General features: G+C 50.2%; 1 protein-coding gene across 2 annotated transcripts; it reads right to left on the bottom strand.

The window, feature by feature from the left end:
- Positions 1-12,860: 12,860 nt before the first annotated feature.
- On the bottom strand, positions 12,861-67,927 carry LOC133359658 (proline-rich protein 12-like). 2 transcript variants are annotated; one of them, XM_061578141.1, is made up of 8 exons: positions 63,714-67,927; positions 52,132-52,352; positions 51,045-51,133; positions 50,108-50,223; positions 17,779-17,887; positions 16,454-16,524; positions 15,463-15,583; positions 12,861-14,780 (listed from the first exon to the last, which is right to left on the bottom strand). In XM_061578141.1, the coding sequence occupies exons 1-8, from the start codon at positions 65,509-65,511 to the stop codon at positions 14,570-14,572; spliced, it is 2,736 nt and encodes a 911-aa protein (XP_061434125.1). In that variant the 5' UTR covers positions 65,512-67,927; the 3' UTR covers positions 12,861-14,569. The 2 variants fall into 2 exon arrangements, with proteins under 2 accessions (XP_061434125.1, XP_061434126.1); XM_061578142.1 differs by lacking the exons at positions 50,108-50,223; positions 51,045-51,133; positions 52,132-52,352; positions 63,714-67,927 and adding an exon at positions 29,543-31,951.
- Positions 67,928-72,089: the final 4,162 nt, after the last annotated feature.

Raw genomic sequence — 72,089 nt, 5'->3', positions numbered from 1 at the left:
AATGTTAATGAATGATTATACTCAATATTGTTCACGCAGTACCACACTCCTTATTGACCATACGCAACCCTTATCACGTTGTTAACACCTTGGGTCACGGGACAGTTGAATGTTCTGTAGAGGATGCGAGTACGTGCGGCGATTATGACTGGAAGATACTTGAAAGATTATACGGCGATAAAAAAACACAATCAAAAACAGTTATTATTCTTAAAGGCACCAATCTCAACAGATACATCGGCAGGTTTTCTGACAACAGAACGGCTCGGAGTAAGGGCCTGCGACGGTGCTCCTTTTCCGAAGCTCGTTATCTTATACCAAGTTTACTAATTGGGGACCAGATCACCTGATAAGGATCCGGTGGGCCACCACTCCCCACGTGAGCGTGGCTCGGCGGAAGGAGGTGCCAAGAATCAGTTCGTATTGATGGATTTGTTGGGAATTTATGCGATTAAGAGTACAGCCCACTAAATATTAAAGATAAAAATTAAGAATACTCTTATAAACGACGGAGGGCCATCACTCGGTCTCGTTGTGATGCTTTCCAGCCACGGATGGCTTATGGGTTCGAGTGTTTTTGAGTGGTAAGAGTTGTCTTGAATAGTCAGTGTTCGGAGTCGATTCTTTAGGTCAAACAGACGCCTGGTGGTCGTGTGGTGAGGGGGCGGTGCGCGTCATACGTATCAGTCGATCCCCTGTCACCGTGGCGAACTGGTTCGGATGGCTGTTGATACGCTGTCGCAGTTCGGAACCCGGTCGGTAGGTGGCGCCCACAACTCGCTCGTAGCGTGCAGCTCTGGGTTGTCGCCGAACCGCGATGCTCACCACTCCGGTGGCAGCAGAGACCCCCGATTCGGCAGAGGTTGACGAGCTGAAGATGAGTCGAGCCGACCCGCTGGTCGCAGCTCGCTCCTGAGTCGACCCTCCCGGTCGAGCTCGCTCCTGGGTCGACCCGCTGGTCGCCCTCGCTCCTGAGTCGACCCTCTGGTCGCACTCCTGAGTGGACCCGCTGGTCGCACTCCTGAGTCGACCCTCTCTGGTCGCACTCCTGAGTCGACCCTCTGGTCGCACTCCTGAGTCGACCCTCTGGTCGCACTCGTTCCTGAGCCAACCCACTGGTCGCACTGATTTCCAATGCTCAGGATCCTTTCCTTTATGCCGAAAAATCCCCCTGGATCCCGCCCACAAGGCGGGGCTTCTTTCCGATTTTTGCTGTGTCAGGATCTGTCCGTAGGCAGGTGTGTCCATGTGTGTGTCCGTACGTCCGTATGTCCTTGTGTGCATCACTCACGGTATTCCGTTGTCCCACTCCCTCCGTAAACCCACGAGCAAACAATCAGATGTTACAAATTGCCTCGAGGTCGTCTCTCTGTCTGGGTGCAATATTATCTCTTGTCTGGCCTTCTTCATGAACCCAAAACACAGACGTTACAAATGTCTCATAGGCGTCTTTGTTCGCACCACCTGGAGGGAGGGGCAACGCTCTCTCCGACCCGGCGCACAAAGAAATGGTTAAAAGTTTTAAGTTAACATTTGTCCCTTACTATTTCACAGTTATGATTCTGTATGTAACCTAAGGTCTGTCGTTTCCCATCGTGGTGCTTGACTCAAGTGGAGGTGTTTCCCCGAGCGTATACACACTCCTATCCCGCGCTGCGGGGATACAAAGACGGCCGGGATCTCCCTTTCTCTCCGACCCTGGGTTTAACATCGTTTTTTTTTTTATTATGTATTATATTCGACCTGGTGGTGATTCATCCCGTTATCCTGGTTTTTCATAAGTTTTACTTTAGTTTACGGTGAATAGCGTTAACATTGATGTTATGTAGATATTATGTATTGTGATGTCTTTAACTTAACTTGTTTGTCAGAGCTTTACTGACACGAAGTTGCATTTCATAGCCCCGCAGTCTTTGCCCCACCCTATCTCTGCTCGCCGTTGTTGTTGCCGTCCAGCTGGCCGTTGTTCAAGGCCTCATTAATTTCCGTCACTCCTGAGGTGAGGGCGGTTGAGCCTTGGAGTCAGTTCTGGTTTTTGTCTGCCGCCGTGCTCTTAATTTCCTTCCCTCTTCAACCTTATATATGATATATTCGCTCCTGTCTGGGTGCGATTCAATTTTGACTTAGGAAGGTTCTGATTGTCATATGCTTCGGGTCGAGTTGCATAGAAAGTATTAAAGTATGGAAATAACATTTCATTTGACTTTATGATGGTGATGGTTCAGTAGGCGTAACTTGTGGCCTGGTTTAATTGGAGTGGGTGTGAATATCAATATCTTTAGCCTACCCTGTTGTTAAATTCCGACTTTAACGTTACTTTAATAGCAATACAGAATAATTGAGCTTTTTGTCTTAACTAGGCGAATGCGAACTTCTGGTGACCCCCGCAGGCTTGTTATTCAGCTGGGTCTTGCCCGCCTTGAGAGATATACAACACTCTTTTAAATCAGCTCCCTGTGGCCCTCCAACCTTCTGCTCTGGGAATGTTATTCTTAATTTCAGGTCCAAGGCCTTTTTGGTTTATCTTTGTTTCCTCAGCTGCAGGAGAACAAGGCGTGCTTCTACCTCCCTTTCTGTGTGCACGTGTTCTAATTAGCTCGGAATCCCTAACACACAATCAGTGATGATTCCTGGCTTTCTGTGGTTATGACTTAGACAAAGGCGCCTCTGCTTCCTTTCACTGCCTTTGCCTTGAAGCAAGGTTGCAATTCTGTCATCCTAGCCCTCCTCTCGTTCATTACTTAACAACACCTGGTGTTTTGCAGTTTGGTGCGCTTTGGTGTGTTTCACTCATTAAAAAAAAAGTAAAAAGATAATATATAAAAATCATCAAATATTATTAATCTCAATTATGGAAGAAGGGTTAGGATACAACAGAGCTCTCCTTTTATGCCTGGTCCAACGAGGGGTGGGGCCGTGTGCGCCACCAGACATCCCACAGAGCACACATAGCCCCCCCCCCCCCCGTTGGCGGCGCCCAGAGACTTAAGCGTCTGGACCCCCTGGGAACCCAACGCCTGGTGCCCAGAGGCTTAAGCGTCTGGACCCCCTGGGAACCCAGCGCCTGGCGCCCAGCGGCTTAAGCGTCTGGACCCGCCCGGGAACCCAGAGCCCCCAGCAGCCCCTCCCTTCTTATGTCACTACATTTGCAAGGGCCCCCGTGCTAAATGATTTTAAGCTATCAATTCCGGTTCAGTGATTCTGCACTTGCTCTACAACTACGCTCACGGGCCGACAGGGGACAGCCGAGTGAGAAAACAAGGTGTGTAGGGGTTGATCGAAGGTAAAACTCCCCTCGGGTGGCCCGTGAACCGGAGGTTGACACCCCAGACCCCCAAGGGCTGGGAGCTGGGGGGATAGAGACCGCCCACCAATTTTAAGGGCCTTAAAGGTTTTAGACCCTTTAAGACCTTCCAGAAGGTTCTGGGGGGGTCATTTGGGGAGGGGTAAGCCGGCCCTTTGAACGGGTCCGGCAGTATTCGCCAACTCAAGCCAGAAGACATCCAAGACCTGAAGACTGGACCAGCACCCGGTGACCCTCAACCGAGGCTCTTGTCAGAACCGGGTTGTAGCAGACAGGTGGTGGGAGCCGTACTCTGGAAGGGTCAGGTCAGTCTCGCCTCCCTTAGCGGCCGTGGCAAGGGACCTGGGTGTAGAGTAGCCCGGGGTGTGTAGGACACACTAGGAGGGAGGCTGTACCTACCTTAGGCTAATAGGTTGAAGGAGCCGTACACCTTCCTGTTACAGTCGCTGTTCGTAGAGTTGTTGAAATAAACGCGTTGCCTCCAGAAGCCATCTCCATGTAGTTAGTTAGACACACAACATTTGGTGTCAGAAGTGGGGTCCATTGACGTGGTGCGTGTGTAGTCGGGCCCTAATGCGTGCGGATTCGGTGGGGTCGCCACAGCTGGTACATGCGTCCATCGCGTCTTAAGCCGTTCTTTGTGTCCCCCCTTAGTCCGGGCTGGTTGTGTGAGGTGTCCGGCGAGTCGGGTTGCGTGCCTGCTGATGCGGAGCTACAGTGGAAGCCCTTGCCCCTTTCCCCAGGCACTGCACGACTGATGTCTGCGCCGGCGCCATTGACGTCGGCTCCACCGCACCAAGCCAGGAGGAGCTCCCCCGCCCCCCCCGGACACCCGACCCGAACAACCCCGTGCCATATTGCCATCACCGGCACCCTCGAGTCCCACCGCCTTAGGGGAGGCCGCTCCCGTTGGCGGCCCGGCCATGAGGACCAGGTCCAGGACTCATAGATTTTCCTGATCCCCGACTCGCTTACGCGCCCCACACACACTTCACATTGAGTCAAGCACACTTTGCTCCTTCTTGTTGACCTTAATTGCTTTCTTTTGGGGTACATTTGTTCAGTGAGCCCGGGGGTCGCTTGTTCACGTATCATTGCCTCGCCTTTTGGTTTGATTAGCGGTTTTGTATAGTGTAAATTTGTACAGATGGGTTAGGTTAATTATGGCGGGTGGCTTACTTTCCTCGCGGTTCTTGTTGTTGCTTTTGCTGTTACAGTAAAACCTTAGATTGCGAGTAACTTGGTCTGCGAGTGTTGTGCAAGAAAAGCAAAAATCTTAAGTACATTTTAACTTGATAAACGAGCGAGTTCTTGCAATACGAGTAGTTACTTATATGCTTTGTCTGCCAAGCGTCACGTGATCACCACTGAGCCAATGGTTATTTTCTCTCTCTCGCTGCGGGATTGTGGGTAATCGTCTCCCATGCTCGGTTTCAGTCGGCGTGCCTCACTTGTATAGTCAACATCCGTGTGAGCGTATACTGTTTACTATATTACGAGCGATGAATCTGTTTAACGAAAATGCAATGTCACATTTCCGCGAAATCCTCAAAAGGAGGCATAAGCAAGTGTCATTGGATTGGTTCTTTGTTAAAGTCACACAAAAAGAAAAAGTATTCCAGTGAGTCAACAGATGGCAGTGATTCCGTTAGTGACAGTGAAAGTCGTCCTACACAATAACCCTCCTCCTCCTCTCCTCTCTCTCGTCTCCCTCACACCAGCCAGGATTAAATTTAATTAATACAATGATAATTGTTTTTTTACCCTTCTATCTGGCAACAAAATTGACACCTTTTTACAAGGAGTCATGTTTGCATAGACCGCAATACCTGCAGTCATAATACAAACAAAAGACATAACTCTGATAATGTACACTGTCCTTGAAGTTGATTGGTCCACACCCGAGACAGCTTTCCTTAGAGCCTAGTCTCACATGGGTTGGACCAGATGACACCAAAAGGCGCACAACTCAAAGACAATGCACCATCAGAGTATGAGAGCTAGGGGTAAGCATTTACACCATGGGAACCTCATTTGCCAGTAAAAATATGATAATTGGTTTTTTACCCTTCTATCTGGCAACAAAAGTGACACCTTTTTTTTACAAGGAATCATGTTTGCATATGTAAAGTAGTAACTCGGCGGGAGACGACTTCACGGGTAGCACACTCGTTTATTTCACCAACTTATAGTTACACAGGTTACTAACACCCACTTAGTTACACGGGTGGCTAACACCAGCCTAACCCACACGGTTCTCCTGGCTACACCGACACGGGCTCTTACGCCCCGTAGCCTCTCGGAACACACCCGGCCAGGGTGTCCGTCTCGACTCTGGGTCCCACAGTCCCGACCCACACGGGCGTCGGACCACGGGTCCCACAGTCTCGGCTCCGAGCCACACAGGGCCCCGGTCCTGACAAGGACGGTGGGACTAGGGGTCTCGGGCCACTACCTCCTCCACTCCGTCTTCGATCTTCAACTGGTTAACAACAACCTCGAGTGCTCTCGCGCGTCCCCCTTTAAGCACCTCCTGCGGACGTCGCTGAGAGCACCCATCCCATTTGACCAATCACTGGGCGCTGGCTACAATCCTCTTTTCGCACCTCGTGTCAGCGCGCCTCACCACCGGCGCGCGCGTCCAAACCACGCCCACATCGCGTGCCCAACCCCGCGCCCCGTGCCGCCCCGTGATCCATCACTGTCGGCGCACGTCAACACCACCACTACACATAGACCGCAATACCTGCAGTCATAATACAAACAAAAGACATAACTCTGATAATGTGCACTGTCCTTGAAGTTGATTGGTCCACACCCGAGACAGCTTTCCTTAGAGCCTAGTCTCACATGGGTTGGACCAGATGACGCCCAAAGGCGCACAACTCAAAGACAATGCACCATCAGAGTATGAGAGCTCGGGGTAAGCATTTACACCATGGGAACCTCATTTGCCAGTAAAAATATGATAATTGGTTTTTACCCTTCTATCTGGCAACATTTGTATTATGACTGCAGGTATTGCGGTCTATGCAAACATGATTCCTTGTAAAAAGGAGTCACTTTTGTTGCCAGATAGAAGGGTGAAAAACCAATTATCATATTTTTACTGGCAAATGAGGTTCCCATGGTGTAAATGCTTACCCCGAGCTCTCATACTCTGATGGTGCATTGTCTTTGAGTTGTGCGCCTTTTGGCGTCATCTGGTCCAACCCATGTGAGACTAGGCTCTAAGGAAAGCTGTCTCGGGTGTGGACCAATCAACTTCAAGGACAGTGCACATTATCAGAGTTATGTCTTTTGTTTGTATTATGACTGCAGGTATTGTGGTCTATGCAAACATGACTCCTTGTAAAAAGGTGTCAGTTTTGTTGCCAGATAGAAGGGTAAAAAAACAATTATCATATTTTTACTGGCAAATGAGGTTCCCATGGTGTTAATTAATACATTTGATTACTTTATATTCAATTTAAATGATAAAAATATAAAAAAAGTATCTTGTATTAATCATTTTTACATGAATATTTTTTGGTTGTGTAACGAATCATCTGAGTTTCCATGATTTCTTATGGGGAAATTCGCTTTGATATACGAGTATGCTTTGGATTACAAACACGTTTTCGGAACGAATTATGCTCGCAATCCAAGGTTTAACTGTATATTTGTTCCTGTTGAGGCTTGCGTACCTTGTTCATTAACTTGTCCTTTGGGATTGTTGCCAGCAGGGACGGTTGAGTGCTATGGAGGGGGGTGGGGGGGGGGGGGTGCGCCATAACAAGGCGCTGTAGGTCGCTTTACCTGCCACCACGCTCACGGGCCGACAGGGGACAGCCGAGTGAAAGAACGTGGTGTGTAGGGGTTGACCGAAGGTAAAACCCCCCTCGGGTGGCCCGTGACTGGAGGTTGACACCCCAGACCCCCAAGGGCTGGGAGATGTGGGGATAGAGACCGCCCACCAATTTTAAGACCCTTTAAGATTTTAGACTCTTTAAGACCTTCCAGAAGGTTCTGGAGGGGGGGTCATTAGGGGAGGGGTAAGACCCGACCTGGGGATAAAAAGCCGGCCCTCTGAACGGGTCCGGCAGTGTTCGCCAACTCAAGCCTGAAGATATCCAAGACCTGAAGACTGGACCAGCACCCGGGGACCCTCAACCAAGCTCTTGTCAGAGCCGGGTTGTAGCGGACCAGTGGTGGGACCCGTACCCTGGCATGGTCGGGTTGGTCTAGCCTCCCTTAGCGGCCGTGGCAAGGGACCTGGGTGTAGAGTAGCTTGGGGTGTGTAGGACACACTAGGAGCGTAATAAAGGACTCGACCACTGTGTCTGTCTTCGTTGTCCTTTATTCGGGTTCTTTACACTTGCCCCACACGGCTCTCTCTCCGAGACTCCCCCGCTTGGCAGCCTGATGCTGCCGTCGCTCCCGTAGCCTCTCACTCCACTCTGATGCAGCTCCGCTGCTGATCTCCTCGTGCCCTCACTGCAGCCTCAACCGGCTCCCCGTTCCTCCGTGCTCGGTCACCGCTGGCCGACGGTGCCGAGACTTATCCTGGGTGTGTGGCGATCTCGCCACCCTCCAACCTCTGCCCTGCGTGGCCTCACTCTATATTTCTCTCCAACTGTCTCCCCGCTCTTCCGGTTTCTCCCCCTTAAGACTTGATCCCTCTCTCCCTCGTGACCTAACTCCTCCCCCCGTGACGTCACATCCGCGAGGCCGTTTACGTCCGCATTACAGGAGGGAGGCTGTACCTCCCTTAGGCTATTGGGTTGAAGGGGCCGGACCCCTTTGTGTTACAGTCGCTGTTTGTAGAGTTGTTGAAATAAACGTGTTGCCTCCAGAAGCCGTCTCCGTTTAGTTAGTTAGACACACAACATTTGGTGTCAGAAGTGGGGTCCATTGACGTGGTGCGTGTAGTCGGGCCCTAATGGGTGCGGATTCGGTGGGGTCGCCACAGCTGGTACATGCATCCATCGCATCTTAAGCCGTTCTTTTTGTCCCCCCTTAGTCCGGGCCGGTTGTGTGAGGTGTCCGGCGAGTCGGGTTGCGTGCCTGCTGATGCGGAGCTACAGTGGAAGCCCTTGCCCCTTTCCCTAGGCGCCGCACGACTGATGCCTGCGCCGGCGCCATTGACGTCGGCTCCACCGCACCAAGCCAGGAGGAGCTCCCCCGCCCCCCCGGACACCCGACCCGAACAACCCCGTGCCATATTGCCATCACCGGCACCCTCGAGTCCCACCGCCTTAGGGGAGGCCGCTCCCGTTGGCGGCCCGGCCATGAGGACCAAGTCCAGGACTCATAGATTTTCCTGATCCCCGACTCGCTTACGCGCCCCACACACACTTCACATTGAGTCAAGCACACTTTGCTCCTTCTTGTTGACCTTAATTGCTTTCTTTTGGGGTACATTTGTTCAGTGAGCCCGGGGGTCGCTTGTTCACGGATCATTGCCTCGCCTTTTCGTTTGATTAGCGGTTTTGTAAAGTGTAAATTTGTACAGATGGGTTAGGGTATTTATGGCGGGTCGCTTACCTTCCTTCTTGTTGTTGCTTTTGCTGTTACAGTAAAACTTTGGATTGCGAGTAACTTAGTCTGCGAGTGTTTTGCAAGACAAGCAAAAATCTTAAATAAATTTTCACTTGATAAACGAGCGAGGTCTTGCAATACGAGTAGTTACTTATACGCTTTGTCTGCCAAGCGTCACGTGATCACAACTGAGCCAATGGTTCTTCTCTCTCTCTCGCTGCGGGATTGTGGGTAATCGTCTCCCATGCTCGGTTTCAGTCGGCGTGCCTCAATTGTATAGTCAACATCCGTGCGAGCGTATGCTGTTTACTATAGTACGAGCGATGAATCTGTTTAACGACAATGCAATGTCACATTTCCGCGAAATCCTCAAGAGGAGGCATAAGCAAGTGTCATTGCATTGGTTCTTTGTTAAAGTCGCACAAAAAGAAAAATATTCAAGTGAGTCAACAGATGGCAGTGATTCCGTTAGTGACAGTGAAAGTCGTCCTACACAATAACCCTCCTCCTCTAATCTCTCTCGTCTCCCTCACACCAGCCAGGATACAATTTAATGAATAAATTTGATTACTTTATATTAAATGTAAATAATAAAAATATTAAAAGGTATTTTGTATTAATAATTTTTACATGAATATTTTTGGGTTGTGTAACGAATCATCTGAGTTTCCATGATTTCTTATGGGGAAATTCGCTTTGATATACGAGTGCTTTGGATTACAAACACGTTTTCGGAACAAATTATGCTCGCAATCCAAGGTTTTACTGTATATTTGTTCCTGTTGAGGCTTGCGTACCTTGTTCATTAACTTGTCCTTTGGGATTGTTGCCAGCAGGGACGGTTGAGTGCTATGGAGGGGGGTGGGGGGTGATGTTGCGCCATAACAAGGCACTGTAGGTCGCTTTAGCTGCCACCACGCTCACGGGCCGACAGGGGACAGCCGAGTGAGAGAACGAGGTGTGTAGGGGTTGACCGAAGGTAAAACCCCCCTCGGGTGGCCCGTGAGCGGAGGTTGACACCCCAGACCCCCAAGGGCTGGGAGCTGGGGGGGATAGAGACCGCCAACCAATTTTAAGACCCTTTAAGATTTTAGACCCTTTAAGAAGGTTCTGGAGGGGGGGTCATTAGGGGAGGGGTAAGCCCCGACCTGGGGATAAAGAGCCGGCCTTCTGAACGGGTCCGGCAGTGTTCGCCAACTCAAGCCTGAAGACATCCAAGACCTGAAGACTGGACCAGTACCCGGGGACCCTCAACCGAGGCTCTTGTCAGAGCCGGGTTGTAGCGGACCAGTGGTGGGACCCGTACCCTGGCTGGGTCGGGTCGGTCTAGGCTCCCTTAGCGGCCGTGGCAAGTGACCTGGGTGTAGAGTAGCCCGGGGTGTGTAGGACCCACTAGGAGGGAAGCTGTATCTCCCTTAGGCTATCGGGTTGAAGGGGCCGTACCCCTTTGTGTTACAGTCGCTGTTTGTAGAGTTGTTGAAATAAACGCGTTGCCTCCAGAAGCCGTCTCCGTGTAGTTAGTTAGACACACAACAGTATTATCCGGCTATGTAGCAACTTTTTAAAATTACAATTACTTTACTATGCAAGTTAAACATTTGTGTGCTTTAATATTTAGGAGTTTTATTTATTTATTTAGAGACCCCTTCATCTTACAGAAGACAAGCCGATGGTCAGCGAGCAGATCAGCTCCACGGTAGGTTCTGGTGTCAAGGAGATGGACCTGCATCCACTGTTCCGTCACTATATAGCCCAGCAGATGTTCTTGCGTGCATCCATGATGTCGTGTGGATGCGCCGATACAAGCCCATGGGTTGTACAGAAACGTAGCAGTCTCCTGCCATTGCTAGTAAGCTGATCTGGCCGATGCCTTCCAATCACTCCAGCCCAGGTGCCTGCGTCATGATCCACCTCGGACATAAAGTCACACAACAGGATAACTGTTTTCCGAGGGGCCACTTTAGCCAGCACATGGGACAGGTCACGGAGGGCATCTGTATCCCTCGATTCAGAATCTTTATTGAGACTGGAGGAAGTGGATGAGCTATGAAGCTTTTTGTCGCAGATGTCCAGTATCATTGATGTCCAACTTCTATCGGTGCATAAGCCACCACCGGTGGCCTTCCCCCGAGGTTGACTCGGGCTCAAATGTGTAATCTGGTGCGGTGGCGCGTGGCTGGCAAACGTCGCCGCCGGGGGAGGCAAAGGCGGGAGGGGGGGTGCTGCCCCCACAACCCCCTCGCGTCGATAGTGCCGGCCTTCATAGGCGCTGCTACTCATCAACAGCACTTGCTCTCAACATTCTGTTACAGGCTACACAGAGGGGGGGGGGGATCTTTGTCCAGCACAAGCTTGGTTGGGTTCATTTACTTTGGGTCTTTCTGTAAAGTCACGTAGATAGGTTCAAAAAGTAAAATGAACAAAACAGGACCCTGCGGGGTGGGCTGGTAGGAACGAATAACCAAAGAATATAAACATAATGTATTATTACACTTGTTTAGCCAGGAAAGCCCCACTGAGTCTAAAGGTTTTTGTAGGATCCTGCCAAGTGTTTGCAGTAGGGGGCGATGTTGCTATACCTAATCGGACGATACGAAGGGAGACTTTGAGGCCTAGTTCTAGGCTTTAGGCCTAGCTGTAGGCTTTAGGCCTAGCTGTAGGCGTTAGGCCGCTGTGAGTTAATTTTTAGTTTAAATGTTTTAATTATTTATGTAAAAGCTTTAAATGTAAATGTTTCTATTTAAAAACATCAGGGAATGTAACATTGTTAAACATTAACTCCCTTTCACACACGCGGGGGTACGATACGAAGGGAGAGTGAGGCCTATTTCTAGGCTTTAGGCCTAGCTGTAGGCTTTAGGCCGCCGTGAGTTAATTTAAAATTTAAATGTTTTTATTATTTATGTAAAAGCTTTAAATTTAAATGTTTCTATTTAAAAGCATCAGGGAATGTAACATTGTTAAACATTAACTCCCTTGCACACACGTGGGGGTACGATGCGAAGGGAGAGTTTGAGGCGTAGTTCGAGGCTTTAGGCCTAGCTGTAGGCTTTAGGGCGCTGTGAGTTAAATTTTAATTTAAAAGCTTTAATTAAAAGCTATTTCAGGGAATTATAAGGGAATGTTACACTTGTTTAGCCAGGAAAGCCTCATTAATTTAAATGTTTTAATTAAAAGCTATCTGAGGGAATTATAAGGGAATGTTACACTTGTTTAGCCAGGAAAGCGTCACTGAGTCTAAAGGTTTTTGTAGGGTCAGTGCCAAGTGTTTGCAGTAGGCGGCGATGTTGCTACACGGATGGATGGACGGACGATATAATCTATTGTAGGCTGGTCCACTTCGTTCCTACCAGTAAAACTACGACGTATCGATCGCAACACAAGCGACCGTCGTCAGGTTTGATCATACGTGTTATGTATATAGTGTATTGTTCAATTTAAATCACAGTTCCTATGATTACTGTTGTTACATTGTTATAGCTTTATTTTAGTGATTTGAAAACATATGGTTAATCTAAATTGTCTTATGGTTGTTGTTGTTGTTGGCTTGCACCACATTGTTATTTTTTCACACAGCGTTTTAATACTTTTTTGGGGGGGGGGGGGGGCAGGATATTTGCTGGTTTATTCCAGGATGTTTCTGTTACGCGTCATCGCTTTGGGATGTTCTGTGTTCATATTTTGTTTGTTGCGGTTGCACCCGACTCAAGAGCCGCATGGCTCACAGGGCTATACCTAATAAATGAAACTTGAAATAAATAAAACTTGAGGTGGGGGAAAAACAGGTCGCTTGTGTTGAGATCAATACGTCGTAGTTTTTAAAAAGTTTTTAACCCATCTACGTGACTTTACAGAAAGACCCAAAGAATATGAATTCCTGCAGTCACGAAAGCTTCAAGTCAAGACCTGGATTGGGTTGTTTCCACCGTGATGGTTTGGTATGAATTAAGTTTCCAGGAGGAGGAGGGGGGGGGCTTAACCCAGCCCCTCGCTCGCATCATTGCACGATCATGACCACCGCCACCACCGCTGCGAGTCATATCATGGTGTTTAATACATACCATATTGTTTACAACGCACGCGTGCCTGTGTGTGTGTGTACACGTGTTCGCACGCGCACACGTGTACACACATGCGCGCGTGCGCGCACAGCTGACAAGAGAATACACGAACCCAATGGCGTCCATATACACTAGTGTGAGTGTGTGTACGTGCGTGTACGTGAGAGCGCGCGCGAGTAAATGTATGGACATGTGTATGTATGTATATATAGGTGTATGTACATATATGTGTACATGTGTATATATGTTCATGTATATATCTGCATACATGTCTGTGTGTATATATGAGTATATATGTCTGTATTTTATATGCATGTATACATGTGTGTGTATGCATGTGTGGTATTGAAGTGTATGTATGTGTGGTATTGGTATGTGTGTATCTGCGTATGTACAGGGTGCTTCTAAAATGTTTTCATTCTTCTGAAAATTTGCAACAACACCACAAGAAAGGCGTCTCCGGGCTCTGGAGACCACCTGGAACAAGATTCCAGGCACGCGTTGACAATGATGGCGGACAAGTGGAGATTGACTTCATGAAGCTATTCACATTACATTTGTTATCATGTTACAGAGTGTATGATCCGTTATTTTCCCCTTAAAAACGATAGTCCTATATAAGTGTTAACATTTATTTTAAGCATCCTGTATATATGTGCATGAATGTGTATCTGTATGTGAATCTGTGTATCTGTGTGTGTACTGTATGTGCATCTGTATGTGGATCTGTGTATCTGTGTGTGTATCTGTGTGCATGCCGTGTGTCCTTGTCCTGTGTGTACACACGGCGTCTGTACGTTCATACAAACCCCAAATTCACGACGACGACGACGACAACAACAACATCGACATCACCACCACCATCAGCAGCATCATCAACACTGATTTTGTTCAAAGCAGGCAAATAGCAGATCCCGTTCCAATAGATAAGTCTCCTCTCGGCACACCAAGTCCATCATAGCTACTCATTCACATCTCTCCTTCCGTGTCTCCTCACGGCACGCCAAGTCCTGTACCCTCGAACCCAACTCTTCTTCTGTGCGTATGCACGGCACATTACGCCCAGTCTCCTCCTGGGGCATACAACCTCCAGGCTACTCATCCCCATCACTTCGTGTGTGTGTGTGTGTACCCGGTACAGCATGTCCAGGCTACTGATCCACATCTCCCCTTCCATGTCTTCTCCCGCCATACCACGTCAAGTATAGATCCTCAACCATTTCCCGTTCTGTGTGTCATGCATGGCACACCAGGTCCATTCTCCTGCGGGCACACGATGTCCGGTATACTCCAATGCCTCTCCTCCTCGTCTCTATCCCCCATCTCTCTCTCTCTCCGTGTCTGTCTCTCACTCTCCATGTCTGTCTCTCTCTCCCCATGTATCTCTCACCGTGTCTCTTTCCCCATCTCTCTCTTCCCTTGCCTCTCTCCCTCTCCGTGTCTCTCTTTCTCCGTGTGTCTCGCTCTCTCTCCGTCTCTCTATCTCTCTTCCTCCTCCTCTCCTATATATTAGGCTATATCTTTATGTTATAATAGTTGTAGATTTGAGTGAAGCCATCTCTCTCTCTCTCTGTGTCTCTCTCTCTCTCTCTGTGTCTCTCTCTCTCCATCTCTCTCTCTTTTCCAACCTCTGACCTACGGCCTCTGGGTCTCTGTTTCTCTTCGGGGCAGAGTTCAAGAGAGTTCAAGAGGCATAGCTCCTGGTCGCAGTAGAAATCTGCGGAAGTTCCGACGAAGCAGAACCCCGCAGAGGCTCCAACGAGGCGGAAATCCGCGGAAGGCCTGACGGAACAGAAATCCGTGGAGGCTCCGATGAGGTGGAAATCCACGGAAGCCGAGGAGGGATTCCTCCGGGGTTTGAAGGCGTGGGATGTGAAGAGAGCGAAGGGTGAGACCTGGGGGAGAGAGAGACAGATGAGAGGTAGCAAAGAGGGGGAGTGGAGAGGAATGGGTGATGAGTGGGTGAGTGAATGGGTGAGTGGGTGAGTGAATGGGTGAGTGGGTGAGTGAATGGGTGAGTGAATGGGTGAGTGGGTGAATTAGTGAGCGGGTGGGTGAATGGGTGAGTGAATGGGTGAGTGGGTGGGTGAGTTGGTGGGTGAGTGAGTGAGTGGGTGTTAGTGAGTGGGTAGGTGAGTTTATGAGTGGGTGAGTGAATGGGTGAGTGGGCGAGTGAATGGATGAGTAGGCGAGTTAGTGAGTGGGTGAGTAGGCGAGTGGGTGGGTGAGTGAATGTGAGTCAATGGGTTAGTGGATGAGTGGATAGATGAGTGGGTGAGTGGATAGATGAGTGGGTGAGTGAGTGGCTAAGTAGGTGAGCTAGTGGATGAGTGGGTGAGTTAGTGAGTGGGTGAGTTAGTGAGTGGTTGAGTGAGTAGGTGAGTGAATGGATGAGTGGGCAAGTTGTTGGATGGGTGAGTGGATGATTGAGTAAGTGGCTGAGCAGATGGATGGGTGAGTAAGTGGATGAGTGAGTGGTTGGCTGAGTGGATGAGTGGTTGGGTGAGTGGGTGGATGAGTGTGTGGGTAGATGAGTGGGTGGGTGAGTGAGTGGGTCAGTAGTGAGTGAGTCACCACCTGTGTCTCAGGGCTGGGATCCAGGTGAGGGACAGGATGAGGAGGAGGAGGCCGAGGCTCAGGCCCCAAACCAAGATGACCACCGGCGGCACAGCCTCAGGGTGACGCCTGGAGTCTAGGCCTGATACAGGAGGGTTCAGCAGCCAATTAACATCTTTATCAGCAAAATCATTATCAGCAAAATCAGCAGCTGCGTGTGTCTACAATGCTGATGATGCTGATGATGATGCCACTGATGATGATGCCGGTGATGATGACACTGCTGCTGATGCTGATGATGCTGCTGATGATGCTGATACTGTTGAAGATGATGTCGTTGATAATGATGGTGATGCTGCTGATGCTGCTGATGATGCTGACGAAGCTGTTAAAGCTAATGATTATGAAGACGATGCCGACACTGACGATGTCTGTATTTTGAACTTCTTTCGCACCGTATGTAGCCAGCCACGCTAATCAGAGTATTTCGGGAAGGACAACGAACTAAATATCAAGGAATTCGTTTTCAATCGAGATGATTTAAAAGTGCATAGCTCCAGTCTCTAACAAATAATGCTGCTGATGATGATGCTGGTTATGATTCTGCTATGGTGCTGATGCTGCTGATCATGATGAGGCTGATGTTGCTGCTGCTGGTGATGCTACCGATGATGACGCTGCCGGTGATGATGCTGTTGATGATGATGCTGCTGATGGTGCTGATGAAGCTGCTGATGATGCTACCGATGATGATGCTGCCGGTGATGGTGCTGCCGGTGATGGTGCTGCCGATGATGATGCTGCCGATGATGCTGCCGATGATGATGCTGCTGATGATGCTACCGATGATGGTGCTGCTGGTGATGATGCTGCTGATGATGCTGCTGGTGATACTGCTGATGATGATGATGATGCTGCTGATGCTGCTGCTGCTGATGGTGCTGATGATGCTACTGGTGATGATGGTGCTGATGAGGCTAGTGATGCTGCTGCTAATGATGATGGTGCTCACCGGCGCTGCGTTTGAGCCGTGTTGGGGTCGTCTGCTGCTCACAGCGCTGACCCGAAAACCCAGCCCGGCACCTGCAGGGTCATCATCGGGTCAAGGGGTCATGAGAGAGAGCGCGGGGGTCATAAAAGACGTAGGGATTAGAAAGAGAGTGAAGTGATGCATGTGGACAATCTCTCTCCCTTCTCGTGTCCCTCTCCCGTGCCTCTCTCTCCCCCGTGTCCCTCTCTCCCCCGTGTCACTCTCTCTCTCCCCGTGTCTCTCTCCACGTGTCTCTCTCCCCGTGTCACTCTCTCTTTTTTTTCGATCAGAGGAAACAAGAAGATGCTCGGTGTATTCGGCACTTTGCTTCGTTCATCATTTCGGTTTTTTTTAATGCTTTGCTTTGCTTTGCGTACTCCCCCCCCCTTTTAAATGAAAGATTTAACAAAATATTTTTCACTCACCTCTCCTTACCCCTTCCTTTTCTCTCTACCCCCCCTCTCTGTCCCCCCTCTCTCTGAACCCCCTCTCTTCCTACTCCATGTCGCTCTCTCGCTCACTCTCTCACTCTCTGTCGCTCTCTCTCTCCCCGTGTCTCTTTCTCTACCCGTGTCTCTCTCCCCTTTGTGCGTCTATTTCTACCCCCGTGTCTCTCCTCGTGTCTCTCTCTCTCCGTGTCTCTCTCTCCCCCGTGTCACTCACTCTCTCTCTCTCTCCCCGTGTCTCTCTCCCCGTGTCTCTCACTCCCCGTGTCTCTCACTCCCCGTGTCTCTCTCCCCGTGTCTCTCTCCCCCCGTGTCTCTCTCCCCCCGTGTCTCTCTCTCTGCCCGCGTCTCTCTCTCCCCGTGTCTCTCTCTCCCCGTGTCTCTCTCTCTCCCCGTGTCTCTCTCTCTGCCCGCGTCTCTCTCTCCCCGAGTCTCTCTCTCCCCGAGTCTCTCTCTGCCCGCATCTCTCTCTCCCCTTTTCTCTCTCTCTCCCCGTGTCTCTCTCGCCCCATGTCTCTCTCGCCCTGTGTCTCTCTATCTCTCCGTGTCTCTCTCTCCACGTGTCTCTCTCTCTCCCCGCGTCTCTCTTTCTCCCCGTGTCTCTCTCTCCCCGTGTCTCTCTCTCTCCCCGTGTCTCTCTCTCCCCGTGTCTCTCTCTCTGCCCGCGTCTCTCTCTCCCCGTGTCTCTCTCTGCCCGCGTCTCTCTCCCCTTTTCTCTCTCTCTCCCCGTGTCTCTCTCGCCCCATGTCTCTCTCGCCCTGTGTCTCTCTATCTCTCCGTGTCTCTCTCTCCACGTGTCTCCCTCTCTCCCCGCGTCTCTCTTTCTCCCCGTGTCTCTCTCTCTTTGTGTGTTTCTCTCACATGCACGAGAGTCCCGTGACTTCAGCTCCTTGCACCCTCTGGCAGGTTCCTCCGTTGAAGCAAAACCCGTGCTGGAGTTTCGGTTCGCAGGGATGGAGGTGCCCCGTGCCTGGACACAGGAGACAAGGGGGGTGGGGAGGGGGGGGAGAGACAGAGTGAGACATCGGGAGAGATGGGGGGGAGATGGGGGGAAAGAGCAACATGGGGGAGAGACACGGGGTGGATAGAAAGAGACAAGGAGTGGATGGAGAGAGACACAGGGACATAGGGGCATGGAGAGATAGATATAGGTGGGTAGATTGGAGGGAGACACGGGGGGGGGGGGGAGGGGTTAGAAAGACACGGGGGTAGAGAGACATGGGGAGAGACACAGTGAGAGAGAGACAAAGGGAGATACATGGGTGGGTAGGTAGGATGGAGGGAGATAGAGATACACGGGGAGACATGGGGATAGGGCAACAGAGAGACTCAATAATTGATTGGCAGCTACTCATCTGCCAGTTCATGTTCTAAGATTCACACAAACAAAGATCCCCCGTATAGTCTTATAAAAGCTGTTGGGGCAAGTGCTGTTAATGAGTAGCAGTGTCTATGAAGGCCGGCACAACACACGAGGGGGCGGGTGGCCAGTATCACACCCGATCGCCTTTGTCTCCCCTGTAGCGATGAAATTCTCACTTGCAACTTTCATCAGCTAGCCGAGAAAGGTGCATTGAAAAATGTTGATACTCCGGCTGATGCTCCTGCTGTTGTGGAGTGACTCATGCAGCCAGCTGTGGCTGCAGGGTTTGGTGGTACATTTGTTTATGTCGTTTATTGTGAAAATTCGGTCACAGTTCCTATGATCACTGTTACATTGCTTTTATGGCTTTATTTGGTGATTTCGAAAAGTTTTTTGGTTTGGCCATGTTTGTTTGTTGTAATACGGAGTTAGAATGATGGCCTTAATCTAAGTTGTCTTGTGGTTGTTGTTGTTTGACTTGCATCCCACTGGGATTTTGCACACAGCGTTGGTGTACTGTGCTTTTTCTGCAATATTTGATGTCTTTTCTTGGATTTTCTGTTTGCACATAGTCACATAGTCACATATTCACTTTAAGATGTTTTTTTGTTCATGTTTTTGTTTTTTGTTTGTTGCGGCTGCACCCGATTCAAGAGCCGAATGGCTCACAGGACTATACCAAATAAATGAAACTGAGACCAGGCCACTGTGGGTTATAAATCATAGATGGGCACCCATCACCACAGTGGAAGAATGGCAGGTACATCTTAAAGATGACAAGCCAAAGGTCCATGGGCAGATGAGCTCCAGGGTAGGTCCTGGTGTCAAGGACATGTGCCCAAGCCCACTGGTCCATCACTTTATAGTCTAGCAGATGTTCTTGCTTGGACCCAGCGTGCATCCATGATGTTGTGTAGATGTGCTAATGTCGGAACAGCGTTGGTGATTAAAAGCCCATTGGATGCACAGAATTCTAGCAGCCTCCTATCGTTATATGTTGTTGAGCTGATCTGACTTATGCCTTCCAATCACTCCAGCCCAGGTGCCCATTTCATGACCCTCTCGGGCATTAAAGTCCCACACTCACACTCTCACACACACTCACGCACACATAACAACCGCCATTAGCCAATAAGTGACGGTGACATCACGATGGCTCTTGTGCACGCTGAAGCCACGTGAAATGTCGAACACCCGCTGGCAGGAGGTCACGGGGCAGACCCAGGTGCCACGGGCACCACCTATGCTCCGTACTGTGCCAATGCACACATAATCACACACTTATATACAACAACCGCCATTCGCCACTAAGTGGCGGTGACGTCACTACAAGGCTTGTGCCGGGCTATGTGCACGTTGAGGCCACGTGAAGTGTCAAACGCCCGCTGGCAGGAGGTCACGGGGCAGACCCAGGTGCCACGGGTCCACTGACTGAGATGACTGACTGATGTACCAACCGTGCCCCCTACTGTGACAACTTGCTGTCCTTGAGCCACCCGGCGCTCTGCTCATTGTTGTGAGCATCACTCCTCCGCCCTCCGTTCTTGTTGGAAGGTGACTGCCTCCAACTGCCCAATAGCATCCTTCATGAGCCTCCTCCACAGACGCCGAATTTGACACCGCTGGTACCAGTCATCGGCAAATCCACTCAGCTCCACATCCTCTTATACCACATCACTTAATCTCTTCTCTAGCCCGTGCCACGCCCATTTAGCCCCCTCTATCCGTCTGAAAAAAAGCTGTTTAGGCATGCGGTGGCTGGGCATGCGGGCTACATGACCCAACCAACGCAGCCTTGCCTGCCAGAGGAACTCACCGATGGAACTTTGTCCAGATCTTTAAAGGATATGTGAGCTCCTCACACAATACAGCCTAGTGACCTAGGATAGATTGTAGGCACGCCAGTCTGAATGTTTCCAACCGGCGAAGATGTTCCATTAGGGGGGGGTCCACGTTTCGCAGGCATAGAGAAGGGAGGGAATGACTGTGGCCGAGAAGACCTGAAGCTTTGTGCGGAACGCCAGACCATGTCGCTTCCAAACAGCGTGATGTAACCGATGAAAAGATAATCTTGCTCGACTATTTTAGCGTGAGACCTCTGTTATCAAACCGGAGCTGGTCATAAGCACATTACCCAGGTATGGGGAACTCTCCACTCTCTCCACAACTGCCCCATCACCAATTGGGAGTTGTGGGGGTGGAGTGTCCCGTGGTACAAAATACCCAGGCAGGTGTTTAGTTTTGGTGGGGCTCTTAGTAGCAAGCGCCAGGTTCAGCAGCAGCGCCTCAAACTCCTCCTCTGAGTGAGAAGCAATTACCAGATCATTGGCATACGTAACATAGTTGACCAATAGGGAGCCATCCCTTGACCGCACCCGGGAATCGACCAGCCCCTCCCATTGTATCTGTACCACATATACTCACACACACCTCACACTCACACACCTGGCACTCGCACACACACTTCTCACACACACCTCACAAATAATAGTAATGTTGCGGACCGAAGACAATTCTGTGGCGCGGAGCCGAGCTCAGTGTCAGATTGCGTCGCACGGTCACAGGGAGACTCGATGGTTATATGTCGAGCTGAAGAGATGCTGAGCCTTTAGATGGTCTTTGAACGACGAAAACGACTGATCGTTACGGATGTGAATATGGAAAAATGTCGTTGCAAATGACAGTGGGGGCTGCAACGGAGAAACGACGAGAAGCAATTACAGTCCTTGTCCACGGAGTTCCATGGAGGTTCTGCGACGCACTGCGAAGGTTTCTACGATGCATTGAAGTGTGCGAGGCGTCAGCAGAGAACTTGGGTACGGTGGGTTTTAGGGCGCGGTAGCAGAGGCAAGCGATCTTGAAGGAAATTCTGGTCGGAATGGGCAGCCAACGAAGGGCACGAAGGATGGACAGGTATTCAGGGCGTAGACAACTCAGTCAATGTGATTTTTGAAGCGTTTGCAGATTTTTTTGGTTGCTTAGAGCAGACCGGACGAGGACCGATTTGCAATAGTCGAGCCGCAGCCCAACAATGCTGCAGGCAAGAGCATTTGCGATGTCGTAGATGATGGGTGGACGTAGATAGCGGAGGGCACTGAGATAGTAGTTGCAGGACTTGAGAACGAGGTTGACGTGGGTGTCGAAGGAGAGAGTGGAATCCAGAGTGACGCCGAGAAATGTCACACCTCACACTCACAGCAGCACCGACACGAAACACATTGCGGTGTAACTCAGGAGAGAAATCTCTCTCCGTGCTCTCTCTAATCTTTACAGCTCCCCCGGCACTTTCCCCTTTCCCTCTCCGCCCCTCTCTCTTAAATCTCCCTGAATCTCCATGGCTTTCTATATAATCCCCGCTCATCCCTCTCTCTTAACTCTCCCTGCCTCTCCTGATATATCTCTCTCATCCCACTCTCCATCCCCTCTCTCGTAATTCTCCCATTTTCATCCCTCGCTCTCTTGAATCCCTCTCCGGCATCTCTCTCCCTCCGTCCACTCTCCCCTTCAAAGCCCTGCTGCTCTCTCTTAAATCTCCCTCTAGCTTTCTGTGCCTCTTCCTCCTGTCCGCTGGTCTCTCTCTTAAATCTCACTGTACTCTCCATGGCTCTCAGTCCTCTCCCTCCCTTGAATCTATCCCTTCCACATCCCCTGCTCTCCCTTTCCTCTCCCCGCTCTCTCCTCTCCCCATCTATCCTCTCACACTGCTCTCTCCTACCCCAGCTCTCGCATCTCTCCCTGCTGTCTTCTCTCTCCCCTCTCTCTCCTCTCTCCCTGCGCTCTCTCCCCACTCCCAAGAGATCTGCGCAGCCGAAGACCCCAGAATGACAAATGCCTCCGTTCCTACATCTCCTTCCACTCCCCCTTCTCTCTCTCCCACTCTCCCTCTCATCTGCTCTCTCTCTTCCTTCTCCACCTCCTCCCTCTCTTCTTGCTCTCCCTTCTCTCTGTCCCTTTCTTCCTTCTCTGTCCCTCCTCTCTCTTCTGTCCTCCCTTTCTCCATCTCCTCCCTCCCCTCCCAATCTCCCTTCTCTCTCCTCCCACTCTCCCCTCGCTCTCCCCCCTCTCCTCCCACTCTCCATCCTCCGTCTCCCCCCTCTCCTCCATCTCCCCCTTCTCTCCCTTCTCTCTCTCCTCCCACTCTCTCCCCCATCTCCTCCCTTTCTCCATCTTCTCCCTCGCTCTCCCCCTCCCTCCCTCCCTTATAAATGTGGGCTCTGTGCGGGTCTCCTGGGAGGTCCATGTGCATTCACCATTAGCATCGCCGTTCAATAGAGACCGGTGCCTCTCTCTCCCTCTCTCCCCCCACACGTACACAGCCTGACTCATTGCATCTATGCACACACTCGTATATGCACACACCTCTATAAAAACAAAGATCCTCAACAGTCTGTTGGGGAAAGTGCTGTCAGCGAGTCGCGCCTATGAAGGCCGGCATGGTCCGTATTGGGTGTGGGTGGCCAGCGTCACGCTCGATTACATTTATCTCCCCAGTGGGCGATGTTTACACACTGCACCAGGTACTCATTTGAGGCTGAGTCGAGCTCGGGGAAGCCCAGGACCGGTTCAGATAATCACTATCACTGGTGTTGGCCATGAGCGCGAATCGAATTCGGGTCACCGGGTTCGTAGCGCAGCATGCTGACCGCTGCACTACCACTCCCCACTCATATATACACCTCTATATATACATGTTACTATACACACATATCTATACACCTCTGCATAGACATTTAGACACAAATCTATATAACCTCTAAATGCATCGACATCTCTCATGCATGCAAATCTATACACATGTTTATATATACACACACACAACAGACGTGTACAACTCAATATACACACGTACAGTAATCTATACTCAAACACACACCTATACACACACATATAGACCTCAGCAAACATACATGTGTAAAATCATCTATACACCTCGATACAAAGATGCCCCATGTAACCCACCCCAAGCTGCACCATTCGTGAATGGTACCAATGCAAGCTGACACGGCACACGAGGGGGGTGGGGGAAGGGTTGTGGGGGGTGGTCAGCACCACAGGCAAAGGTCCTCCATGTAGCCTCCACAGCCTATTAGGACAAGTGTGCACTAAATACACAAGTAGACACGCAATTATATGCACACGCACAACGCTACACAAACCAATCCCCAAGGAGACCCACACCTACATCCAGACACCTCTATACACACAGCTACACCCAGACACCTCTTCACACACCTAGACAACCCTATACAAACACCTATACCCAGACAACAACAACCGCCATTCGCCACTAAGTTGCGGTGATGTCACCACAACGCTTGTGCCAGGCCATGTGCACCTTGAGGCCACGTGAAGTGTCGAACGCCCGCTGGCAGGTCACGGGGCAGACCCAGGTGCCACGGGTCGACTGAGATGACCGGCTGATGCACCACCTGTGCCCCCTACTGTGCCAACTTGCTTTGCTTTAGCCACCCGGCGCTCCGCTCATTGTTGTGAGTGTCGCTCCTCCGCCCTCCGTTGTTGCTGGAGGGCGACTGCCTCCAACTGCCCAGTAGCGTCCTTCACGAGCCTCCTCCACAGAGGCCGATCTTGACACCGCTGGTACCAGTCATCGGCAAGTCCACTCAGCTCCACGTCCTCCTGTACCACATCACTTCTCCAGCCCGTGCCACGCCCGTTTAGCCCCCTCGATCCAGCCGAACAAAAGCTGTTTAGGCGTGCGGTGGCTGGGCATACGGGCAACATGACCCAGCCAACGCAGCCTTGCCTGCCGGAGGAGCTCACCGATGGGACTTTGCCCAGATGTTTCAAGGATTTGTGAGCTCCTCACGCAATCCAGCCTGGTTAAACCCAGGATGGATCGTAGGCCGGCCAGCCTAAATGTTTCTAATCGGCAGAGATGCTCCAATAGGGGGGTCCACGTTTCGCAAGCGTAGAGAAGGGAGGGAATGACTGTGGCCGAGAAGAGCTGAAACTTCATGCGGAGCAACAGACTAGGTAGCTTCCACACAGCGTTACGCAACCGAAGAAAAGTTATTGCCACTCGACTGATTCGGAGTGAGACCTCTGCTGTTAAACTGGAGCCGGTCATAACCACACTGCCCAGGTATGGGAAATTCTCCACTCTCTCCACAACTGCCCCATCACCGATTGGGAGTTGTGTGGGTGGAGTGTCCGATGGTACAAAATACCCAGGCAGGTGCTTAGTTTTGGTGGGGCTGATGGTAAGGCCCCACCTCTTAGTAGCACGCTCCAGTCTCAGCAGCAGCATCTTCAACTCCTCCTCTGAATGAGCAGCTATTACCAAATCATCGGCATACATAACGTGGTTGACCAATAGGGAGCCACCCCTTGATCGCACCCGGGCATCGATCAGCCTCCCATTATATCTGTACCAAATGGAAATTCCCCCGGTGCAGCTATTGAAGGATTCTTGAACTACGTGGTCAAAATAGATGTTAAAAAATGTGGGAGCCAGAGGACATCCCTGTCGCACCCTAAGGTGTACAGGGAATAGCTCTGACTCCTGGCCACGTAGTTTTACCCGGGCCCGCTCACCATCATGAAGGTCCTTAATGATCGTGAGCAGAGGGTCAGGGACTCCGAAAGCACAATGAACAACCCAGAGCCCAGGGCTACTGATGATATCATAGGCCTTGACCAGGTCAACAAAGCAGATATGTATGTCTTGTTAGAATTCCCAACACCTCTGCTGTAGCAGACAGACAGAAAATATGGCATCTGTGCAGGACCGCCCTTTCCTGAAACTGCATTGGGGCTCTGCAAGCCTCTCCTCAGCGTGCCTAGCAAGGCGATGTCGAATAATCCTTGCCATGACCTTTCCCGGCACACTGAGGAATGAGATGCCCCTGTAGTTGTTAGTCTGTAAGGTCCCCCTTATAAAAGAGGGGGACCACCAGGGCATCATTCCAAACCTTCGGAACGCGTCCTGTGCTCCAGACTGTTGTTATTATGTCATATAGGGCAGTCTGTGCACAAACGCCACCCTGCCTCAGAATTTCGCTTGGAAGATCATCTCTGCCTGGTGCCTTTCCTTGTCTCAGACTCCGGAACGCCTTCAGTACTTCCTCAACAGATGGCACCTCAGCCAGCCACTCACAGGAGGTGACTACTTCCAATATTTGAAGCACCGCAGCCTCAGCAGGGTTATCCCCACTTTGTGCAATGATGTTTTCCTGGCTGAGGGATTTCCCCTCTCCCAGGATCTCACAGAAATGCTCAGCAAATCTGCAAACCTGTTCCTGGGGGTCGGAGATTGGATCACTGTTTTCCCCCTAATTATGGTAATAGGTATGGCGCTGCAGGTAACTATTTTATGGAGTTAAATAGGGATTTGTGATCGCGGGCCACTGAGGAGGACTCCATCTCCTCAGCAACCCGCGAACTCCACCCATCCTTGCAGTGCCTTACGGCTCTCCGAACCTCCGAGTGAAGGCTGCGGTAAGCCTCATTCTGTGACGTGGGATGCTGTAGCCGATGAGAGTGTGTATGTCGCTTTTTCTCAACTATCCTGAACACCTCCTCTGTCAGCCAGGTCTCTGGGGAGGTCTGGACCACGTACCCAAAGCAGCCATTGCAGCTGCATGAGTCACAGTCCTAAACCTTGCCCATTTACCCTCGACATCAGGAGGAGTGGGGGACGATGCCAACCCCAGCCGCAAGCAATGATGAAATTTTCGCTTGCAACTTTCATCAGCTGAGACCAGGCCACTTTAGGTTGGAATGGGGTTCTGGGTGTACGCCCACCACCGGAGTGGAAGAATGGCAGGCACATCTTACAGATGACAAGTCGATGGTCAGAGGGCAGATCAGCTCCACGGTAGGTCCTGGTGTCAAGGACATGGGCTCGCATCCGCTTGTTCATCACTATGTAGTCCAGCAGATGTTCTTACTTGGACCCGGCATGCATCCATGATGTTGTGTGGATGCGCCGATGCCGGAAGAGCGTGTTGGTAATTACAAGCCATGGGCTGCACAAAAATCGAGCAGCCTCCTACCGTTGTTATTGAGCTGATCTGGCCCATGCCCGCCAATCACTCCAGACACCCCTATACACACCTACACCCGGACACGCCTATACACACCTACACCCAGACACCTCTATCCACACACCTACACCCAGACACCTCTAAACATATCTACACCCAGACACGCCTATACACACCTACAGCCAGACACCTACACCCAGACACGCCTATACATGCTTACACCCAGTTACCTCCATACACACACACACCTCTGTGCACACCTACACGTACACATATAAAAATACCCCATGTAGTCTTGACATTTAGGCTACATGTTTGCAAGTTCAACACATAGGCTTTCGCGACAAATATTATCCATAACATAGGTTTTAGGGTTTTATCATGTAGCAAGTAGCAGCAGTGCCTATGCTGCTCTCTCTTTAATCTCCTCCAGTATTGTGCCTCTCCCTCCTGTCCGATGCCCTCTCTTAAATCTCACTGTGCTCTCTACGCCTCTCTGTTCTCTCCCTCTCTTGAATCCCTCTTTTCCACAACATTCTCGTCTCTCCATTTCCTCTCCACGCTCTCTCCTTTTTACAGATTACGTTTAATACACCACTGGTTAATAATTTGAGGCTGAGTCGACCTCAGGGAGGTACCGAACCAGTTCAGAGAATCGCTATCACTGGCATTGGTTGCCATGGGTGGGAATTGAAATCGGGTCTCTGCCCGGTTCGAAGCGTAGTGCGGTGCGAACCACTGCTCCCCACTATAACTCATCGAAGCACAAACTTAAATGCACACATGTATCAAGGCATGCACACATCCGTATAAACATCCCAAATGTGACGCACACAAAAGAGAAATATCAACCCATATAGACCGTCAGGGGGCAAGTAGCAGCATCAATGAAGGCTTGCACGGCACACGAGGGGGTCGGTAGCCAGCACCACGCCTGACCGCGTATGCCTCCCAGCGGCAATGTTTACACATCGCACTGGGTACTCATTTGAGGCCGAGTTGACCTTAGAGAGGCCCAGGGACCGGTTCAGATAATCGTCACCGGTGTTTGTGACCATGAGCGGGAATTAAACTTGGGTTGCCGGGTTCGTAGTGCAGTGCTAGCCACTTTGCTACCACTCCCCACTAAGACTCATCTCCACGCAAACACAAATTCATCTAGGCATGCGCACATCTATATAAACATCCTATGTCATGCACACAAAAGACAAAGATCCCCCCATAGAGCCTTAACAAATTGTTGGGGGTGAGTGCTATTAGGAGTGAGTATCAGCGCCTATGAAGGAATCGAACTCGGGTCGCCCGGGTTCGTAGTGCAGCACGCTTATCTCTTTGCACTCCTGCTCCCCCTCCCACACAGGGTGTGCACAAACATAGGTCCCATGTGTAGCCTTCCATAGGCTGTCGGTGCAGTTTCTGAGCAGCAGCACTTACACAGGCCGGAATAGCGCTGAAACCGAGATACCTGGTTGATCCTGTCAGTAGCATAGAACTCACACGGTGAGACTCACACTGCAGACTCCGCAAGACTCTCTAAGCTCATTTGATAGGTTCCACCAGGAGCGGGCTGCGGCAATGGTGATACACGGGACAAAGATCCCCCGTATAATTCTAGATTTGAAGCTTTCGTGACTGCAAGGATTCATACTCTTAGTTTTATCGGTAAAGTCACGTAGGTAAAAAAATGAAATTAAAATTAATAAAAATAAAATAATAAAAATCACCACGTTTCGGAGGCAACACAAGTCTCCGTCATCAGGTGGGACCGTCACAGCCAGATTTGCTGCATCAAGTGACTTTACCGAAAAACTAAGAGTATCCCCCGTATAGCCTAAGCAAACTCTAGGAGAAAGTGCCAATAGCGAGCGCACACACACAAACGCCACCACACAGACGCACGTTTGAGACAAAGACAGATACATGCATATACAGATACAACACAAAGAATTCAAATTTCTCTGGGTCCTCCGGTTTTCCCCTCACATTTAGAATCAACATGTGTTTCAGAATATTTGACTGCAAACAAATTTCCACATGATGCTCGTGGGCAGGTCGCTTCTGAAAAAGAGTCACGTAGCTTAGTGGGCCGTACCGAATCAAATAGAAAAGAGTTATCAACTTAAGAGGCTGTTGGGGACAAACGTTGTTAGTGAGTAGCAGCAATGAAGGCTGGCACGGCACATGAGGGGAGTGGGTGGCCAGTACCATGCCCAGCCGCCTTTGTCTCCAAAATGGCGATGTTTCCACATCGAATCAGGTTGAGTTGATCTAGGGGAGGCCCAGGACCAGTTCAGATTAAGGTCCACTGGTGGTGGCCGTCAGTGGGAAACAAACTCAGGTCTTTGCCGGGTTCTTAGTGCAGCACAGTGCGCAAATTGCTGCACTGTCACTCCCTACAAGCCTTATAACCTTGACAGACCATTGGGGTAAGTGCCATTAACGAGTAGCTCTGATGAAGGCCGGCATGGCACATAAGGGGGTGGGTGGCCAGTACCATACCTGGCCACCTTTTTCTCCCGAGAGGTGATGTTTATACATTGCAAGCAGGTATTCATTCGAAGCAGGTATTCATTTGAGGACCAGTTCAGATAATCACCACTGGTGTTGGCTGTGAGCAGGAATCAAACTCAGGTCCCGGGTTCTTAGCGCAGCGCACGAACACACAACCGCCCTTTGCCACTAAGTGGCGGTGATATCAACATGGTGCTTGTGCCAGGCCAAGTGCACTTTAAGGCCATGTGAAGTCTTGAACGCCTGCTGGCTATGCTCTCGACTTTGCCAACTTGCTGTGTTTTAGCCGCTCGGCGCTCCGCTCGTTGTTGTGAGCGTCGCTCTTCTGCCCACCGTTGTTGCTTGAGGGCGACTGCCTCCAACTGCCCAGTAGCGTCCGTCACGAGCCTCCTCCATAGAGGCCTATCTTGACACCGCTGGTACCAGTCATCAGCAAGTCTCCTCAGCTCCATATCCTCTTCACTATCCAGCCGAACAAAAGCTGTTAAGGCACATGGCGTCTGGGCATGCTGGCTACATGACCCAGCCAACGAAGTCTTGCCTGCAGGAGTTCACTGATGGGACTTTGTCCGGATCTTTCAAGGATTTGTGAGCTTCTCACCTCACACAATTCAGCTCCTCACATGCAGACAGACACGCACACGTACAGAGACACACACCATCACATAAACACGAACCCATACAGACTCAAACGGACACGTACACACAGGGGACACTCCACTCGCGCCCTCATCCCGTCACTTACGGAATCCCGTTCCCTCCGCCCGGGGGGCGGCGGTGAGGATCGGTCCCCTCTCCTGATCCTCCTTCTCCTTGCTCCTCCCCTCACCCACCCTCGCCTCCCCGCCATCGTCCCCCCCATCGGCGTTCACGTCGTTCCCGTCGTCCCCGTCATCCTCGTCGTCAATCACGGTAGTTACCCCAGTCCCCGGTCCCGCGCTATCTCGCCCCGCTCCTCCCACCCCCATACCTCCCGCTAACCGATCCTCTTCGGACCAATCTCCGCTGCCCTCCCTGCCCCTGGGGCCCCACGGCGGCCACGGAGGCCCCACGCCATCTGCGCCGCCTGGCTGCGCCCGCTCCGAAGCCTTGGCGGGAGGCCCTGGCCCCGCGGGCGGCAGGTTCGGAGGGCGGGGGGGAACATGGTGCGGAGGAGGAGCGTGAGGAGAATGAGGCCTTCGTGACGGAGACGTTGGCAACAGCAACGGCGGTGGCGATGTCGTCACGTCGCTGTTGGTGGGTAGGGGGGGCAGGGTTGGTGGCGATGCAGAGACCGGGGCAGGGTAGACCGAGGCCGGGCCCTCGCCCTGCGAAGATGATGCTCCGCTGCCGGCCTTGGCCAGGCCCGGGGGCGGCGGCGGTGGCGGCGGTGGGTGGAAGGCCCCGGAGCTTCCCGACCCCAGCATCGTCCAGCGCAACGCCGCCGCCGCCAGCCCTGTGACGAGCAGCGCGGTGAGCAGCGCCAACACGGCGAGGCGCTCCCTGCGGGGCCGCCGGGCAGGGCCCGACGCCTCGCCCGGAACGGCTTCTTCGCCGAGGCCCGGTGGTGGTGACCGCCGGGCCCGGGCGAGGACGGCAGAGGCCAACCGGCTCAAGCTGCGCATGCAGCCGCCGCTACTGGCACCGTTGCCACCGCCGCCAACACCACCACCACCGCCGTCTTCATCCAAATCGTCAACCACCGTCTCTTCTCCGTGTCCACATTCGGATGACGATGCTGCTGCAGCCACTGCCGACGCAGCCACGGCAGCTTCCACCGACGCCGCCAGTGCCGTCCCGCCTCCTACCTGGACCTTGCCCGGTGCTTTGTCCACGCCGTGGGAGGTGGAGTGCTGCTGCTGCTTCTGCTGCTGCTGCGGCGATGGCGACGGCGGAGCGATGTGGAGGCCCCGCAGGCTGGAGGTGCTCTCGCTGCCCGTCACGCGGCTCAGGCGGCTCCCGACGGCGCGGCTGCTGCCATCAAGCAGCAAGAGCGTGACGGTGGCGCTCTCGCCGGAACCCCGCGGGGAGCCCGGCGAGAGCGACGCGGGGTCCTTGCCGGTGCCTCCGCCGCTCTTCCCTCTTCGCGGCAGCGTCGCCATCACGTGGCCGTGACGGCCGGCAGGGGTCCTGGAAAATGCGGTGGCGACGATGCACTCAGGGGCCCGTAGGCCGGCACCGTCGGCGGCCTCCTTCGAAACTGGCGAGGGAGCTCGCCAACAGACTTGTCGACACCGGTCGCCCTGGTGGAGCGGGGAGGAAAGGGCCTCCTCTGGTATGCGGGCGTCCGAAAAAGGAGCAGCAAAGGAGGTAAAGGAAGAAGGGGGGGACGATGACGATAATGACGATGGAGGCGGTGGCTGCACGCGGTCCACAGGCAATGACGCTTTGCCGGACGTTCCGTCGGGGGACCGAAGAGTGGACGCGGGGCCAGAGCAGGCGTAGCCACGGGAGGCCGCTGCTGCTGCCGCCGCGGCTGTGGGGATGACGGCGACGTCGGAGGGAACGGTGGAATGGGGGGGCAGAGGGACGACCGGGCGCGACGCTCGCGGACACACGACGCTCGTGGGCGTCGCGGGCACCGGGAGTCAGTCCACAGCCGAGGCGGCTGAGAGGGAGGGCCGGAGGCCTCGGAGTCGAGGAAGTCCCGAGCAGACGAAGGAGGAAAGGAGTAGAAGAGCGAGGGAGAGACAGGAGGAGGAGGTATCCACCAACCCAGAGAAACCGGGCAACTCCGTCCCCCTCTGCACGAAGACGCTCGCAACCGCCGGTGGCGGTGGGCACGTCTCGCCGCTGGGCAGGCTCTGTGGGAGACACTAGGCCTCCGCCGTCTGGCTGCGGGTGAAATCACGGCAGCGGCGGCAAGGGCGGCGGCAAGGGCGGCGGCGACAGCAGCGGCAGCCTCCATCTTCCAGCGATGACATCACACACGTGCAGGAGCAGCCTGGGCCTCAACGACGCTGCCCCGGTGAGAAACTCACGCCCATGGCCCGAGGGCTCACGTCTCGCTCCCCGGCTCGGCGGTCCAACTTGAACGCCTTTCTTTGGTGTCCGGAGTTTGCCGTTCCAATGTTACCGGCTTCCCTCAACTTCTCTCTGCGTTTTAGACTCGGCTGGTTCCAGCTTTTCTGATCCTGGTTCTTCTCAACACCCAACCCTTCCACCCCCCCTCCCCCGCCCCCCCCCCCCTCCCGCTCAAACAATCGTCACCAATCCCGATTCAATTTCTAGGGGATTTGCCGATCAAAAGTTCAGTTCTTTGCTTTTCTCTGGCTTCAGGTTCCGATTGATCTCGTCCCGTCGATCCCGATTCACATTCTGATCCAGTTCCTGAATCCGCGAGGTTCCCGGTTTCCAGGGCTTATTTCCCCATGACCTCACTTTCCATGGAAAATTCTGATACAAAGTTCTGTTGCCTATGACAACCAAATTAAATTCCCCGAATCGACAGATCCCATTCTGGCCTCTGAATTCACCTGCCCTGGCTAGTTTTCAGTCAACCGGCTTAGACCGACGTCGGATCGATGCCTCACGAGTTTTCACATTCGTCCACCGTCGTCGTAGATCCGAACGGAGAAATGAACAAGCGCCGCCCACAGCGTTTGCAAAAAAAATCCCCTCGTGCCTCCAACGCAGTCCACGGACACGGAGGGAGATGATCCCCCCCCCGCCCACCTCGAGGCCCACGGGGAAAGGAAGAAAAAAATCTCTCTCGGCTGAGGAGGAACTCTCAACTGCTGCCACAGAAACGGGAGAACCCCCCCAGAGTTTACACAGCGAAGAAAGGAGTCTGTTGCCCCTCCTTTTTGGAGTCGGTGAACAGCAGCGGTTCGACTCCCGTGCCGTGTGCAGCGTGGCGTCGCCGTTTGCAACCCAGCCCTCTCAGGGGTTTGTGCAGCTTTTCGGAGGGCAGGTCGACACTGCTGTTGGTGGCAGAGGTGGATTGTTCCCTAACCTTGAAGTTAACGCTGAAACTAACACTTAAATATTAGACCAACGCCTTGCACTGAATCCTAACTGCCGATACGAAAACCTCGATCCTAATACTGATCCTAACCTCTAACCCCTAAACCTTGACTCTGAAGCTTATCCTAAACCTCTAACACTAAACCCCAATCCTAACACTAAACTGTAACCCCTAAAACATTGACTGTAACCTTGATCCTATCACGAACCCTAAATCCTGAAACCGTAACTCTTATAGCCGGTTCAAAACCTGAAACTATAATCCCATATGCCAAACACCTTACCGTTGACCCTGAACTTAAACTCTGACCCCCAAATCCCTGATCCTAATACGAACCCCAAACCAAACCTAACCACTCAAATGTAAACAACCCTAAACATCTAAAACCTTCAACCCAACGAGTTTCGCCTTAACCAACAAAAAAATCTAAAATTCAACCTTTTATATCCCAGTGTCCTGACTCTTTCCTTAAACTTCTAAACCTCTCATTCGATGCCTCCCAAACACCCACTGCTAAAAGCCAAAATGCTGTGCTCCTCTTAATCCCAAACAAACGAATCCCTCACTCTGATCGTAAAGGGCAGAGGGACCGGCCTGACGGGCGTGAACGCTGTGATCGGTGTTGGTCCTTCTCAACTCTGACAATAATGCCCCTAACGTGACAGATATATCGATATATACACACACACCGTAGTAGAGGTTATACTTTTCAAGTACTTTACGTTACTAAGGTAGAGGGATAACTTAATGAGACGAAAAAAGGGACATCTCATATGCGGCGTGTTTGCCTACATTTGTGTCCGTGTTTTGCGTGTGTCTGTGTCTCTGTCTGTATGTATGTGTCTGAGTGTTTGTCTGACTGTATGTCTGTGTGTGTCTGTGTCTTTATGTGTGCGTGTTGGTGTGTCTTTGTTATTTGGTGTGTTTGTGTGTTTGTGTATATAATGATCTAGGGGAAAGGCCCAGCACAGCCACTGGTGACTGCGAATCGAACTCGGGTCTCCGCCGGCTCTCTAATAGCAGCCGTAGCAGTTGTGCAGTGGCACGTCAACTGCTGCACCACCGCAATCCAAGCACAGCGTCGATACTTTAATACTCTTTAACAAAATAAATTGTTACTGGATAAACTTTAAGTAAACTTATTGCACAAATTAAATAAGCAAGTGGCTATAATTACACGTTACATTAATTTGCTATTTTCCCGTTAATCTATGTAAAGTGCTTTTGCCCTGAATGTGAGCTTTAAGTTCCCTCACTGGCTTCTACTCCTAGCCAATCAGATCACAGTATTTTCCTATCATCGAGCAATCAAATCATAGCACTGTCTGCAATTATCCAACCAATCAGCTTCTGACAAGTGTCTTTCGTTTGACCAATCAGCATTTAAGTTGGCTCCTGAATCAGTGAGCTTGTTTAGTTGGCCAATCGGGTATTTGCTATTTCACAACATTCCAATCAGCTTCCACCACAATCCGGTAAGCACCAACGAGATCACAGCAGGGCGATGTACAATCCAACCAAGGCTGAGTAGCTTTGTTTCGTCGACCAATCAGAATTCAGCAACATCTGCAATCGTCCAATTAGGTTAGAGCGGCTTCTTCAGGACAACCAATCACGATGCATCACAATCTTGTCTTGTTCCATCAGATCACAGCGGTGTTTGATGATCATCCAAACAGCTTTCATCAGGGGCAGTTAGTTGCCTGATCAGAATCAAGCTGGTCTCAAAATTATCCAATCGGCTTCCAGAACAATATTTATCCGTCCAATCACAACACTGCCCTGTACCATCCAATCAGGTTCAAGCACGTTTTTAAATCCTTCAATCAGCCTTCAGAAGAGTCCTTTAGCTGTCCATTCCGGGTTGCAGTAGGTCCCAAAGTTGTCCAATCAGCTTCAAGTTTGTTTAAAAAATGATCCAATCAGCTTTCAGGAAAGAGCCCTTGGCTGTCGAATCTGATGACGTCCTTACAACACAGCTTTCAGAAAGAGTTCAAAGTTGTCTAATCAGCTTCAAGTTGGTTTAAATATCAACCAATCAGGTTTCAGTAGGGTCCAAGGTTGTCCAATCAGCTCCAAGTTGGTTTCAAAATCAACCAATCAGGGTTCAGTAGGCTCCAAGGTGTTTCAGCAGGGTTGGCGATTGACCAATCACGTGAGACAACGGATCGATGATATGTATCACTTTGGTCCCGCCCCAAAAAGCAAAGTAATAAATAAATAAATATGAAAGTAATTGATTTGGTCTCTATTGCACGAGAAAATAAATAACAAATAGTTTTAAACAAACGCATACGCAAACACACACACACTCACGCGAACACTCGCCAATCTCTCTCTTAACACTCACACTCACTCACCAAACATCTATCTGGATCCTAAGGGATTCGGAACTGGAACTCAGCGACGCTTTAGCTTCTGAAGAAGCTGCCCCGCTTCTCTCTCAATCTTCGGCAATGCGATCAACGCAGATCCCGACCACTATCTCATCAGTGTCTGAGCTAGACCGACAGAGTCTCATCGGTGTCTAATTCATGACCTAGACCCAAAATAAAATATCAGCATCTGAAGATTGACACGAGAATGCTTCGATTCCGACCGATGCTTTGAGGAATTTTATCGCCAAATTTTTTATCGAATCTCTTGGCATCCGACGGATCTCCAGTTTGTTTATCGATGTTTAACAAAGCGGATTTTTTTCACATTGCCAGCTCCTCTATGAATATTCATGAGCGTCTGAAGACCCTAATGAGGTAGATGGCTTACAACGCAATTGTAATAAATCTCTCCGATAGTTTACGTGTCTCCCCAGTGCTTACATTCAATACACATGATTAGTTGTGAGTCAATGGGTCTCTGTGTGAGTCTATGGATTTGTGTGTGATGCTATGGGTCTATCCATAATAATGGGTCTAATTGTTCATCTTTGTATCTTTGCGAGTCTATGGGCTCTGTCTGAGTCTGTGTGTCTATATGAGTTTATGGGTCTGTATGTAAGTCTGTGGTTCTACGTGGGAGTCTGTGAGTCTCTGCCCGAGTCCATGGGTCTCTGTGTGTCTGTGGGTCTCTGTGTGAGTATATGGGTCTGTGATCAAGGTCTATGGGTCTCTGCGTGAGTCCGTGGGTGTCTGTGTGAGTCTATGGGTCTCCTTGAAGCACCTTGAGTCGACGCGAGGGAACCATGAGCAGCTTTCACCGTGCGAGTGACTGATGTCTCGACGTTATAAACCAGTGCCTCTTACCAAGCGCCTGTTATCCAGTGCTCATTAGATTTTCCGTACATTCCGAAAAAACGAAGACAGAAAAGGTGGTCCGAGTTGCTTCTACCCTAATTGCGTTAACACAATGATGGGTATAGTGACACGTTATGGAGTCTACACACACACAGTTACACACCTCCCTTACAAAGATCCCCCCGTATAGCCTTGAACAAACTGTTGGGGGAAAGCGCTGTTAGGAGCGAGTAGCAGCAGTACCTATGAAGGCCAGCACTGTGACACACGAGGGGGTGAGTGGGCCAGCACCACGCCCGCCTTTGTCTCCTCTAGTGGCAATGTTTACACATCGCAGCATGTACTCATTTGAGGACGAGTCCACCTAGGGGAGGCTCGGGATCGGTCCCAATTTTTGCCACCACTATTATTCTTTTATCCATGAGCGGGAATCGAACTTGGGTCGGCCGTAGCTCCTCACAGCGTAAACACACAGACGCTCGTGCGCACACACACTCACCTAAACGGTGACTGGTTCCTGACTTCGCAAAAACCAGTAACCAATAATTAAACTGGTTACTGGTTTAACTCGCACACTCACACTCACGCATATAACAGCACACACACACACACGTATACAGGCAAAGGTCCTCAGTGTAGCCTACATAGCCCGCTGGGACAAGTGCACACTAAATATACAAGTAGACACGCAATTATATGCACAACTATACACAAACCAATACACAAGGGCACACACACCTATACCCAGACACCTCGATACACACCTACGCCCAGACACGTACACACGCAAAGATAAAGATCTCTCACGTAGCCTTAACAGCAATTGGGGCAAGTGATGTTAGCAAGTAGCAGCAGCACCTATGAAGGCACTGTGGCACACGAGGGGGTGGGTGGAGAGCACCACACCTGGCCGCCTTAGTCTCCCTCGTGGCGATGTTTACTACGCACCGCACTAGGTACTCATTTGAGGCTGAGTCGACCTAAGTGAGGCCCAGAACCAGTTCAGATAATCGTCACTGATGTTGGTGGCCATGAGCAGGAATCGAACTACGGGCCTCTGCCGGGTTCGTAGCGCAGCGCGATGCTAACCGCTACACCACCGCTCCTCACACACGCACACAGTATCAGCACGATCTTGGGGAACACGTGGTTTGGCTTGAAGGATAATTATCACGCAACTGTTCACCTCTAAATGGCAGTGATGCCACCACGGCACTTATGCCAGGCTAGGTACAGGAGGTCACAGGACAGACCGAGGTACCATATGTTGACTGCTGTGCCAGGCTAGGTGCAGGAGGTCACGGGCCCAGACCCAGGAACCATGGGTTTACTGGTGTGCCAGGTAAGGTTCAGGAGGTCACGGGACAAAGCCAGGTGCTATGGGTGAGTGGTTATTACCGAGGCAGATAGAATAACAATTAGTCAAGACTCATGTCCAGGTCCCTGTTACATTATATGGGGCTCTGTGTGGTGAGTCTATGGGTCTCTATGCGAGTCTATGAGTCTCCGTTTGGTAAATCTATGAGTCTGTTTGGTAAATCTATGGGTCTTTGTGTGGTGACTCTATGGGTCTCTGTGTGGTAAATCTATGGATATATGTGAGTCTCTGGCACGTCAATGGGTCTGTCTCTATGCGAGTCTATGGGTCTCTGTGCAAGTCTATGGGTCTTTGTGCGAGTCTATGGGTCTCTGTGCGAGGCTACAGGGTCCCTACACGAATCTACGGGTCTCTACACGACATCACCGCCACAGTGCTTGTAACAAATAATTACAACGCAACCGTCATGCGCGTTCGTTAATTCACTATAATAATCCGCGGAGTTCCGGGGGGGGGGGGGGGTAGGGATTAAACAATTGCTACAACGGATAGTCTGTACGTACACATCGATTATAAATACGCCAAAGACGCAGGCAAAAGGTCCACCATCACCACCAGTACAGAGTTGTCGGTTTCCCTACTTAGATTGTAAATGTTGTGGCTTGGCTCTCCAACACACCGGTGTGCTGTACTAGTGACGAATTGGCCACGTCGTTCTGTTACGTGACAAACCTTACTAGTTGGCTGTGTCGTGTGGTGGCGGGTTTAACGACACATTGATATATTTACGCGCTCTAACCCAAATAAAACCTGTATCATGGAGCACCTATGAAGGCCGCTTACGCACACACGCGCACTTCGCTACGCTGCAGGAGCAGCGACGTCGCGATGGTATCTCGTGCCAGGCTAGGTACACAGACAAAAAAGAACCCCCTGTTGTAGCCTGTAACAGAACCGTCAGAGGAAAGTGGCCCTTAGTAGCTAGCGAACAACAGCAGCGCCTATGAAGGCTACCGGCACTGTGGCACCACACAGATGAGAGGGTGGGTGGCCAGTAACCACGCACGCCGCCTTTGTCTCTCTCCTAGTGGCGATGTTTACTACTACACACCACTCACACACAGGCGGCGGCCGTGCCAAGCTATGTGCATCCACACGCGTACTGCGATCGCGCACGAGGAGGCGCTCCCATAGGAATGCACGCGACTGAATCTCGCACTACGGATAAGTCGAAGGGCCCGATCACAAATTCACGCCAGCAAAAGCCACGGAAAGCCGGGTTGCATTTTCCAGACCGGGTAGGCGCTCACTTAAATTGACCAGTTTCGGATCCGCTGCACGGGGGTTCATTCAGTAGCTCGTGTCAGTATACAAATCGGAATTATGTTACGGATGGATATAATTAAGAATGTATGAATACCGATACTTTATAGTGGACCAGGTACAATCCAATTAGCCACACACGTGGGGTTTAGAATGACTTTGGACGGGCAATGCGGCGACTTCAAACGCAGATTTCTCGGCAGGGATTTAAAAGCCCGGGACCATCACGTGCACAACCCAAGACGCGTATTACATTCCACAGAGTAGATAAGAACGTGGGCATTAACGCTATTCGATTTCATAGGCCGTGTCGGAAGGGTAGAACTGGCGACCTTTCACACTAAATTAACAAGCACAGATGAAATAAACGATTGTATTTCATACATTAGCCGGTACTGATAAACGCGGCATGGTTACATTACAAAAACGAGATAGGTTTACGTTGTATGGGCTTCCATGGGCTACTAGCGAATAACCAATTGGTCAGTGATTAGCCCATAGACTCACACAGACTTAAACTTACACTCACAGACTAACCTACACACCTACTCACAGACTAGCACTCAGACTCACTCACCTAAGACTGATACCACAGATCTCCTCAAAGACTCACAGACTCACTCACCTACACATCAACCCACACTCACCTACAGACCTAATCAGAGACTCACAATTCACCTACAGACCTACTTACACTCGCTTACAGACTCAAGACTCACACTCACCTACACGCCTATTCACAGTCACAGACTTACTTACACTGACATATATATACCTACTCACACACTCAAGACTCACACACTGTCTCACGCTCACCTACAGGCCGACACAAAGATCTCCCATATAGCCTAAACAGGATGTTGGGGGCAAGTGTTGTTAGCGAGAAGCTATGAGGCCTATTTACCTACTCACACTCACTCACCTCCAGACCTACTTACACACCTATAGACATACACACAGACCGACTCACACATCTATATAGCTACTGACACTCCCTCACACACCTATACACCTACTCACACAGGCCTACGCACACACCTATACACCTACTCACACTCACCTATAGACCGTACTCACACACTGATACACCTGCTCACACACCTATAGACCCACCCACACTCACACCTACTCACACACAGACTGACTTACACGCCTATAGACCGACTTACCGTCATTCACTCACCTATACACCTCCTCACACAGTCTCGCACTCACCTATAGACTCACTACACAGACTCGCACTCACCTATAGACTCACACCTACTCACAAAGACCTAGTCACTCACCTATACACCTCCACACACACAGCCTCGCACTCACCTATAGACTTACTCACACACCTATACACATACTTACACTCACACCTCCTCACACACAGACTCACACTCACTCAACCTAAACACCTCCTCACACAGGCTCACCTATAGACCGACACAGACCTACTCACATACGTATAGACCAACTCACACACAGCCTCACACTCATCTATAGACCTTCTTAATACACCTATAGACCGACTCACACACAGACTCAGACTCACACCTCTAGACTCACAGGATCATCAGTGCCTCAGTCCAACTCGAGCCCAAATGAGCGTGGGATCGGATCGCAAGCACGCGCGTGCAACCCTAGACGATATTAATATTCATATCGAAGTTACATCAACGCAATCGATACGCAACACGTTAATGCTATGAATATATCGATTGCTATGAATAATACCGATGTCATGAATATTCATGAGCCTGATGAATATGCATGAGCCTAATGCATATTCACAGAGGCTACTTAACACACAGCCACGTGCTATAAAGCCAGACTTTACATATACCAGTTAAACGCGTTATGATTATAAAGAATACTTATTAACGCCGAGCACACCATGTAATTGGAATATAATTATAATAATTAACGATAATTACACGTTTATAGATATACACACGGATACTCCACAACATTAACGAGGTTATGCGTGGTGTTTAAACCAGTAGTGGAGAGACCATGACTGCTGATGGTGTTGCTGCTGATACTGATGGTGCTGATGATACTGACACTGCTGATGATACTGTTGCTAAATGATGATACCGCTGCTGATGTTGCTGATGATACTGCTGATGCTAATGAGACTGTTCCTGATGTTGTTGCTTGCTGATGATGCTGATGCTTTTGCGTTATGCTGCTGATAATGCTGATATTGCTAATGATTATGATGCAAGTGTTGCTGGTGATACTGATGATTTATTGATACTGATGATACAGATGATGCTATTGCTAATCCTGCTGATACCGATGATGCTAATGAGACTGACACTGACGATACTGTCGTTGATACTGATGCTCAACTAAAACTGGTGATTCTGCTGATGGTATTGCTGATACTGATTATACTGCTGTCGATGATACCGCTGATGGTTCTGATGCTATCGCTGATACTGATGATGATCTGATGAGACTATCGCTGATACTGATTATTATGATGCTGCTGATGGTATTTAGATACTGACGATACTGCTGTTGATGCTATCGCCGATATTGATGAGACTATCGCTGATTCTGATGACTATGATACTGATGATGCTAAATTGAAACTGATGATTCTGATTTTTCTGATGCTATTGCTGATACTGACGATTCTGCTGCTATTGCTGATGATACCGCTGATGCTGATGATACTGAGACCGATACTGATGATGATTCTGATACAATTGCTGCTGATAACACGAATGACAGATTATTATATTTAAATCTCACTTTTAATAAATTATCTCCCCCCTCTCTCTCTCTCCTCTCTCACCAAACACAAATCACATCCAAAAACGAGAATTGTAACAACAACAAATTATAACAAAAATATAAAATAAAGATTATAAAGTCTCTGTTCGTTGAAGGCGATCGGTGGTGGTGGTGAGAGTCCCAGGGCCACCACCCCCCTCCACGCTCCTCGCTCCGCCGGGGGAGGCGCCTCTTCACGGGCAGGAAGTTCAGGAAAGAGCCGCGCGGTCTGACGGAGGTGTAGGCCCAAATTCACGGTAGCCTCTCCACTCCGAGGTCTTCTTCTTCTCCTCCTCGTGTCTCAATGTCTCTCTGTCTCACTGTCTCTGTGTCTCTGTCTCTCTGCCCGTGTCTCTCTGTCTCTCTGTCCCTGTCTCTCTCACTGTCTCTCTCGCTCGATCTGTCCCCGTCTCTCTATCTCTCGTCACTGTATAATAATTTTCTGTCTCAACGATTTTGCATTAAAATCTCTCTCCTCTCATCTCTCCTCTCTCATCTCTCTTCTCTCTTCCCTCTCCTCTTACTCCACTGCCTGGCGCTGATTTTCGCAATGAATGCGTCTCTCTCCCTCCCTCTCCCTCCCTCACATCCACCACCCCCCACTCTCTCTCACTCACAATCTCCTCTCTCTCTCAATTCCTCCCCCCCACCTCCCTCATTCCCTCTATCCCCCTCCCTCCCACTCCCCTATCTTAATCTATTCTAGATTTGAAGCTTTCGTGACTGCAAGGATTCATACTCTTCGGTTTTTTCGGTAAAGTCAAGTAGGTAAAAATTAAGTAATAAAAATTAAAAAATATATAATAGAAATACAATAATATTATTGTTTAAAATAATAATAGAAATAAAATATTATTATTATTTGTATTATTTAAAATAATAATATTAATAAAATAATAGTAGTATTTTTATTATGTTTTATTATTTTAAAAAATAATATAAATAAAAAAATAGTTGTATATTTTTTTAATTAATTAATATTTTTACCTACGTGACTTTACCGAAAAAAACCTAAGAGTATATCTCAATCTATATTCTCTCTCCCAACCTCTCCCCCTCCCCCTTTTTTTTACGATCAGTGGAAACAAGAAGATGCTCGGTGTAGTTGGCACTTTGCTCTGTTCATAATTTCGTTTTTTTATGCTCTGCTTTATGTAACCCCCCCCCCCGCCACTCTCTTCCTCTCCCTCTCACATCCACTGTCTCTCTCTTTCCCTCTCTTCCCTCTTTTTTTTCTACCGGAGAGTTTTATTTTATTTTTTATAACGTTTCCATTTGTGCATCAGGTATCATAATCATAATCTATTTACTACGATAATGAGCCGATAATGTCTGTGTGTCCCGTGCGTGACGTCACTCCACGTCGACCAGCCCCCTTCATTAATAATCATGAACAGGTTACATCCTCCACATGGACCCCTACCCACCCCTCATTAATAATCATGAGCGGTTGACGTTACTCCGCGTGGAGAACCCCCCCCCCCCCCTCATTACTCCCCCTCTTCCCTCTCTCCCTCCCTCTCCTCTATGGCTCTATCTCAATTTATATTCTCGCTCTCTCTCCCTTTCTCCCAATCTCTCTCCCTCCCCTTGAAGCGTCCCCCCCCTCTCTCTCCCCCCTCTATCTAAATCTATATTCTCTCTCTCCCAACCTCTACCTCCCTCTTCCCCCCACCCTCCTCTCCTCCATCCCTCTCTCCCTCCCTCTATGCTTCCAGTGTTCAGAGGCCTGCTTAAGGCGCAGCTCCGGCTGGAGCACGTGTACCACACACACGTTGGTGATGTGCACGTCTTCTTCGAACGCTGGGGAGCCGGAAAGGCCCTCTGCACCAGCGTGGACGGCACCCTGGTGTTCACCTTCTAAAGCGCTCGCTCGTCACCGTGGCGTGCACGATGACACCACAACCACGTGACTTTTTTCTTTTGTGTTGTGTGCGGTGCTTTCAGCACTACAGCACGTGGATTTGTAACGATATGTAACGTTTGTTTTTCTTTCGTTTGCTGGTGACTGTATTTCATATTGAAATCGCCTCCGGTGCTTTTGCTGCTGGCGGCAATAAAAGTTGTTTAAAAGTCTCTCCCTCCCTCTATCCCCTCTCTCTCCCTCTCTCTATCTAAATCTATATTCATCTTCTTGGTTCTTTCGATAAAGTCACGTAGAAGGGAAATAATAAAATAATAAAAATAAAACATTATAAAATAATTCTCACGACGTTTCGGCCACAACGCAAGCAGCCGTCCTGTTCTTCACCTGAGGACGGCAGCTTGCGTTGTGGCCGAAACGTCGTGAGAATAATTTTCTTATGTTTTATTTTTATTATTTTATTATTTCCCTTCTATACGTGACTTTACCGAAAGAACCAAGAAGATGAATCCTTGCAGTCACGAAAGCTTTAAATCGAAATTTAAATATATATTATCTCTCTCCCTACCTCTCCCTCCCTCTATCCCCTCTCTCTCTCTCCCTCTCTCTATCTAAATCTATATTATCTCTCTCCCTACCTCTCTCTATCCTCTATCCCCTCTCTCTCAATCTGTCCCCCTCCATAGACGCCGCTGGACAGTGTGTGGGGAAGCGGAACGTCATCGCTGCGACCCCCATGAACCGTGGCCACGTGGTCCTCTTCACTAACGTGGAGATGGTGGCGTGTGTCATCGCCACGGGGCTCACCTTCAAGGGGGAGATATTTGTGCGATGCACATCTCTCTCCTCCCCTGCGTGAAAAGTGCTCATCTCCAACGCAAAACTGCCGACCGACAACGAGACCTTGAGCGGTTCGTAAAAGTTGTGTCTCGCATCATTATGCTGCCCTTGCGCTCACGGGATCCAGAAATGGATACACGTCTTGTCGTTTAAGCGACAAACTTTCATGATTTTAAACGGCAACAACACGGAACTCAACGTGAACTTTAAGTACACTTCGGAAGGCTACGCCTACACCGTGTACGTGTCCACCGCGTTGCCACGCTGCTACGTGTGCGGTGGCTTCGGCCATGCCCGTGCAGTTTGCACGGGCAAACCAAAAGTAAAAAACGCACAGCCTGCAACAAACGTCACGCAGCAGCAGCAGCAGCAGCAACAGCGCCAGCAGCAGCAGCCACCATTGCACGAGTGCCAGCTGTTGCAGCAGCAGGACGCTGAGCCGCCCACTAACGACGAGGATGGCGAGGGCTTCACCCTCGTCACCTCGCACAAGCGCAGGGTAAGGCCCGGCCACGGTGGAGGAGGCCAAGCGGCCCCTAACCCTAAGCGTGCGGCCACCGCTGATCACGAGCCCGACCCAAAAGTTGCAGAGCAGGATGAGCAATGCCCCCCCCCGTGAGCGCCATTCCAGACGGCGTTGCGGGGGGTGAATATGAAGAAATGCTCGATGGCGACCCGCCTGAGGACAACACGGTGGGACAAGTGCCGACAACACCCCCACAGCCACCGCCGCACGTCGCCTCAGCATCCTCAGGGCAAGAGGAACCATTAGCCGGTGCGGTGCCTAACGGCGCCTTGCTGCAGAGAGGGAACGAAGGCCGGCTCACCTCACCTGAAGGGAGAGCAAAATAAGCTCCACTACCAGAGGGCAGCCACCCTCTTCCCGATGGGGCCCTGCCATCACCAACGTCAAACGAGGTTTCTGCCGAGTCACAGTTTGACGAGCTGGAGGACTTGGATGACGAGGTGTCGGAGACTGAAGGAGAGGACAACGTGAGTGAGCTCAACTACTCACAAGTCAACAGCGAGTGCGATTACACACCTGGGGACATCCACAACTTCTTCGGGAAAACGTTCAGGCAGCATCAAGTTAGGGTCGGGCCGTTTTCCCTGACCTCACGGCTTTCCTCAAAGCGTCCCAACAAATCTGCCGCAACAGCGACATGTTTGGTTTCTCGACTCAGGAATACTATCACCTAAAAGCGTTCATGCGCAAGGTGTAGAAGGAGCTTACTTCTGCCCAGAAGAAACCCAGCCACCGGCAACTACCGTTAACACTGCCACCACCACACAAATACATGATGGCTTCATCTATTAAGGTTGCTAGTCTGAACTGTAATAGCGCTCGCAGTGACAAGAGGTGGGACCAGATCTGCCGCTTTGTCAGGGAACACAAAACAGATGTGACTCTCCTCCAGGAAACTCACCTCAACACCACTCTGGAGGCCCAACGCCAGCCTTTTCTAGGCAGCTGGGCCTTCTACAGCCATGCCGAGGACAACCTCGCCGGCGTGGCGATTGTGCTCAGTTCGCGGTTTGCACCAGAGAATGTCTCCTTCAAAGAAATCGTCAAAGGTCACTTGATTGCTGTCGAATTCGTCCTGAATAAATCCTACCTCAGGTGCTTTAACGTGTACGTGCCGATCAAGGACCCCGAGAGGAAGCTCTTCTCTGTCACGCTGCGGGATGCACTCGCGACAGATGGCGAGGATGACGCTGCTCACCGTCGTGGGGGGAGATTTCAAATGCACCCTCGACCCAGCTCTCGACCGCAACACCGCCGCTAGCCGACCTCGTGCGGAGACTGGATCTGCATGACGTGTGGTGACTACAGCATCCAGCCCAGCGGCAGTACTCTTGGTGCCGCTGCGGCTCTCAAGGCAGGATAAGCCTTGCCAGGCTCGACCAATTGTACGTCAACGCCAGCAGCGTTAACCTGCTCGGGGACAGTAAAATCGTACCCTCCGGTTTTTCCGATCACCACCTGGTCTCTGTGCTGCTGCAAATTCCCAGAGCGGAGCAGCACAGCGCCTACTGGAGACTAAACGTGCTGCTTGATGACATCAACTTCAGAGAAACCTTCAAAGCATTTTGGGCTCAGTGGCTGCCTGCCAAAGGAAGCTTCAGCTCCCACCAGCTATGGTGGGTCAACACAAAGGCGCAGGTCAGGGCTCTCTGTCAGCAGTTCATGAGCCAGCACGCCGCCGCCAAGAACGAGGTGGTGCGCCAACTGCAGAACGAGCTGCTGGCACTAGAGGCAGAGCTGAGCTCATCCCACGACACGCAGCAGGGTGAGACGCTACTGGAGAAGCAGTGGCTTTTCAGGTCCATCACGGACGAGCAGGCACATCGTGCTTTTGTGTGCAAAAAGATGCAGCACCTGTCGCAGATGGACTCTCCCTCTAAGTCTGTCTTCCGCTTAAACAAAGCACCGGCCAACACCACAAGAATTTCCAGTTTGCGAACCCCAGATGGACAAACAGCAACATCTGAGAGCGAGATCACCAAGACCGCTACGGATTTCTACTCACAACTTTTCGCTGCCAAAACTATACACGACGAGCCTGTCCAGGAGCTACTGGACGGGGGCCCTACCTTAGGACTTCCCGAGCGGGATCGTCTGGACAGCCCCGTCACCCTGCAGGAGCTCCACATCGCTGTGAAAGGGCTCGCAGCTGGTAATTGACGGCCTGGCGGTTGAGTTTATGCGGCCTTCTGGGATGAGCTTGGCCCTCCACTTCTACATTTGTTGATGGAGAGCCTGCAGAAGGGTGAACTCCCACAGAGCTGCAGGAGAGCGGTGGTCTCCCTGCTACCCGGGGGACCTGCGCCTCATCGAGAATTGGCGACCCGTGTCCCTCTTGTGCGCTGACTACAAAATCTTCTCCAAGATGCTGGCAAACCGTCTCAAGACAGTGCTGGGTCAGCTGATCCTGCCGGAACAGTCATATTGCATCCTTGGATGGTGCATATACGACAACATCGGTACGGTCAGAGACATAATCTCTCTTGCAGAAGGATACAACATGGACTTAGGCCTCCTCTTCTTTGATGCGGAGAAGGCCATTTGACAGGGTGCGCCACGAGTACTTAGACAAACTCCTAACATCGCTCGGCTTCGGCCAGGCCTTCATATCGCACGTTAGGCTCCTCTACATGTGCACATCCAGCCTCTTGAAGATAAACCAGCGGCTCGGCGCCCCTTTCCCTGTGACGGGGGGTGGGGGGGGGGGGGGTCAGACAGGGTTGCACCCTCTCGGGGCTGCTGTACACCCTGTCCATTGAGCCACTGCTACGCTACCTGAGACAAACTGTCTGGCCTTAAAGTCCGGGGACCTGAAAACGTGGTTGTCAAGCTCTCGGCTTACGCAGACGACATATGCGTCGTGCTCAACGACGTGCATGGCGTCTCCGTGCTCTGCCAGGCAGTTGCAGTGTAAGAGAAAGCCTCCTCTGCCAGGGTAACTGGGCCAAGTGCGAGGCCCTGTGTTTGGGGTCGCGAGGCGGCGGTCGCTCTGTGCTCCTCCCAGGAGAAGTCAGTTGGCGGGACGATGGAGTCAAGTACCTGGGGGTTTACCTGGGGAAACCACACGTCGCTCTGAACTGGACCAAGCTGGCCGATACAATCGAGGCTAAATTACCTTCATGGGCACGCCTCGCTCCGCAGATGACATTTAGGGGCCGAGTGCTCGTTGCTAACACCCTGGCAGTATCCGTGCTGTGGCACAAGACCAAGCCCCTCCAGGCTCCTGCTTGGCTACTCACCAAAGTCAACCGCTCACTCGCGCACTTCGTCTGGCATGGGAAACACTGGCTCAGGCCGGGCGTTCTCTGCCTGCCAGTGGGCGAGGGTGGCCAGGGTCTGGTGGACGTCACCGCCAGGGTCATGAGTTTCAGGCTCATGGCATTCAGCCTCTTGGACGCGTGGCGGAACTTCGAATGGAGCAGAACGCGCGCGCCCTACGACCTCGTACAGTTCCTAAACGAGCCCTTGTTCTGCAACGGCCTCTTCCAGGGGATCAGAGGAGAGAGGACCCTGGCTCTACGTCTCACATCAGCAGGGCAGCGGACAGTCTTCCACCTCGTGCAAGCCCACCAGCCCAAGTGGAAGACCGCAGCTGAGATCGGCAGCACCGCGGGACTCCGCTCCATGCTCGCTGGGGAGAAGCTGCTGCGGGACGTGCTCTGCACCATGAAGGAGCTGCGCCTGAAGCTGGAGGCGCCGGGGGATGGTGGTGCTAGGGAGGATGTGCCCCACCAGTATTTCCGCTGCCAGCGGCTCAAATCAATGTTTGCCTTTTGGGGAACATCTTCAGGAAACAACAGCAGCTTCATATATGGGGTGCCTTACCTGGCTAACAAGCGCCATGACCTCGCCAACTTCGCCTGTGCTTAGGCGAAGATGGCGGTGTACAGAACGAGGAAAAATATGCTGAAAGGTGACACTGACGGCTGCTCTGTGCTTCCAGTGTTCAAGAGCCTGCTTAAGGCGCAGCTCAGGCTGGAGCACGCATACCACACACATGTCGGTGATGTGCACGTCTTCTTCGAACGCTGGGGAGCTGGAAAAGCCCTCTGTACCAGCGTGGACGGCACCCTCGTGTTCACCTTCTGAAGCGCTCGCTCGTCACCGTGGTGTGCGCGATGACCACCACCACCACCACCACCAACACCACGTGACTTTTATGTCATGTTGTGCGCAGTGCATTTAGCGCCACAGCGCGTGGATTTATAGCGTTTATTTGTTTGCTGGTGACTGTGTATTTCATATCGGAATCGCCTCCAGTGATGTTGCTGCTGGTGGCAATAACGTTGTTTAAAAGTCAAAGGCTTACTCTCTCTATCTCAATCTATATTCTCTCTCTTCCTCTCTCCCAACCTCTCCCTTCCTCCCCCTCTCTCCCTCTCCTTTATCCCCTCTCTCAATCTCTCTCCTTTTTTTTATTACTTCTTTTCTTTCTTTTGTATTCTTTTATTTTCTCTCTCTCTCTCTATCCCGCCACCGCCCCCTCTCTATCTCATCCACACCCTCTCTCAATATCTCTCCTCCCTCTCTCCTCATCTATATCTCAATCTGTATTCTAGCTCTCCCCTTCTCTCCCTTTCTTCAACCTCCCTCCCTCCCTTCTCTCCCCTGTCTCTCTCTCCCTCTCTCACATCCACACACACACTCTCTCTCCCTCAATCTATATTCTCCCTCTATCCTCCTGTCTCTCTCCTACTCACCCAGCCACTCACCCACCCACCCACTCACTCACCCTCCCATCCACTCACCTAACCATTTACCTACCACCCAAACACACAAAGACAAAGCTCCCACGTGTAGCCCAAACGCACCATTGGGGCAAGTGCTGTTAGCGAGCAGCAGCGCCCCGCTGGCTGAGTGGGGGGAGTGGTAGGAAGCACCTCGCCAGACCGCCTTTGTCTCTCTGGAGATGTGTGAACAAGAGCTTTACAGCTTATCGGATTCCTCCATATGAACAAAGGTTATCTGGTTATCATCATATTAGCACGCACAAACATATGCAGCAGGTAACTCGTTTTAGTCTGAGTCGACCTAAATACACACACACACACACGCACGAAGACACAGATCTCCCATATAGACTTAACAGACTTTCGGGGCAAGTGCTGTTAGCGAGTAGCACCTATGAAGCCCGGCACTGTGGCACACGAGGGGGTGGGTGGCCAGCACTACGCCCGGCCGCCTTTGTCTCCCCAGTGGCGATGCTTACTGCACACCGCAGCATGTACTCATTTGAGGCTGAGCCGACCTCGGGGGAGGCCCAGGACCAGTTCAGATAATAGCTATCGCTGGTGGTGGTGGGCGTGAGCAGGTATCGAACTAGGGTCACAGTCGGGTTCGCAGCGCAGCGAGCCCAACTGCGACACCACCGCTCCCCACACAAACGCAGACGCACACACGGTCTTCTATCTCCCATCGCGGCAGCTGGACCTGTGATTGGCAGACGAGTCACGTGGTGGTGGGGTAAAGAGTGGGTATCATGGCTTACTCGTCACGCTGACGGTGGTGGTGATGGTGGTGGTTCCCAGGCTGTTGGATGCTTGGCAGGACAGCGAGCCCGAGTGCAGGCTGCCGGCCCGGGAGATCGTGAGTCGGGAAATCCCTCTACAGGGTAAGGACACAGCTCAGTCCACGCAGGCTACTGGGGCAAGTGCTGGCTTGTTCACTCACTCACCCACCCAACCAGCCACTCAATCACCCACCCACTCATACACTCACCCACCCACTTACTCCTTACTCACCCACCCACCCAGCTACTCGCCCCCCCCCCACTCACTCAATCACTTACCCACCCACTCATCTACTCACCCACCACCCACTCACTCACTTACCCACTCACTCACTCAACAACCCACACACCCACACACTCACCCACTCACCCACTCACCCACCACGCACTCACTCAACCACTCAACCACTCACCCACTCACTCACCCACTCACCCACCACCCACTCACTCACCCACACACCCACACATCCACCCACTCACCCACTCACCCACCACCCACTCACCCACTCACTCACCCACTCACTCACTCAACCACTCACCCATTCACTCACCCACTCACCCACCACCCACTCACTCACTTACCCACTCACCCACCACTCATTCACTCACCCACTCACTCACCCACTCACCCACTCACTCACTCACTCACCCACCACCCACTCACCCACTCACTCAACCACTCACTCACTTACCCACTCACCCACCACGCACTCACTCACTCACTCACCCACTCACTCATCCACTCACTCAACCACTCACCCACTCACTCACCAACTCACTCACTCACTCACCCACACACCCACCCACCCACTCACCCACCACCCACTCACCCACTCACTCACTCAACCACTCACCCACTCACTCACCCACTCACCCACCACCCACTCACTCACCCACCACTCGCCCACCCACTCACTTCTTGGTGTTGATCCGCACTCCCTTCCCCTTCTTCAGGCGCACCCCGTTCAGGAGCCACATGTACTCGGGGCTTCCAGATGCCTGGCACTGACACGGAGACACAGGCACAGATACAGTTTCCCCATGTAGCCCATGCAGGCTGTAGGGACAAGTGCATTTATAAACCTGCATTGTATGTACGTATGTATGCATGTTGAACCTTTGTCGCACCTTATGTAGCCACTCGTGCTAATCGGAGGCAGTGTATAGCAGTGGAGTGTATAGTAGTGTAGTGTATAGTGTAGTGTATAGTAGTGTAATGTAGGGTATAGTAGTGTGTTATGTTGAACTTCTTCAAACCGTACGTAGCCCACCGTGATAATCGTAGTTGCGGGGGAATGATAACAAACTGAACACAACAACAACAAACAGATCTACAAATTGAGATTATTTAGATTATTATGCTGCCATACATTTCCACGTGATGATAATATCACGTGTAAATGTGATATTAACTCGAACTTGCTTGAGTTGCTATCATTTGTGATGGCCAGGTGGTCGCTTCTGAAAGAAGAGCTACACAGCTCAGTGGGGGGGGGGGGGGGGGGGGGGTGCGGGGGCTTACACCTGGTGAGATGAAAACATTTTATGGTTTATCTTTTAGTGGTCACAACAACAACACGTGTTCCTGAAGAAGGCGCGTGTGCCCGAAACGTCTGCTCACCTTGAGCACCAAATAAAGATAACAACAAAATTCCCCATGTAGCCTGTTAACAGACTGTTGGGTCAAGTGCTGTTAGTAGCGAGTAGCAGCACCCTTTGAAGGCCGGCATTGTGGCACACACAGAGGGGGTGGGTGGCCAACGCCACGCCCCGGCCACCTTTGTCTCCCCCAGTGGCGATGTTCACGACAAACCACAGCACCAGGGAACTCATTTGAGGCTGAGTCGACCTCGGGGGAGGAGGCTCAGGTCCGGTCAGATCATCGCTGTCACCAGTATTGGTGGCCGTGAGCGGGAATTGAACTCGGGTAATAACAACAACAGCAGCAGCAGCAGAACCACGTGGTCCTGAAAAAGGCCCCTGGTCCCGAAACGTCCGCCCACCTTGAGCACCACCTTCTCGCCCTCCAGCACGGCCACCAGGGGCCGCCACTTCGCTCGCATGGCCGGGGCCGAGGTGGGCGGTCCCGTGGGGGACACCTCGGAGACCACCCCCACCTCCCCCGTCTTCTTCCTCTTCTGTTTCTTGTTGTTCTCGTTGTTGTTATTGTTGTTGCCTCGACCCCCCTTCCCCCCCGGCTTCTTGCGACCGCCTTTGTCTTCCTCTGATGGGGGAGGTGGGTTGGCGGGGGGGGGGGAGGGGGAGGAAGGGAGAAAGGAGTCAGAGGAGAGAGAGATGGGATCACCCACTCATTCACGCACTCATTCACGCACTCATTCACCAACTCACTCACTCATTCATCCACTCACTCATTCACTCACTTACTCATTCAATCACCCACTCAATCACTCATTCACCCACTCACTCACTCACTCACCCAATCACTCACTCATGCACCCACTCAGTCATTCACCCACTCACTCATTTACCCACTCACTCATTCACCAACCTATCCACGTACTTACCCACCCAGTCCCTGAACCACCCAATCATTCACGAACCCATTCATTCACTCACCCGCTCACTCAAGCAAACCACTCACCCACTCACCTACGCATTCATTAATTCACCCACTCACTAAACCACTCACTCATTCACCAACCCATCCACTCACTCACTTACGCAAGCACTCACGTATTCACCCACTTATTCACCCACTCACTCACCCACTAATTCACACACTCATTCGCCCACTCATTCACCCTCCCACTCATCCACTCACTCAATCATTTAACCACTCACTCATTCACCCACTCACTCACCTATTCACTCCTCCACTCACCTGTCCACCCACCTACTCATCCAAGTTCGTAGTACAGCACACAAAGCACTCCACGACCGCTCCCCACTCTATCACCCACTCAACAACAACAGCCGTCATTCACCACTGTCGGTGACATCACCACGGTACTTGTGTCAGGCTAGGTGCACTCCGAGGCCACGTGAAGTGGTCCTAGGGGCCATGGGTTGACTAAATGAGATAAACTAAAAATAAAAAAAGTTGTTAATTTATCAGGTACAGGCCCCACTAACCTGTGTAGCTCAACAAAGTGGATAATCATTTAGAAATGTATATCAACCAAATACTATAAACGCTTGCCATTGATTCTAAACGTGGAGGGACAAACTGGAGGACCCGGAGAAAAAGCCACGTGGCAACAGGGATAGAAAGAGAGACGCAAACTCCAAATATATAGCAGGCGTCAGGGTCGGAATCGAGCTCACGACCATCTGTATACCAGGTGAGGTAATAAATATCTCGCCACCATGGCGCCCCGATAACAACTTGCATAATTGTATCTGCCCGGCACTCCGCTCGTTGTTGTGTCACTCCTCTGCCCTCCACTGTTGCTGGAGGGCTCTTGCCTCCGACTGCCCAGTAGCTTCCTTCACGAGGCTCCTCTACAGAGGCTGATTTTAACACCGCTGGTACCAGTCATCGGCAAGTCCGCTCAGCTCCACATCCTCTTAGACCACATCACTCCATCTCTTCACTAGCCTGTGCCGCGCTCGTTTAGCACCCTCTATTCGGCCAAACCGAAGCTGCTTGGGAATGCGTTGGCTGGGCATGCGGGCTACATGACCCAGCCAACGCAGCCTTGCCTGCCGGGGGAGCTCACTGATGGGAATGTGTCCAGGGCTCAAAAAATCTAGCCTGGTTTCAACCAGGATTGTAGGCGCAGATGTTCCATTAGAAGGGTCCACGTTTCGCAAACATCGAGAAGGGTGGGTATAAGTTTGGCTGAGAAGACATGACGCTTCATGTGGAGCGACAGACCTGGTAGCTTCTATACAGCGCTACGCTGCTGATGAGAATATAATGCCGCTCGACTGATTCAGAGTGAGACCTCACCTGCCAAAACGGAGTTGGTCATAAGCACACTGCCCAGGTACAGAAACTTCTCTGCTCTCTCCACAACTGCGCCATCACTCATGGGGAGTCCACGCAAGCACCACGGGGAGAGTGAACATACAAACCCCAAATATACAGCAGCAGCAGGCAATGTCTGGATCGGGACCGAACCCACGACCTCGTGCATATCAGGCGAGGAATATAACATCCCCTCGCGACTAGCGGCGCCCCAAATGTAAGTTTTTAATGAAGTTAATGTAACTGATGTAAGTTAACGTAACTTGATCATAGTTTACGTTTTAGTTAAGTTAATGTAACTAATGTACGTTATATTCTTCACGTAGAAGGGAAATAATAAAATTATAAAAATATTAAACAATAAAATTGTATTTCCCTTCTACGTGACTTTACCGAAAGAACCAAGAATATGAATCTCTGCAGTCACGAAAGGTTTAAATAAAAATGTAATGTAAGTTAATGAAACTCAACATTTAACTTAAAAACGTACACGCCACCACGACCTGATCCATTTAAAACGTAGCTACAATAAGCCGCCCATTATTAAAGTACTGAGTCAATCAATCGGACGACGTTATATTCACAACGTGCTCAGTAATTAACGAAATAAAAATGTAGATAATTTTACTCGCAAATTTTACGATTGCAATGTAATTCACGTTTAACGTCTACGTGCACCCTGGGGACTAGGGCCTATGCGAGGGGCAGACGTCTGAGGCCTAGGCCTCGAGTTCACGCCGTGAGAAGGGCGACATAAAAAAGCTGCGAGCAAACAACAGACATTATACATGCATAATGTCTGTTGATTACCCTTTGAATAACCAAAATCTGTCAAACCATACGGTTTACCCCATATTATCGTACATGGAAATTGAGCTTTCAGGTCCAAACGGCGTACAGCCGATTCAATATGGGCAAAAACATATATAAGAAAAAATGTGCCTATTTGTTTGTGTTCCTCCCTTGTGATGGGACTTTGTAGATGTATAAGGACATGGCTTGACCAATACGGTCTGAATTGGTCTGTAGGCACTGATAAAGGTATGACAGGTATGATTAACCCAAACGGTATTGGACACCCATTATAATTTATATGAACACATTAACCCCCCTCTGACCTTCGCACCTGATTGTCTCACGAGTGACGACATCACAATTACTCCAGCCCGTGTCTATTTAAGACCGAAACAGGAGGAGGATTTAAATTTCGATTTAAAGCTTTCGTGACTGCAGGGATTCATCTTCTTGGTTCTTTCGGTAAAGTCACGTAGAATGGAAATAAAACTAAAACATAATAAAATAATTCTCACGACGTTTCGGCCACAACGCAACCAGCCGTCCTCAGGTGAAGAACAGGTCTGTCGAGAAGACAGAGTCGAAACGTCGTGAGAATTATTTGATGATTTTTTATTTTTATTATTTTATTATTTCCATTCTACGTGTTCTTTACCGAAAGAACCAAGAAGAGGAGGAGGGTTTCTCCACAACTTCGTGGCTGTTGCCTGATGATGCTGCTGGTTGTAATTACTGGTGAACATCATGGCTACTCCAATTAAAAATGTTGCAGCGGGTTTACTCTCCAACACACAACAACCGGTTTAGTGCTGAACTAGTAACTAATTGGCACGATTTGTTTACGTGATAAACCAGCTGACTAATTGGCTGTGTCGGGCAGTGGCGGGTTTAACGACGCATTCATATTTACGCGATCTAACCCCAAAAAAGCTCATCTATTAGACATATAACGACGGATGCTTGACGTCTTAATTCGCTGTTGTAGACTAAGTTAAACGTAATAAAGAGTTTTGTACATTTTTTTGTACGTTTAGGTTAGATCGCGCAGAATATAAATTATGTGTCGTCGCTAAACCCACCACCATTCAATTCGTTAAGGGGTTTGCGTCACGTAAAACAAAGCGTAGCCAATTATTTTAATAGTCATAATAATAATCATGTTAATTATTCCAGGTATATCGCGGCTTTTCATCAAGAATCTAGTACAGAATACATCAGCAGCAAATACTTGGCATGAAAAATGATCTTCTATATAAATAAAGACCTTGGTCTCAGACATCTCTAGGGTACTACCCGGCCGGGTACGGGTACCTGTTTGCGACCCTGGTGCGGCCGGGTACGGGTACGGGTAAGGAATTAAAACCCGTTTGCGACCTCTGGTGCGGGGCCTGTAGAAAATGTTATGAAGGGGCCCTAAATAAATAAACACAAATATTAAAACACAATTTTTTACTTGCACAGTAAAATAATTGTATTTTTTCATTTGCTATACAGCCAGTTAATAGGACAAATCGCTAACTTTAAACACCCAGTCGTTCATAACAGTTGAAGGCGGTATAGTACTATAGTAATAGAGCAAGTGCAGAATCACTGAACCGGAATTGATAGCTTGAAAGCATTTAGTGCCGGGCCCTTGAAAGTGCGGGGCCCGTAGCATATGTAGCTACTTTTGCTACTGGGATCATCTGGCACTGCCGGCGATGAGCCCAGAACTGTGGAGAAATCCTCCTCCTGTGTCGATTTTAAATAGACGGTGGGGAGAGTTAAAGGTGATTGTCATCACGAGTGGGCCAATCAACGTGCGAAGACCACACAGAGGGCTTGATGTAGTCATAGACGTCACAATGCTTCTACTTCAGCACGAAACTGGTTGTTGTGTGTGTGTGTGTTGGAGAGTTATACCCACATCACAATATTTACAATTCGAGTATAACACGTGGGCTTTTGCGACCAATATCATCCATAATACAGGTTTTTTGGGTTAGATCGCGGAAATATAGAAATGTGTCGTTAAACCCGCCACCACCCGACACAGCCAATTGGTAAGGTTTGTCACGTAAACAGAACGCGCTAATTCATTACTAGTCCAGCACACCGGTGTGTTGTAGAATGCTGTGGTTTGTGCTGTACTAGTAATGAATTGACACGTTCTGTTTACGTGACAAACCTTACTAATTGGCTATGTCGGGTGGTGTCGGGTTTAACGACATTTATATATTTACGCGATCTAACCCCTAAAACCTCCTGTATTATGGACAATTCGAGTAACAGTGACAGTTATGCTGGTGATTACAACAACCAGCCTCCTCTGGCGATGAGCCCAGAGTTGTCAATCATTCCTTCGTCCTGTGTTTTGGTCTTAAATAGACGTTGGGGAGTATTAAGGAGAGTTAAAGGTGATTGTCATCGCTAGTGGGCCTATCAAGCAAGGTTCGAAGACCACAGAGAGAGAGAGGGAAGAGAGGGCTTAATGTAGTCCTATACGTTGCAATGGATCATGTTGCTATTTCGGCACTAAACCGGTTGTGTGTGCGTGTGTTGGAAAGTTAAACCCACAACCCAACATTTACAATTCGAGTAACTGTGACCGTTTCGCTGGTTATTACAACAAAGGCAACCAGCTTTATCATGACGATTAGCCAGAATTTATCACACGGCGTTCAACGTAACTGATTTTTACTTTATTTTTACCAGGTGTAAGGTCCCACTGAGCTATGTAGCTCTTTAACAGAAGCCCTGATCTGGCTATCACAAATTATATCTCAACGAAGTAGCTGATATCAGCATCATCACGTGGACATTTATAGTAGCAGATGAACGCTCTAAACGCGTGACGTTGATTCTAAATATGCAGCAGGCGTCAGAGTCGGCATCGAACCCACGAACTCCTGCATACCAGGCGAGGTAGTTTATATCTCGCCACCGTCGCGCCCAAATGCACCCACATTCACAACCACCACACACACACACCACCCTACAAACACACAAAAAGACAAATACAAAGATCCCACGTGCAGCCTTTAACAGACTGTAGGGGCAAGTGCTGTTTGCGAGCACCTATGAAGGCCGGAATGGTACACGAGGGAGTGGGTGGCCAGCACCACGCCCGACCGCCTTTGTCTCCCCAGTGACGATGTTTACTGCACACCACACCAGGTACTCATTTGAGGCTGAGTCGACCTAGGGGAGGCCCAGGTCCGGTTCAAATAATCGTCACTGGTGTTGGCCGTGAGCGGAATCGAATCTGGGTCGCCGGATTTGTAGCGCAGCGTAGCGCTAACCGCTACACGACCGCACACAGACACACACACAGAGACACACACGTGTGCAAAGATAAAGATCCCCGGAGTAGAATTAACAGACTGTTGGGGCAAGTGCTGTTAGCGAGTAGCAGCACCTGTGAAGGCCGGCACGGCCCACAAAGGGGTGGATGGGAACGAATGCTTAATATCTTAATTTGTTCATCTTCTGCTTGTCGTATGGCTGCTGATGTAGATGCAGATCAACAACTAACATCGTCACATTCAGGTTGGTCAGGCCAAACAATCGCACGAGGAGTAGCGGACTAGTGTATCATCATCGCTGTGATGTCTCCATTAGTCTATGGGTCTCTATGAGTTCATGGATCTCTATGGGTCTCTGAGCCTGGGTCCACAAGAGTATCTCGGTCTGAGTCTCTATGTATATCTGTGGGTCTCTCTGTGGGTACCTAAGAATCTCTATGAGGTATCTATGGGTCTCTGAGTCTCTGAGTTTCTGAGTCTCTGTGAGTCTCTATGGGTCTCTGAGTCTCTATGGGTCTCTGAGTATCTGTGCGTATCTATGGGTCTCTGAACCTCTGTGCGTCTCTATGGGTCTCTGAGTCTCTGTGCGTATCTATGGATCTCTGAGTCCCTGTGCGTCTCTACGAGTCTGGATTTCTATGGGTATCTCTAAGTCTCTTCTTCTCGTACGGCTGCTGATGTAGATGGCAGAGCAGTAGCGGAGTCGTGAATCATCATAATCTCCTCCTTCGTATTTGTGGATCGGGGCATTGCTTCGTCATACATTGTACGGTCTATGTTCTGGACAAACCACAGTCACACCACCACTGCTCTTTTTAACGTTTCCATGTGTGCATCATTAGGGTATCTTCCGCTATCTGTTGTTGATGCTGCCACGGTTTGTGCAGAAGGATGACGCGGGTTAGGGTGGACCCATACACACACACACTCACATACATTCATATTCCCACACGCGCAGCTACGTGAAAGCAATCACTCGCCCACTCACTCACTAACCCACTCATAGACACACTCACTCACTCACTCACCCACTAACTTACTCATCAACCCACTCACCCAGTCATTCAAACACTCACACACACATCCACTCACTTACTAACTCACCCACTTACTCACCCAATAACTCACCCACTAACTCACTCACCAACCCACTCACACACCCACTCGATCACCCACTTATTCACCAGCTCACACAACCACTCACCCACTCAACTTCCCACTTACGCACTCAATTACCCACTCACATGCTCACTCACCAACTCACTCACCTAGTCACCCCTTGACTTCCCCACTAAATCCCCAACTCATTCACCCACTCACATACTCACCCGTTCACTCTTTCACCCATTCACACACTAACTCACTCACCAACTCACTCACCCACCCACCAAGTCACCCACTCATTCATCCACTTACCCAACCACACACTCACCTGCCCACTCACCCATTATCTAATTTCACCGACTCACCCACTCACCAACCCACTCATTCACGCACTCAACCACTCACTCACTAACCCACTCACCCGCGCACTCCCTCACTCGTTCACCCACTCACACACACATTCACGCACTCACCCACTCACTCGTCCACTCACCCACTCACTCACACACTGACCCAATTACTCACTCATAGACGCACTCACCCAATCATTTACCTATCCACCCACTTACCAACCCACTCCCCCACTCACGAACTCACTAACGTACCCAGTCACACAATCATCCACCTACACACTCTCCCACCCACACACTCTCCCACCCACCCACCCACTCATCCACTCACTCACCAACCCATCCACCCATTCACCCACTTAAAACCACTCACCCACCCACCTACTCATCCACATACTCACTCAACCACGCAATAACCCAATCACCTACTCACACACACACCCACTCACCCATTCATCCACTCACTCAGACTTAGTGTAAAGTGACCAATCTCTCGAACCCTGAGAGAATATCAGAATATTTCACATCACTTGGTGGGTAGACACCTTCTTAGTGAATATACCGTGAACGCACCATTATGATCCACCAGGTGGCGAGAGAGTGTTAATCACTGAGGCTCTACAAGCCAAAGTGATTAATACAAGCCTATGGGAGCCTCGGTCTGGCACTTTGGGTCTCGGTGATTAGCACTGAACCCTATGGTAGCCTTAGTCTGGTTCAGTGATCCTCAGTCATTAACACTGGACCCTGCTGATACCTTAGTATGGATCTGTGAGTCCCAGTGATAAACACTGAACCCTATGCGATGCTTGGTCTGGCTATGTGAGCCTCAGTGAATAACACTGAACCCTATGAGTGATTCAAAAGGGTAGGGGATGGTGGTTTGACTAGATCCACCCCTTCTCGGCTGCCTTTGTCTCCCCACAAAAGACAGATTCACCTCCTAGCCTTCCACAGAGATAGGGTGGTTGGTGGTAGTGATAGAGGTATCGATAGTTGTAGGGGTAGTTCTGGGGGGAGTGTTAGTAGTCGTTGCGGTGGTGGTAGGGGTAGTTGGTAGTGTTAGGGGTAGAGTGGTGGGGGTAGAGTGGTAGGGGTTGAGTGGTGGGGGTAGAGGGGTAGGGGTAGAGGGGTAGAGGTAGAGTGGTAGGGGTAGAGTGGTAGAGGTAGAGTGGTAGGGGTTGAGTGGTAGGGGTAGAGTGGTAAGGGTAGAGTGGTAGGGGTAGAGTGGTAGGCATAGAGTGGTAGTAGGGGTAGAGTGGTATGGGTAGAGTGGTATGGGTAGAGTGGTAGGGGTAGAGTGGTAGAGGTAGAGTTGTAGGGGTAAAGTGGTAGGGGTAGAGTTATAGGGGTAGACTGGTCAGGCTAGAGTGGTAGGGGTAGAGTGGTAGTGGTAGAGTGGTAGGGGTAGAGTGGTAGGGGTAGAGTGGTACGGGTAGAGTGGTAGGGGTAGGGTGGTAGGCATAGTGTGGTAGGCATAGAGTGGTAGTAGGGGTAGAGTGGTATGGGTAGAGTGGTAGGGGTAGAGTGGTAGGGGTAGAGTGGTAGGGGTAGAGTAGTAGGGGTAGAGTGGTAGAGGTAGAGTGGTAGGGGTAGAGTGGCAGGGGTAGAGTGGTAGGGGTAGAGTGGTAAAGGTAGAGTTGTAGGGGTAAAGTGGTAGGGGTAGAGTTATAGGGGTAGACTGGTCAGGCTAGAGTGGTAGGGGTAGAGTGGTAGTGGTAGAGTGGTAGGGGTAGAGTGGTAGGGGTAGAGTGGTACGGGTAGAGTGGTAGGGGTAGGGTGGTAGGCATAGAGTGGTAGGCATAGTGTGGTAGGCATAGAGTGGTAGTAGGGGTAGAGTGGTATGGGTAGAGTGGTAGGGGTAGATTGGTAGGGGTAGAGTGGTAGGGGTAGAGTAGTAGGGGTAGAGTGGTAGAGGTAGAGTGGTAGGGGTAGAGTGGCAGAGGTAGAGTGGTAGGGGTAGAGTGGTAGGGGTAGAGTGGTAGGTGTAGAGTGGTAAGGGTAGAGTGGTAGGGGTAGAGTGGTAGGGTTAGACTGGTAGAGGTAGAGTGGCAGGGGTAGAGTGATAGGGGTAGAGTGGTAGGGGTAGAGTGGTAGGGTAGAGTGGTAGGGGTAGAGTGGTAGGGGTAGAGTGGTAGGGGTAGAGTGGTACGGGTAGAGTGGTAGGGGTAGATTGGTAGGCATAGAGTGGTAGGCATAGAGTGGTAGGCATAGAGTGGTAGGCATAGAGTGGGAGTAGGGGTAGAGTGGTAGAGGTAGAGTGGTATGGGTAGAGTGGTAGGGGTAGAGTGGCAGGGGTAGAGTGGCAGGGGTAGAGTGGTAGGGGTAGAGTGGTAGGGGTAGAGTGGTAGGGGTAGATTGGTAGGCATAGAGTGGTAGGCATAGAGTGGTAGGCATAGAGTGGTAGGCATAGAGTGGGAGTAGGGGTAGAGTGGTAGAGGTATAGTGGTATGGGTAGAGTGGTAGGGGTAGAGTGGTAGGGGTAGAGTGGTAGGTGTAGAGTGGTAGGGGTAGAGTGGTAGGGGTAGAGTGGTAGGGGTAGAGTGGTAGGGGTAGAGTGGTAGGGGTAGAGTGGTAGGGGTAGAGTGGTAGGGGTAGAGTGGTAGGGGTAGAGTGGTAGGGGTAGAGTGGTAGGGGTAGAGTGGTAGTGGTAGGGGTAGAGTGGTAGGGGTAGAGTGGTACGGGTAGAGTGGTAGGGGTAGGGTGGTAAGCATAGAGTGGTAGGCATAGAGTGGTAGGCATAGAGTGGTAGTAGGGGTAGAGTGGTAGGGGTAGAGTGGTAGGGGTAGAGTGGTAGGGGTAGAGTGGTAGGGGTAGAGTGGTAGGGGTAGAGTGGTACGGGTAGAGTGGTAGGGGTAGAGTGGTAGGCATAGAGTGGTAGGCATAGAGTGGTAGGCATAGAGTGGTAGGCATAGAGTGGGAGTAGGGGTAGAGTGGTAGAGGTAGAGTGGTATGGGTAGAGTGGTAGGGGTAGAGTGGTAGGGGTAGAGTGGTAGGTGTAGAGTGGTAGGGGTAGAGTGGTAGGGGTAGAGTGGTAGGGGTAGAGTGGTAGGGGTAGAGTGGTAGGGGTAGAGTGGTACGGGTAGAGTGGTAGGGGTAGAGTGGTAGGGGAAGAGTGGTAGGGGTAGAGTGCTAGGGGTAGAGTGGTAGGGGTAGAGTGGTAGTGGTAGGGGTAGAGTGGTAGGGGTAGAGTGGTACGGGTAGAGTGGTACGGGTAGAGTGGTAGGGGTAGGGTGGTAAGCATAGAGTGGTAGGCATAGAGTGGTAGGCATAGAGTGGTAGTAGGGGTAGAGTGGTATGGGTAGAGTGGTATGGATAGAGTGGTAGGGGTAGAGTGGTAGGGGTAGAGTGGTAGGGGTAGAGTAGTAGGGGTAGAGTGGTAGAGGTAGAGTGGTAGGGGTAGAGTGGCAGGGGTAGAGTGGTAGGGGTAGAGTGGTACGGGTAGAGTGGTAGGGGTAGAGTGGTAGGGGTAGAGTGGTAGGGGTAGAGTGGTAGGGGTAGACTGGTAGAGGTAGAGTGGTAGGGGTAGAGTGGTAGGGGTAGAGTGGTAGGGTAGAGTGGTAGGGGTAGAGTGGTAGGAGTAGAGTAGTACGGGTAGAGTGGTAGGGGTAGAGTGATAGGCATAGAGTGGTAGGCATAGAGTGGTAGGCATAGAGTGGGAGTAGGGGTAGAGTGGTAGAGGTAGAGTGGTATGGGTAGAGTGGTAGGGGTAGAGTGCCAGGGGTAGAGTGGTAGGGGTAGAGTGGTAAGGGTAGAGTGGTAGGGGTAGAGTGGTAGGGGAAGAGTGGTAGGGGTAGAGTGGTAGGGGTAGAGTGGTAGGGGTAGACTGGTCAGGGTAGAGTAGTAGGAGTAAACTGGTAGGGGTGGAGTGGTAGGGGTAGAGTGGTAGGAGTAAACTGGTAGGGGTAAACTGGTAGGGGTAGAGTGGTAGGGGTAGAGTGATAGGGGTATATGTCAGTGTAGTTTGATGGATAGTCATATTTACATGGGTAGTGATACCGGTCGAGGTAGGGGTAGTGGTAGGGTATTAGTAATGTTTGTGGTAATGTTAAGGGTATAGGGAGAGTTGGTATGAGTGTGTGGCTCTGTTACAGCTCTAGGTCCACTCAGACCGAACTCACCTTTCGGACTCCTCCGTTTCCGTACCCGATCATCTCCCGACTCCTCTTGCTCCTGCAGTAATCCCTCAGCGGAAGTCTTCCCTCCCACAGCAGGATACAGTGGCCGCCTGAGTCCCTTCAAGAGGCTCCGTGATGATTTGGCCAATCCCCTATGCTCCTCTGTCAATCCCTCAGAGGAGTTTGTTGCTCTCATGGCGTCTTCCGTTAATCCTGTCCTATTTTCTCTCGACCTCTTAATTTCCTTGAAAAAGTTCCGGAAAGGTATTCCCAATCCCACAGCCTCCTGTGGCAATCTCTCTGAGGAGTTCGTTAATCCGGCAGCATCTTCCATTAATCCTTTTGAAGAAGTGTTATCCGCACCCCTCCGTTCTTCCATTAATTCCGTCCTGTTTTCTCTCGAACTCTTAATTTCCTTGAAAAAGTTCCGGGAAGGTATTCTCAATTCCACAGCCTCGTGCGGTAATCTCTCTGAGGAGTTCGTTGATCCCAAAGCGTCTTCCTGTAATCCTTTCGAAGGAGAGTTGTCCGCACCTCTCCTCCATTCTACGGTTAATCCCATCCTCCTCCTCCACTCCCTCAATCGCGCAATCCCCTTAAAGAAGTTCCGCCAGGACGTTTCCAACACCACAGGTCCCTCCGCCAATCCTGCCGGGGAGTCCGTCAATCCGACCGCGCCTCCCGTCAGTCCTGCGGCAGAGTGGCCATCCACGCCCCGGTGCTCTCCCGTCAACCTCCTCCCCATTCCCTCAGGGGAGCCTTCGCCCCCCACTCGCGTCGTCGCTTGCCTCATCGCCGGTGGCGGCCCCGACCCTCCACCACGTGGCATGCCGGTGGGAGGGCTCCTCAAACTGGTGGTGGAAGGATTCACCCGGCCCATGAAGTCTCCAGATTCTCCGGAAACAGATGCTGAGGGCATTGGCCCTGCGGAACCGGTAGTGGCTGCCACCATCGGAGGAGGATCAGGAGATTTGCGCGAACCCCGTTGGGTTGATCTCTCATGTCTACTACCCCAAGTTCCCCTCCACGGTTTTCCGCCTGGCCTCCTCCTCGTCCTCCTCCTCCCCACTGTTGGTATCTTCGGGAACATCGCAGGCCCCCCCACGGGTCCATCGGGAAGTTCTGTGATGCCCTTCCGACGTTCGGTCCGCCGCGCCCCGAACTCTTCCTCTAATGGCCTGGGCACCCCTCGCAACCCCAGAAATTCTTGCGGAATCGTCCGGGGGGAGGTCCTTGGCCTCACCGACACTTTCTTCAATTGCCAGGGAGCTTCCTGCCATCCTCTAGCAGTGTCTCTATCTGTTAGTCCCTCAGGGTCCTCGCTTAGTCCGGTAGTAGAATAAGGAGATGATAATGATGATGAATGGTTCTCTAATCGTGTAGAGTTCCTTTCTAATATATTTCTCTTGTCTCTCAATCCCCTAGAGATCTCAAACCCCACAGACTCCTCTCTCAGTTCTAGGGGATCTTCTATGAACATCTTCGACTCCCCACTCGCTCTCAATTCCCTAGAGACCTCAGCAGACCCTTCTCCTGGTCCAATAGGGTTTTCTCTGAAACTCTTCGACTCCCCCTTCTCTCTTAATCCCCTAGCGATCTTCAGTCTCTTGGACTTCTCTCCCAGTCCCTCAGAGTTTTCTACACCCAGGGACTCTGCTACTCTCAGCCCAGCATCGGGGAGAGGAGGAGGGGACGAAGATTTGAGCCTGAATCTCAGACATTCCCCCTGGGCCGCTGTGGAGACGTGGGTGAGGAATACGGTGATTGTGACAAACATCATCATCACCCGGGGAGCATCCATGACTCGTTAGGGGCTCATGGGTGGTGAGCGAGTGGGTAAGTAGGTGCGTAGATGATTGGGTGAACTTGTGGGCGGGCGAGTGGGTTGTGTAGGTGGGTGAATGAGTGGCCGAGTGAGTAATTAAGTGAGCGACTATGTGCGCGATTGGGTGAATGTGTGAGTGGGTAAGTGTGTGAGTCGGTGAGTGAGTGGGCGATTGGATGAATGAGTGGGTTATTGGGTGAGTGGGTGAATGAGCTAGCTGGTGAGTATTTGAGTGAATTAGTAGGCAGGCGTATTAATAATTGAATATGTGAAAGAGTGATTGGGTGAAGGAGTGGTTGAATGAATGTATGGTTGTGTGAGTGAAGGAATGAATAGGAGAGTAGATGAGCAACTGAGGGAAGTGGGTGGGTGATTATACGTGTGCAGTGTTAACGAATATGCCCATGTGTGAGTGCACCCCTATGCTGGTGTGTACAGGTAAGTGGACACGTGACCTGGACCCTGTCCCTTGACTCCGCCCCACTCAACACAGCCGCCCCCATCTCAACCCCCTCCCCTCCCACCTCCCTCTTTTCGAAATCCGCTGAAGCTCATGCACGGCTAAGTAGATATCGACGGAATGAATGAACCCCGGGTCAGCCCATCGGCTGCATGAAAAACGGCCAAAGTTTGAGTGCGGAAACTCTAGTATAGACGAATATAAGGAGCGTTAGCCGTTATAGAAACGGTAGCATTGATGAGCAGCGCCAGCGAATGAATTGGATGTGAAGGCAATGGTAGTTTACACGGTAGTCTGGATAGGTAATGATCGTTAATACGGGAGGCTTGTCTTAGCAAAGCGAGATATACTAGTATTGCTAGTTAGTATGGTAAGTATGGTAGTTTATATGGTAGTTATGCTAGTTTGATAATAATAGTATTGATACGTTTACCAGTTTAAAAAGTATAGTGTTAATAAGTAATGCAAGTTAGGGTTGCTAGGGTGCCAGTAAAGTGGTAGTTATGCTCGTTAATACATACCAGATTTGATAGAAATAGGGGTCAGGCTTGCAGATGCTGGTAAATAGTTTAGGTTAATAGTGGTATTTAGTTACAGTGGTATTTAAAGTTGTAGTTACAGTGGTAGTGATAGTTACGTGGTAGTTTGCGATGTTTACACTGGTTATAGTGGTAGTGATGCTAACACCGGTTACACTGGTAGTTAGTGATAGTTAACACTGGTTAGTGGTAGTTTGTAGTAGTTATTGATAACATTGGTTATAGTGGAAGTTAATGATAGTTAGTGATGTTACCTTAACAGAGTATAGCTTATCCCATCCCGTATTGTTAAATGTTAAATAATATATTACAATTGATTAAAATTGCTAGTTATTGCTAACCTTGGTTAGAAATGCTAGTTAAAATATTTGCCATGATTATAAATCCTAGTAACTATGTTACCATTGATTTTCAACGCGAGTCGATATGTTAATCTTAATTGGTAATACTTGTTAATATATTATCGTCGATTAGTAAGTATAGTTAATGTTAGCTAGTTAATGTTAGTCTTGATATTATCTTTATATTAAATATCGCTAATCTCTCCTAACTCTATCCAAATTCTCCTTTAACGCTCCCACCTTTGCCTACACTATCTATAAACTCTCCCTAACATCTCTTTATCCCTCTCTAAACTTACTATCTCCATCAGCTCACTCTCTAAACTCTCCCTCGGCGCCATTAACTTTCTCTCGCTCTCTCTCTTTCCAACTCGATTTTAAGATTTTTATCGCTCGCTTAACTCTCCCTTAGCTCTCTCTCTCTCCCTTAGATCGCCTCCAGTGCAACTCCATCGCTAATTGCGCACCGCTGCGTTAATGATCAGTGGACTCAGAGAAGCCTCCGTGTCTCTGTTGTGTGTCTGTGTGTGTCTTTCAGTCTCCCTGTGTGTGTCTGTGTGTCTATCCGTATCTCTCTGCGTTCGTGTGTGTCTCTCTGTGTCTCTCAGTATCTGTGTGTGTGTCTATCCGTGTCTCTCTGTGTGTAAGTATATGCGTCTCTGTGTCTGTGTGTCTCTGTGTGTCTCTCCGTGTCTCCGAGTCTCTCTGTGTTTGTCTGTGTCTCTCAGTGTCTAGCTTTCTCTCTGTCTCTCAATTAATCTCTCTGTGTCTATGTACGAGATCTGATGCTCTATATCTCTGTGTGCGTGTCTCTGTGTCTCTCCATGAGTCTCTGAGCCTGTCTCCCCGATTATTTCTGTCGTTCTCTCTATCTGTCCCTCCTCTCGCTGTCTCTCTCTCTCTCTCAGAGTCCCTCTCTCTCGCAGTCTATCTCTGGATCTCTGAGTATCTCTCTGAGTCTCTCTGTGTGTCTCTCTCTGTCTCTCCCCGTCTCTCAAGAGTCTCTCTCTCTCAGTGTCTCTCAGAGTCTCTCTCTCTTCTCTCTGCGTCTCCGCGCCTCTCCCCGCAATGTTTTATGAAACACGTGCGGTGCCGAGTGGAGCGAGAGGGGGGCGGGCGGGGAGAGGGGGAGGGAGGGAGGGGAGGGGAGGGAGGGGTGGAGTGTTCGAGGTGGAGACGGAGAAAAAGGGGGAGGGGGTTAACGGAGAAAGGGTGGAGAGAGTTCAGGAGAGTTTAAGAGAGGGAGAGAGGAGAATCCATTTCGTTATCTGCGTCACAAAATTTCTGACTAGAGATGCGTGAAGAAAGAAGGGGAAGGAAGGAGTGAAACAGAGTGAGAGGGGCAGAGAGTGGGAAAGAAATAGGGGAAGAAAGGAGAGAGACAGAGAGGGCAGGGGGAGAGAATATGAGAGAGAGGGAGGAGAGAAAGAGAGAGGAAAGGAGAAGGGAGAGAGTAGAGAGGGGAAGAAAGGAGAGAGACAGATATAGGGGGCTGGGGGAGAAAGAGAGAGGGAGTGTGGAGGACAGAGAGGGGGGAGTGTGTGGAGAAAGAGAGAGTGAGAGAGAGAGAATATAGGGAGAGAGTTAGGGGAGAGCTAAGAGAGGGATGACAGTGGAGAGGGTTTTGGAGAGTACGAGAGCTCAGGGAAGAGTTTAGTTAGAAGGGAGAGAACAGGGCTCTGAACGGAGAGTTTTTTGCTCCAGTTAAGAGGCGAGGGAGAGCGTTAAGGGAGAGTTAGGAGAGAGATCCGAAAGATTACCGTTATAGGAGAGAGGGATGAGAGAGTTAGAAGAGAGTTAAGGGTTAGAAAAAAAACAATTAGAGTCATAGGAGAGAGAGAGTTAAGAGAGAGAGAGAGTTAAAGAGAGAGGTTAGACAAAAACAATTAGAATTATAGGAGAGAGAGTTAAGAGAGAGTTAAAGAGAGCGGTTAGACAAAAACAATTAGAATTATAGGGGAGAGAGTTAAGAGAGAGTTAAAGAGAGCGGTTAGACAAAAACAATTAGAACTATAGGGGAGAGAGTTAAGAGAGAGTTAAAGAGAGAGGTTAGACAAAAACAATTAGAATTATAGGAGAGAGAGTTAAGAGAGAGTTAAAGAGAGCGGTTAGACAAAAACAATTAGAACTATAGGGGAGAGAGTTAAGATAGAGTTAAAGAGAGCGGTTAGACAAAAACAATTAGAATTATAGGAGAGAGAGTTAAGAGAGAGTTAAAGAGAGAGGTTAGACAAAAACAATTAGAATTATAGGGGAGAGAGTTAAGAGAGAGTTAAAGAGAGCGGTTAGACAAAAACAATTAGAACTATAGGGGAGAGAGTTAAGAGAGAGTTAAAGAGAGAGGTTAGACAAAAACAATTAGAATTATAGGGGTGGTGGGGGTAGAGAGTTAGGAGAGACTTAAAGCGAGAGCTAAGGATAAAGGTGAGAGAGGTTAGTCAGGGTGGGGGGCGAGAGAGCGGGAGAAGTAAAAAAAAAGTAAGGGGGGTGAGTAAAGGGAGAGTTCAAAGGGAGAGCCTCACTCGCTGCGTCACGCAGTCAGGCAGGGAGGGGGGGGTGCGCGGGAGCGTGGACATGCACCGCGCATTAATAAGTTCCGCACGCGCAAGGCCCGCGAGTGCGAGCATGCACCCCGCGAAACTCCCCCGCCCTCCCCCACTGCGGGGGCCAATTTGATTATTTATTTAATTCTGCTTGTTTACTTCTTTCGAGCCAGAACGTGGACAGGGTGGCAGTGGTACCGTACACACTATACACTACACTATACACTGCACTATACACTACACTATTCACTACACTATTCACTACCCTATTCACTACACTATACACTGCACTATACACTGCACTATACACTACACTATACACTGCACTATACACTACACTATACACTACACTATCCACTGCACTATACACTACACTATACACTGCACTATACACTGCACTATACACAACACTATACACTGCACTATTCACTACACTATACACTACACTATACACTGCAATATTCACTACACTATTCACTACACTATACACTACACTATACACTGCACTATACACTACACTATACACTGCACTATACACTGCACAATTCACTACTCTACACTATACACTACTATACACTATTCTATACACTACAGTATATACTACTATATACTACACTTTACAATACCTGTCAACCCCTTATCAGTGCCTACCTTATTACAGATCGATTCAGACCTTATTGGTCACCCCGTGCCCTTATAGATCTCAACGTTGATCTTCCAAAGTCCCATCACAAGAGAGAAACACAAAATAGACATTTTCTTTTGCCTTTATTAAACGGCTGTACACCGTATGGACCTGAATACTCAATTTCCCTGTACAGGAATACGGGGTAAACTGTGTGGGTTGACACGTATGGATACGATAAAAGCGGACACTTAGCGGCGGGTGTGTCTTTGCCCACATCTATGGTGTCACGGAGCGTCCTTTAGGTGTTTGGGATCGCTGTAATTCAGCGGTCGGGAACCTATGGCTCGCGAGCCATATATGGCTCTTCTGGTGACGGCATATGGCTCCCAGACAATTTTGAGTTGAAAAAAAAATACAAAAATCAGTTTGGAACTGATTTTAAAATACTTGTGATATTGCTTAATAATACTGTGTCATTTTAAAGTATACAGAAATTAGTTTTGAAGATACATTTCACGGATCACGGGGCCTCAACGCCTGCATGAAGCTCAACCTCACCACGTACGAACCAGACTACAAGGCCATCAGCAAAACCATGCAGCACCAGAAGTCGCATTAAAAGTGATACATATTTAATGTATTATACGTTAAAAATACTATATGGCTCTCAATGCAATATATTTAGAAATATTTGGCTTTTATGGCTCTCCCAGTCAAAAAGGTTCCCGACCCCTGCTGTAATTGGTACCAGTTTAAGAGCAAGCAAGTCTTTAAACTTTAAAGTTACCTCTTTCTGAAAAAGAAAAATTGGTTGTACCCCTTTCTGGCATTAAAACAGCAGTTGTGTTAAGATGTTCAAACACCAAATAAAACACCTTTTTGCAAGGAATCAAGTAACTGCATTAACCACACACAGTACTTTGTGGTGAACAGGCAAACAAACATTGCTCTGATAATATATGGGCATTGTGTTTGGAAACTGATTTGCCAACACCAGCGACAGCAGCCTTCTTTTGGGCCTAGTCTCTCACGACCAGTGTCAGACCAGAGTTTCAAGTTTTCAAGTTTTCATTTATTAGGTATAGCCCTGTGAGCCATGCGGCTCTTGAGTCGGGCGCAACCGCAACAAACACAACATGAACAGAGAAAATCTTAACGCGACGACGCGCAACAGAAACATCCTGGATAAACCAGCAAATCTTCCAGAAAAAAAAGAACAACGCTAAAAGGCGAACAGCACAAGGACAATGCCACTATCAGATCATTTATAGCTTGGGTTGAGCAGCTTCAATATGGGACCTCTTTGCCAGGATCAAAGTATGAAAAATTAAGAATACGGTTTGCCCTTTCTGATTAACACGTAGCAGGCTTTGGCGACAAATATCATCCATAATACAGTTTTTTTTGGGTTAGATCGCGTAAATATATAAATGTGTCGTTAAACCCGCCACCATCCGACACAGCCAACTAGTAAGGTTTGTCACGTAAACAGAACGTGGCCAAATTCGTTACTAGTACAGCACTAGTGTATAGTGTAGTGTGTAGTTGTATAGTAGTGTAGTGCGTAGTGTACTATACTAGTACAGCACACCGGTGTGTTGGAGAGCCAAGCCACAAAATTTACAATCTGAGTACCGTAACGTTTTGCCAGTAATTGCAACCAGCTTCATCAGGCGACAGACAGATTTTCCGAGACGTCCGCTTGCTTTCCCTGTTTAAGAGCATGGCAAGTGGCAGGCGTCCTCTTGATTTCCTTGTCTTTGATTGGCTAAGGTGCCGTTTTTTTACGCCCATATATGGGCAAAGATGTGTCCGCAAAAATAGAGTTTTGTGTAAAACAAATTTCAGATAGCGCGCACCTCCATATACCCCGCATGCATTCATATATTTAATGTCGTTACCGCAGCTCAATTCCATCATATTAATACGAAGTTTACATTTGTAATACATTCCACTATCAATTGTTAACATTAAAATCATAACGTGCACAAAGAAAACAAACTAACCGGAAACGAGTGAACTTTAAACAGTAAATAAGTAACA

This window comes from Lethenteron reissneri, chromosome 65 (assembly GCF_015708825.2).
Source record: "Lethenteron reissneri isolate LAM-NWPU_2019-01 chromosome 65, ASM1570882v1, whole genome shotgun sequence".
NCBI classification, from domain to species: Eukaryota; Metazoa; Chordata; class Hyperoartia; order Petromyzontiformes; family Petromyzontidae; genus Lethenteron; species Lethenteron reissneri.
The sequence above is the reverse complement of the archived record's forward strand: the minus strand, read 5'-3'. Positions and strand labels throughout refer to the sequence as shown.

Excerpts from the sequence above, each read along its gene's own strand:
- LOC133359658 (XM_061578141.1), bottom strand. The coding sequence starts at position 65,511 with ATGGATGCTCCCCGGGTGATGATGATGTTTGTCACAATCACCGTATTC. Across the intron at positions 17,888-50,107 it reads CACCACCGTCAGCGTGACGA|GCACGGGGCACCTCCATCCC; the intron begins GTAAGCCATGAT and ends TCCTGTGTCCAG. Across the intron at positions 14,781-15,462 it reads ATCCCAGCCCTGAGACACAG|GTCTCACCCTTCGCTCTCTT; the intron begins GTGGTGACTCAC and ends TCTCTCCCCCAG.